This window comes from Phyllobates terribilis, unplaced genomic scaffold (genome assembly GCF_046119375.1).
Source record: "Phyllobates terribilis strain yellow unplaced genomic scaffold, ASM4611937v1 Scaffold_5__5_contigs__length_657084704, whole genome shotgun sequence".
NCBI classification, from domain to species: Eukaryota; Metazoa; Chordata; class Amphibia; order Anura; family Dendrobatidae; genus Phyllobates; species Phyllobates terribilis.
Genome location: NW_027362765.1, coordinates 554,429,874 through 554,501,962, shown reverse-complemented (window position 1 = coordinate 554,501,962; position 72,089 = coordinate 554,429,874). Strand labels below are relative to the sequence as shown.

At 46.5% G+C, this 72,089-nt stretch overlaps 1 long non-coding RNA gene across 1 annotated transcript; it reads left to right on the top strand.

The window, feature by feature from the left end:
• Nucleotides 1-16,043: 16,043 nt before the first annotated feature.
• Nucleotides 16,044-67,771, top strand: LOC141271329 (uncharacterized). The gene is made up of 3 exons (XR_012321896.1): nt 16,044-16,133; nt 16,221-16,289; nt 67,661-67,771. It is a non-coding gene; the product is annotated as an uncharacterized lncRNA (long non-coding RNA).
• The last annotated feature ends 4,318 nt before the right edge of the window (nt 67,772-72,089 follow it).

The following is a 72,089-nucleotide window of genomic DNA, read 5'->3' as shown; positions in this document are numbered from 1 at the left end:
AGGAGCAACATTTGACTTTTTGAACTCAAAAATGTCTGGAATCGAGAATGGATGCCATGGAATGGAACCCTGATGTGCCCAAACAGTAAACCCCCCCACAAGTGACCCCATTTTGGAAACTAGACCCCTCAAAGAATGTATCTAGATGTGTGGTGAGCACCTTGATCCCTAAGGTGCTTTACAAATTTTTAACGTTGAGCGATGACAATACAAAATCACATTTTTCCCACAAAAATGTTATTTTAGCCCCAATTTTTTTATTTTCACAAGGGTAACAGGAGAGAATGGACAGGAAAATTTGTTGTGCATTTTCTCCTGAGTATGACGATACCCCATATGTGGGGGAAAATGACTATTTGGTTGCATGGCAGGGCTCGGAAAGAAAGGAGCATCATTTGACTTTTTGAACTCGAAAATGTCTGAAATCGAGAGCAGACGCCATGTCGCGTTTGGAAAATTCCTGATGTGCCTACACAATGGTAACCTCCCATAAGTGACCTATTTTTGAAAATTCACCCCTCAAGGAATTTGTATGGTGAGCAACTTGAAACCTCTGATGCTTCACAGAATTTTATAATGAAGAGCCGTGAAAGTGAAAGCAAAACATTTTTTCCCAATAGCAGGAGAAAATGGACCTCAAAATCTTTTGTGCCATTTCTCCTGAGTAGGCTGATACCACATATGTGGGAGAAAATTACTGTTTAAGTGCATAACAGGGCTCAGAAAGGAAGGAGTGATGTTTTGCAACACAGATTTTGATGGAATAGTCTGCGGGCGTCATGTTGCACTTGGAGACTCCCTCATGTGCCAAAACAGTGGCAACCCCCTACTAGTGACCCTATATTGGAATTAATCTAGTGTTTTCCTGGTATGTGAATTTTATAATATGGTGGCATACGCAAGTTTTGTAGCATCTGGTTGGAATATGTGAATTGTGTAGTGTGCATCAGGTTGGCATACATGAGTAGTGTACAGTGCATAAGGCTGGCATACGTGAGTTGTGTAGTGTGCATCAGGTTGGCATACATGAGTAGTGTAGAGTGCATCACATTAGCATATGTAAATTGTGTAGAGTACATCAGGTTGGCATACGTGAGTAGTGTAGAGTGCATCAGGTTGACATTTCTAAGTTGTGTAGAGTGCATCTGGTTGGCATATGTAAGTTGTCTAAGTCAGAAATTCATTTAGTAATACATGGATGTGTGGTACAGTTTGAAGCATTTTCTTGTACACATTCCTTTGGGAACTGTACACCTCAGCAAACTTGTTGAAGTGATCAATGACAGGCTGAACTTTGAAAAGTCGGTTAAAGTTTAGGTAATCTCATGGAGGACACTGTGCATTATCGTTGTAATGCAAAAATGTGTGGATGGCCTCAAAGCGTTTACGGGTCATAGCCATGTGGAACAGTAGAGTGTTGGATTAAACATCAACACTTCAATATTGCCGAAGTTCTGGCTTCTTCACTAACCTCATGGAAGGATAAGTCCCCAAAACTTCATTATTTCTACTGCCATACCCCCAGTGGACCTCATTGGATGCTCGAAGTGGGGTGTGTATGCATAGTAAAGAGGACAGACATCTCCTATTGACCAAGGGTTATTTATTCCGCCCTGATTAGGCGTGTTTTAGGTTAACTACTGTGTTCCATGTGATTTTACCTTCATTATCTATATGGGTTAATTATAATATTGATGTGTATCTGCTTAGCGGATTGGTCATGCTGCAATACAAGAGGTTGCCTCTGTTGGTGTGATGCCACCTCCAGATGAAGGCAGCAAGCCGAAACGTACATCAGGGTTTTTTTCGGGACAGGCACCATTTCTCATCACAGGTAAACAACAGTTTTTGCATATCCCTTTCTTATTGTGATGTCTTTACATATGTCCTGCTGTGCTTTTCAAACCTTCTTTTTCACTATTTTACATTTAATCAGTTCAATACCACCAGGTTATAGACTCGTTAGACATTATTGGGGTTACTAAATTTTGTAGATGATCTCATACATTTGTTACCTATGTATACTATTGTTGGGTAGGTGGTGCCACCTTGTGGTTTCCCACTTTTTATACGTCTTTTACATGTTTTTAGTTAATGTATTTCTGTATTGCAAATAATAAAACTTGATATTTGTTTGTTACAAATGGCTCTGGTGTACGTTTTCTCTATATGATTTTTAATCATTTCTACTGCATCCAATTAAAAAATGATGAACTGGAGTTTTGGGCCAAAAACTGTTGGGCGTACAAATTTGTCTCAGCCACCATGAAATTTACAAAATCGGCTAAAAAAATAGATTTCTGTGAGGCCGGTAGTGTCAAATTTGATTCCTGATTACTCCCAAAATCACGAATCTGTGGCTCATAATCTTCGGGGGGTGAAGTCCATAGGGGATCACTAATGATGGGTGCTGGTTTATTTTCTGTCCTTGGGCATCTGCGTGGCGGTTCAGTATCACTTGAGAAAGAGGAGGAGGAGGTAAAATAAAGGAAGGTGGCATTCTCTCCCTCACTATCAGTGTCGGAGGCAAAGAAGGCATATGCCCGCTTGGCTAAATACAGTGTTTGGGACAAGCGGGACATTTTTTTTCACGTGCTTGGTGTGTGTGTGTACCAAATTTTATTCAGGTGTGTGTGAGTGTTTGGTGTAAACTTTTTTATTTAGAAGAAAGAGAAAAAAAAGAATAGAAGAAAAGAATCTAAAAAGAAAAAGAGAAAAATAAAATAAAAAGAATATAAAAATTTAGTCAAATAAAAAACAAACTTACTAAACGGTCATCAGTAAAAAAAAAAAATTACTGAGTGCCCGCAACTGACACTAAGGCCGGGGTCACACTATTGTACAACACAGCCGAGTGTTATTCAATAACATCACATAGCACTCGGCCCTGTGTTATTCTAAGGGGCTGCTCAGATCAGTGATTATTGTCTCATGCCGATTCTGCATTAGAGAACAATCGCAGCATGCTGTAATTTGCAGCGAGACTCGATTCACTCGCACCCATACAAGTCTATGGGTGCGAGTGAAACATCGGACTGCACACTTATGTCCGCCCAGTGCGATATACGCCTAGTCATGCCATGGAGGAGATGGAGAAATTACTTTCTCCATCTCCTCCGCAGCTGTGCTGTGAACCTCTCATGCAAGAGGATCGGAGCACAGTAGTAAGACATTCGGCTCCCGCTCGCAGCAGAGCAGGAGCTGAGGGTCATTAGTAAATCGAATCCGATGCTGTCGCATCGGATGCCATACATTGGTGTGACTTTGGCCTAACTCATTTTGACCATATTCAGTAAAAAATACTGTAGAAGATGGTGGTTACTACAGTATATTTTTATTGTTCCTAATCTAGCCCTATCAACTAATCTAAATCATTTTTATTTGAATTTTTTTTAATGCGAAAAAAAATCACTGATCAGCGCTCAACGGCTATAGGATTCGCGTATGGATGTGGTGCAAAAGGGGGAAACAAATAGACAGGGGAAAAAAAAAAGAAGTCCAGGCCAAAAGCGAGCACAGACGCTGATCAGTGATGTGCAGCACTGATCAGCGCTCGGCGACTGCAAGACACAAGCACGGAGATGGTACAAAGGGGGAAGAAGGGAGAAAAAATGGACATGGAAAAAAGTCCTGGCCAGAAGCAATCATGGGTGCTGATCTGTGATGTGCTAAAAAACGAGCGATCAAGTACTAATCAACGACCAAGTACTGATCAGTGCTTGGCGGCAGAAGGGGCAGTAAGGAAGGGGTTAGGGCAGGAATGTCAAACTCAAATACACAGAGGGCCAAAATTAAAAGCTTGGACAAAATCGCAGGTCAATCTTGATATTTATTAAAAAAATGTCTACAATTGTCACTGGTGTGTCAGGTGTAATAGACAGTCACTCTGCATCTGGCTGTAGAAGGTTACTGCGCTTGGGATTGCAGACACCTTCTTAATCCTTCTTCCTTTAAGCGGCGACCTCCCTCCTGCTGCTGATTGACACACACTTGCATGGGAGTTAAAAGCACTCAGTTTGCTCCAGGCAATCACCGGTGATACTTCTATGTACCTTTGTGCATGCTTGGAGTACTAGCTGTTGGCTGGCTTCTTCTCTGATGCCCTTGGAGGACAGTTGGCTTTTCTCCTCTGCTGTCAGCTCAAACTAAGTTTATCCCCTTTGCTTGTCTACCTTGTTGTCTTTAGTTTATAGTGGGGCCTGACCAGTGCTCACCCCTCCCCCTCCCTGTCAAGGGCCAAGCTCTAGGGACATACAGAGTTTAGGGTCCTGCTCGGCGATAGGTGTGGAAGCTATATAGGGATGGTAGGGTAGGTAGGGTGTTATTTGATCTGCCTAGGGGTATCCACTCCCCCTTTCCCTAGTGTTTGGGCTTCAGTCGGCATTCATAGCAGATGAGCATTTCTGCAACACATAGCAGGGCTGAATAAGCTCTCACCCAGCCCCATATCCCAAAAAATAGAGACGCTATGGATCTAAGAAAAGGTCGCCATTTTTTTCTTCTTTTTTTACACACTTTAGATTTTTTTTTCACCACTTAAATAAAAAAGAACCTATACATGTTTGCTATCTACGATCGCGTAATCACCTGGAGAATCATAATTGTGCTTTTAGCATTTAGTTAACATGGCAAAAAAAAAAAAAACAACTATTGTGGAACTGCACTTTTTTGCAATTTCATTGCACTTGAATTTTTTTCCCCATTTTCCAGTACACGATATAGTAAAATAAATAGTGTCTTTCAAAAGTACAACTTGTCCCACAAAAAAAAGCCCTCACATGGTCATATTGATGGAAAATATAAACGTTATGGCTCTGGGAAAAAGAGGAGCAAAAAACGAAAACGCAAAAATGGAAAAATCCAAGATAAAAGGGTTAAAGTGGTTGTCCCACTAACAAAGTACATTTCAATTAATAGATCTTGGAATAAAATATTGGAGTTATATAATATGTTATGTAAGAGCAGTAAAAAGCATAAAACACAGTATGATACCCCCACAGTGAATTCCTCCACAGTACCCTCCACACGCACGGTATGATGACCCTACTGCAACCTCCTCCCGACAGAGAATGGTGACCCCATCATAGTATGATTTTCCAACTGTAATTCCCACACAGCCCTCCATACAGTACAATGGCCACAAAAAAGTGCTCCATACAGTATAATGGCCCCACATAGTTCTCCGTACAGTATAATGGTTCACACATTAAAAAAAATAAATAAATACTCACCTCTCCTCATTCCCCCGCTGCTCCGGTTTCTTCATGATGTCTTCAGATCCTCTGCACACCTTGGTACAGCGGGCGTGTTTTAATAATCTCATCATGTCCGCTGTGGTGAGACGTCAGCTGCAGGGGGCAGTATGATGGGAGAAGGAGCATCAACTGATGCTCACTCCATCATTGCTTTCAACTGTATTGGCATTCAAGATCGTCGCATCACAGCCAAATATACATAGTTGACCTGCCTGACATTGAGGGCCAAATATACTTACCCTGTGGACCAGAGTTTGACATATGTGAGTTAGAGAGAGGGGGGAGGGGAAAAACAGAGAAAGGGAGGAGAAGGGGGATTGGGTGGATTAGGAAAAAGCAGGGGGGACCGGAACAGGTCAGAAACGGATCAAGAACGTCTTCTTTCTTCTTACAGGTACAGGAACATCAGCAGTGATGGCACAGGCTTGAAAAAGTCTGTGGCACCACAAGGCCCTGCAGATGCACAACAGCATGACACAGTGACCGCCCTGCAATGTCTCCAAGCAGGAATGAAGTGATGCAGGGCTGTCACTGTGAGGTCAGACTGCATCTCTGCTCAAAATTGTTGCTATTGGACTTCATCGTTCGATCGCTCTAATCAGCGCTGGGGCTGGCGAGGCTGACATTACCTAGCCCCATCCTATGATCGGTACTGGTATAGCACCGATCATAGATGGACCTCATTGTTTCAGGCAATTTCTTTGCCTGAAACACTGAAATTGCTGTGATTGGCAGTTCAAGATTTAACAGCCAATCATAGGGATCGTAGTTACGGGGGGCAGTGAAATCCCCCTTGGAGACGAGTCCCTGTTGCCCTGCTGTAAAAATCAGCAGGCATCTTAATGCGATCACCGCATGATCGGTTACGGTGATTAATTTTCCCCAGGACGTATCCATACTTCCAAGGTCGGGAACTCCTTCCCTTTCGTGATGTATGGATACATCCAAGGTGTGAAGGGGTTAATCCATGTGTGCAAAAGCAATAGAGAAAGCTTGACAATGTCTCTATGGAGCTGAAGTGTTGCCTTTGCACACATGGATTTATTAAAAGTTTTGCTACACTTCTGATAACCTTTACTCAGTATGCTGCCTACTGTTTTAAATTTTTATACAGAATGGTTGTTGGGCTACAAGCAGCGGGCCTGCACCTACCATTAACCCTGGAGCTTGTGCTGCTTCAACTTTCCTGTCTATGTTCACTATTTATTTCGATTTATAACATAGGGACGTGGCCTCCCTTTTCTTTGAGCTGGACATTAAGTTTAAAAAACTCCCCACTGCTGGGTGTCCATTAGTCGAGACCTCATTCATTCTCAGCCCTTATATGTAAACCTCATATTTAGTGTGTTTTCTGAGTTTAAATATTGTACAAACTCGTTGAATTGTGCTTCAGACCCAGCCCATATCATAAATACGTCATCCACATATCTGTGGTAAGTTCTTATGTATTTCAGGAATGGATTTTCATTACTGTATATTTACATTTCCTCGAACACCGCTAGAAACAGATTTACAAATGTGGATGCAACGGGGGTACCCATCGCCGTCCCCGTTGTTTGTGTATACAATGTTTTCCCAAATTGAAAGGCATTGTGTGTGAGGATAAATGCTACCCCCTTTTTTTCCATAATCTTCCATGTATTCTCTTTATCAAATACTTTTGTTGCGGAACCGAAAAATGTATGGTATTGTTTTTAGCGCACTGTTTTAATGCACTTTTTCTGTATGTGTGTTGTAACATGGTACCTGTTAAAAAGGCAGTAATCAGGTGCTCACCACACCTGGGACTCGTTGAAGCGTAATTTCTAATATTTCACATATATATTATCTTACCTTTATTAAAGGGAACCTGTCATGTAAAATGATGCTATTAAGCTGCAGATATGGGGTTAATGTGCAGGTTAATAGCGTTCTGACACTGTGCAGCGCGTGCACTGATGGTAACAGCTTCTGCTCTCTATACACTGAGCAGTGACTGATACCGTACTGGCACCACCCCAATGACTGAAAGAGCGAGGCTGCCGGGTTTCTGAGTGCGGGCGCTGCATGGTGTCAGAATGCTATTAACCTTCAGATTAATCCCACACCTGCAGGATAATAGTGTTATTTTTACATGACAGGTTCCCTTTAAATTTTCGTGCTGGAGAACTTAGGTTCTCTTACATCATAGGGATCGCACTGCATAACACCTGATTTATGCTGCCCAATCTATGGACAGCATGCATCAGGCATTGGCTGTATGAACTCAGTCAAGTATGGTTTACTCTGAAATGCTGCGGTGAGTATAGTCAGAGACCTGTCAGTTCAGTGCAGCGGATATTAAAGTGTGTTTTTCTCTGAAACGCCGCAGTGTTCATATAGCCAGTGTCTGATACATGCTGCCCACGGATTGTGCAGCGTGTATCAGGTTCGCTTTAAGTGACAAATTAATACATGGGGTCGTGGGTCCTAGTCCCACCAAGGACACAACTGCAAGGAGTTTGTATGTTCTCCCCGTGTTTGCATGGGTTTCCTCTGGATTCTCCGGTTTCCTCCCACACTCCAAAGACATATGTAGCACCCTGAGGATTCGGCTGCTACAGGGGTATTGCGCCTCAACCCAGAGGTGTGGTATTCCACTCCCGGGTAAGGATGGAGTGTGGAACTGAGCTCAGTAGGCTGCATGCACTACACACATCCCATTTCCGGGGGACAGACCAATGGTACTCCCACTAGAGAAATGTGCAGGTACGACAGTGTCTGTCCCTGGCTGGAGTGGGAGGGGGGTGGAACATCCCAGTAGTGTAGGGGCAGATAGGGGGAGCAGTCTGGGTAGTGCTAGGAGCTCATTGGGTGCTGGTCACCTGAGCTCACACATAGAGGGAGTATATAAGGTGGGAACCATCTTAGAACAGGGTCTTTTGTAGAGGTTTGGTCAGTCTGTCAGTCTTTTGTCAGAGTAGAGTCAGAGGAAGAGAGCAGAGGAGAAGAGCAGCTCCAAGGCCCAGAGAGAGAGAGGAGAAAGAAGGACCCAGAGGGGGAGAAGAGAGAACTCCAAGAACCCAAGATTAGATCAGAGGGTGAAGAGTTGGCACAAGGGTACCGGATCCCAAGCTGGTGGAGGGCCCTAATCCTTAGCCAGAGACCGGAGGTCGTGGGCAGGATCTGCCACGACCACCCACTAAATCCACCCGGAAGGCAAACCAAGAATAGGGTCAGGGAACCCAGAGACAAGGGTTTACCAACAAGAGGCCCGAGGGAGCCGGACTTATGTGGATCCCTGGTGGGGAAGGCCAGAGAGAAGGAACGTCAGAAAGGGAGCTCAGGATCACGCTCCAGAATTACTTGGGAGTTGGCCGAGTCCAGGACCTGGTGGACGCAGCACGGCTCGGGCGGTCACTCAAGGCCGGAGTGACCAGAATAACAGCAGTAAGTAAAAACCCTGAACTGCACAGCCCGACTCTGAGTTTCATTACCATCCTCACTGCACCTCCACAACCACCATCCTCTGCAACTGACCCCCTGAGGCTATACCCCTCCCGTTGGGGGTTATACTACCTGAGCTGCACACACACCACCAGCCTCAGCGGACCCTGCTGCAGCGGCGGCCGTAGTGACCGCAAATCAACGGGTGGCGTAGTCGACATAAAAGAACATCTAGTAACATCTATAAGGACTGCCACACACTGAACTTGACACCCTGGGCACGGACCGGGTCACCGCCACTCGGAGACTACAACCCCCATCTGATCCGGCTCCGGGTATCCCCCAAACAACACTGGCCCAGGGGGCGCGTCAACTTTGGCGTAGTCGGCAGGATTTCGTGCCCGCAACCACCGGGTACTGCGTGCCTGAAGAAAAGTTCAAATTTACCTTAAGAAGAAGTCTCCCGCCGGTTCCAGAGGGTCCCCGCCATGGGACCCCATCACAGGTCGATTCCCGCCGGTTGTCCGCCATTTGCAGCTTTTTCCCGCCATCCATGGAGTTTCCCGCCACTGGGAGACGATTCCCGCCATTTCCAAAGATTTCCCGCCTTGGAAGAGCGGACGCCATTATGGGCGTGCCAGAGGGTGGCAAGAGGCCACCTCCCATCGTGGGCCAGGTCGAAGAATGGCGCCAAAAGCGGAAACCGCCCCCACCAACGGAGACTGTGATGCTGGAGATGTCCATCAGCGTGAGAGAACTGCCCCTGGAACTGACAATCACAAAGTTGCCCCGGGACCACCTTCAATGTGGGCGGAGACAGAACAAGAGAGCAAAGATGGGTGTCGCCTGGAGCAGTCTGGAGAGAGCGCACCCGGAGACAAGAAGTCTGGAGAGGACTCCGGAGAAGTCGTACCCGGAGATGGAAGGAGAGTCAGGCAGCACCGACCCAGTGGTCAGGAGCCTGCTGCAAGGAACAACCCCACTAGGCTTAGTGGAGGTCCTGGCACAGCTCCCCCGAGACCGGGAGTGTGCACAGACTGCGCTGGAGAGCCTCGCACGGAGGATGGCCCGGGTACAGCGAGAGACGTTGGCGGAGTGGAGCCGAGAGATGGCCCAGCAGACCGAAACCCGTCAGCGGAGCACGCCACCCGAGACGAGGAGACAGACCGCCTCTGAGGATGGTGCAGGAGGACTGAAGGCCGGAGACGGCGCCGAGAAGGGAGCTGAACGGACGGAGGCAGGTAAAGGGGACGTCTCTACCCCGAGCCGGGAAACCGCGTGCCTGCCCCAGCTCCCCGTCGCAGAGCCCGAAATTCCCCCTGCCGTGCCCGTCGCTGCATCGTCACCGCCGCAGACTAGGCCTCAACCGGAAACCGCGGCCGCGACCCCTGGGACGTCACGCGCTTCGACTCTGAGCGCGGCAAAGCAGGAAATACCATCGGCCTGGTCGCAAGGCCTAGTACCCCCGGGCGCCGCCATTCCAACAGCGCCCCCTACCTCCGCGGAGCCACCAGCCTGGTCGCAGGGCCGAGTAACCACGGGCGCCGCCGTTCTTACGGTGCCCTTTGCCTTTAAGGTGCCCCAGGCCTGGTCGCAAGGCCTGGTTAACCCGGGCGCCGCTACCATCAACGCGCCCTCAACATCTAGAGTGCCGCACCTGGGTGAAGATCTATTCGCCCAGCATACGTGCCCGGATGGGCAGCCCTTCATATGGCCCCAGGAGTATATTCAGCTGGAACTCCAAAAGGCAAGGCCCATGTGCGAGCCCCTGATTCCGGCTCCGAAGCCCGTAAAGAGGACCTCGCCCCCGCTGGAGGAGGCACAGTTTGAGTGGGACCCAACCGGAGAAGACCTCATGGGGTTCACTCAGGAGACTCGGGCGGCCGCAGTGGAGCGTGCAGAGTGCTGCCGGCAGCAGCTCGAGGTCTTCGAGAAGGAGCGGAGAGAGAGGCGGGTCCGAGAGCAGCGGCTGCAGGAACGGAGCGCGAAGCAGAAGAGCCGGACCAGGAGGAATCCCCGTGCAGCTCATGGTCCCCCTTCCACCGGGACTGTGATAAAATTCAACATGCAGCATGGGTGGGGCTTCATTAGAGACCATCATACCCCCGGTGACGTCTTTGTAACCCGCAGAGACGTAGAAAGCCATCTGCCGGAGGGACACAGAGGTCGTGACCTGTATGTAGGGGACGAGGTCACGTTCACCCGGCACAAGTGTGCCAAAGGACCCTACGCCCTCCATGTACATCGCCTGACGGAGGAGGAGCAGGAGGACCCGGACGGGTCTGAAGAATCTAAAGAAAGAGCAGGAGGACGCCGTCGTTGAAGTACGGTAGAGAGAGACTGTATAAAGTTGCCCGTCGGGGTACAGTGAACTGTTGCTGCTTTAAATAAGTCCCCGTTGGGACAAAGTGTGAACTGTTAACCCGTGTGTCCCTATTCCCATTACCTGGCCGAGGACTGGGAGCGGCCATATCCCCTTGTATATAGTTGCGCTTCCTAAGGCGCCCCCTACCGGTTTTATAGTAAACTGTTGTTTTTCTTAAAGAGACTGTCGCGCTTTTCCCGGTCACAAGTTGCACCGTGACCGGAGGAACCAGAGACAGGAATGTTTACAAGAATGTTATTTATGAAAACGTTTTATTGCTGATATATATATGATGTTTTATATGTTTATATGTTTATGTTTATGAAAAAAAAAAAATTTTGTATGTCTTGGATGTTTTTATATCTTACAGCCTGAGGACGTGCTGTGATTTACCAGGGGGGAATGTAGCACCCTGAGGATTCGGCTGCTACAGGGGTATTGCGCCTCAACCCAGAGGTGTGGTATTCCACTCCCGGGTAAGGATGGAGTGTGGAACTGAGCTCAGTAGGCTGCATGCACTACACACATCCCATTTCCGGGGGACAGACCAATGGTACTCCCACTAGAGAAATGTGCAGGTACGACAGTGTCTGTCCCTGGCTGGAGTGGGAGGGGGGTGGAACATCCCAGTAGTGTAGGGGCAGATAGGGGGAGCAGTCTGGGTAGTGCTAGGAGCTCATTGGGTGCTGGTCACCTGAGCTCACACATAGAGGGAGTATATAAGGTGGGAACCATCTTAGAACAGGGTCTTTTGTAGAGGTTTGGTCAGTCTGTCAGTCTTTTGTCAGAGTAGAGTCAGAGGAAGAGAGCAGAGGAGAAGAGCAGCTCCAAGGCCCAGAGAGAGAGAGGAGAAAGAAGGACCCAGAGGGGGAGAAGAGAGAACTCCAAGAACCCAAGATTAGATCAGAGGGTGAAGAGTTGGCACAAGGGTACCGGATCCCAAGCTGGTGGAGGGCCCTAATCCTTAGCCAGAGACCGGAGGTCGTGGGCAGGATCTGCCACGACCACCCACTAAATCCACCCGGAAGGCAAACCAAGAATAGGGTCAGGGAACCCAGAGACAAGGGTTTACCAACAAGAGGCCCGAGGGAGCCGGACTTAGGTGGATCCCTGGTGGGGAAGGCCAGAGAGAAGGAACGTCAGAAAGGGAGCTCAGGATCACGCTCCAGAATTACTTGGGAGTTGGCCGAGTCCAGGACCTGGTGGACGCAGCACGGCTCGGGCGGTCACTCAAGGCCGGAGTGACCAGAATAACAGCAGTAAGTGAAAACCCTGAACTGCACAGCCCGACTCTGAGTTTCATTACCATCCTCACTGCACCTCCACAACCACCATCCTCTGCAACTGACCCCCTGAGGCTATACCCCTCCCGTTGGGGGTTATACTACCTGAGCTGCACACACACCACCAGCCTCAGCGGACCCTGCTGCAGCGGCGGCCGTAGTGACCGCAAATCAACGGGTGGCGTAGTCGACATAAAAGAACATCTAGTAACATCTATAAGGACTGCCACACACTGAGCTTGACACCCTGGGCACAGACCGGGTCACCGCCACTCGGAGACTACAACCCCCATCTGATCCGGCTCCGGGTATCCCCCAAAGAACACTGGCCCAGGGGGCGCGTCACATACTGATAGGTAATTTAGATTGTGAGCCCCAATGGGGACAGTGATGATAATATATGTAAAGCACTGCTGAATATGATAGTGCTATATAAGCAGTGCATAATAAATAATCATGCTGGCATATTTTGTTTCAATGAACATGATGACAAGACACTTGTAAAATCTGTCAGAAACCATCAGCTCCAAAAAAGTCTACATCTGATAGATTTAAATCAATCCATTCTGTAAAGCAGATCTCAGAGGAACTTTGACCTGACACCTTTTAACAACTATACAGAGATCTTTACTTTAAACAGGCCCTGTGGGTTGTGTCCACAGAGTAACTACTGGCTAGTTGAGTGAGCCTGAAGCAATATCAAGAGGGACAAACCCAGATACAAAAACAATAGATAAAACTAAAGTCAGAGGGAAATTCGAGGTCAGATGTCGGCAGGTCAGCAAGACCAGAGTCCAACAAACCAGGGTTAGAATCAGGAAGGATTACAGAAGACACATTGTTGGGGTCACTAGACAATCAAGATTCAACAACAGAACTAGAATAGAGCATATAAACTGCACCGAAAATGTAGGGAAACCAACTACTGGCAACTTCCAGAAGTATGCAAAGAGCTTAAATAGAGTGTGGTACTGCCCTATTGGCCACAATAGGGAACTGATTACACCTGCTGATCACTGTGACATCACACATTCTGTCTGACTGGGTTTTACCACATGTCCCAGCCACACCACGCTGCATCGCCAACCAAAATTGGCCATAATATCTCCTCCATCTCCTCCAGCACCTTCTGCGGGATGAATATGGTCACACCTGGTAACAGAGGAAGATGTCACTGGAGAAGGTTTGAGTAGAGATGTAGCTACAAGAGGTGAGCAAATCTTTTAAAATTCTAATTTGCCAGCTTCAATGAAGTTTTCCAAAAACCTGAATAATAATCCAAGAATCTCAGTAGTCAAAAGCCTCTAATTGTCAGGAAAAGTTCTTCTCCGATTGTATTACACCCCTTTTGAGCTCTTTAACGCAAAAACAGCCTTAGTAATGTTAACGCACGCTGAACCACACATGACTTCATGAGTCAGTCTCAACTTAATATGGGATCCGAGGCCACTTTGAAAAGTCCTGTTAGTATGTGAGCTTCATTGTTAAATTTAGGCCGGCACTACATAGAGACTTTGGCAGCAAGAGAGACAAAGTCCTCCAGACTGTGCCCCTGATTACAGATATGCACCTTATCATTAATATATAATAAGCCACTGTGCAATCCCCCATTAAAAATATTTTGATTAGCTAGCATTGTGCTCCCCATTAACTATAAGTAGCCACCTTAACTCCAGCCAATAAAAATATAAATGAATTAGCTATTATGTCTTTCCCCTCAATTTATTACAAGTCTCTGTAATGTTTCCTATTCCCACAATTCATAGAAAATTTATTTGCTCTCTTCCACCCATCCCCAATTCATTGAAATTATATGTCCTCTCTGCCATCCACACCTCCAACTCATTAAAATTTCATGTCCTCACCTCCTCATCCTCAATTCATAACAATTTCATGCCCTCAATCCCACCTCATTTCCAATTCATTACAATTTCATGTCCTTTCTCTCTCACCCAAACAATTATAATTACATATGTCCTCTTTTCCACCCCACTCCAAGTAAATTGCAATTACATGTCCTTTTTCCCACACTCCACCCCACTTCATTGTAAATACATGAAATTTCCCTTGCCCCACCCCACCCCCACATTCATTGTGCTCTCTCCCACTGCGTTAAAAAGGAATGACTTACCTTTACACATGATGCCCTGTGGTGCCGATGCCATCCTTTCCTGGCCGGGTGCCTGCCAAATGATATAGCTGGCTCAATTACATCATTGTGCTGACTGAGTCATAGAGAAAGTGTTGGACATAAAGCCAAAAATGGCTTCATGGAGCTACTCTGCAGCTTACTATTGACAGTAGTGGAGGTGTAGAAATGCTCCCTGTGCAGTGATCTGAGCTGCTAATGGTGGAGAAAAATCCTATAGTTATATTGTAAATAAACACACAGCCAGAAAAAAAAGTCTTTTATTTGAAATAAAACAAACACACTTTCACTTTTTTATTTAAAAATAACAAACACAGTTATACTCGCCTTACGCCCATTTCATTGAAGCCATTGTCTCCTGTAAAAAACAGAAAATAATAAACAAAAATAATCGCCCATTCCATTGAAGCTCTCATCTTCGGTAAGAAAACAAAAATAAAAACAACCATATCTCTCACTTTTCCAACATTCAGTCCCATGCCGTAATCCATGTCTGGGATAATTCATTTTCAACTTGGATGGTGCCAAGATGTAACCATCCAAGCTTAAAACCACTGTTGAATGAGCTGCTGCGGTGACTTTAGAGAGTTCACCGCCGGTCACTGAGGCTGCGTTCCCAGCCAGGCCACTAGCAGTGATCTCACTGATGTCACCGCAGTTCATTGCCCTGGCTGGGAATGCCTGTGACAGAAGGTAAACTTTTTACCTATGGTCACAGCTGCGATCTCATGCTGTCATCTGACAATATGGGAAGCGCAGCACTCTGACCGGTGGTATTAATCTTACCGCTGATCATAGACAGTGTTTGCCGCTCTGTCATGCACATGACAGCATGGCAAACACTCGATGTTCAGGCCCCCCATTCCCATGCTGTCATGGATTTATCACTTGGCCATCACATAGAATATTCATCTCACAGCCCTTGGAGTGCACACCTTTGGCCACAGAGCGCGCACTTCCGGGACCTTGGAACGCAGGCTATCACATGATATAGATCTACCTCCTTTTAGGCCTGTGGAACGCACACGGCGTGCACTTCCGGGACAATGGAACGCACGCCCAGAGCTCTGAGGACTTCCTGGTATGCAAGTGCCGTACGTCACATCCGGTGACGTCACGGCCGGAAGGACCTATGCGTATCGCACTACACTGCAGGACAGCTCACCCCGGCCCCACCAATGAGATACCACCATTCATGTTAGAGCACCACCCCCACCATAGTGATTACACATCATTGGCCCACAGGTTCACTAGTCCCACCCTCTTATGCACTTAAACAGTGCAGAGGGATGACACACACTGGGACCACATCGATCAAGCAGTGGATACCGCGTTCTAGCTTCAGGATTAGGGTTGAGCGAGTATGTTCTGTCCAAGTATGCTCGGGCCGAGCTCCGAGTATTTATAGCTGCTCGGTTATAAGGTTAAATCGCTCCCATGTGCATGATTTGCAACTGTTTGCCAGCTTTATTACATGTGAGGAATGTGTAAGAAATAGACATTCCTCACATGTAATAAAACTGTCAAACAGTTGCAAATCATGCACACGGGAGCAATTTAACCTTATCACCGAGCAGCTATAAATACTCGGAGCTCGGCCCGAGCATACTCGGCGAAAGGGTTAATAGAACATACTCGCTCAACGCTAGTCAGGACCCCAGCACATCGAAACACAGGTATATGCTGTCCAGCACAATCCCTCTGTCTCTTGACCGTTTGATCACCACCTTTATCTAATTGGGCCATTTCACATATATCCATAGGTTACTGATGTACATTCCTAGAGGCACATCGCCCGTTCTCCCCCTACATACTCGATCTTGAGCAGTCTGGTACGTCTCTTTTATAACCAATATAAAGGTAGTCTCTCTGAAATGAATATGAGATATTTACGTATGACACCAATTTTGTAATGTAATATACTTTATTTACTTTATTTTTAATTTTGATTATGTTTTTTTTCGTTTTGTAGACTACACTGATGAAGGCCATATGTTTAGGCCGAAACGTTTGTTTTGTGACTGCAATAAATTTTTTCAAAAATTGATAAATTGATGGTTTTGAGTGCCGAGGTTATTCTCAAAAAATATCTGGTTTTGGACCCTACTCGTGCACCTTTCCAGTAGTGTGGCGGTTTTTCTTTACTTCTTAACATGGTGGACATACAGAATGAGGAAGAAGAAGGGAGAGTTACTGACATCAGAGCTACAGGGAGAGAGGAAAGACAAACTTCTAAAAAAGGGGAAAACCTTGTTGCATAGCAACCAAACAGCAGCACAATGATAACACAATACTGTCTGTATGGTCCTCCTGACACTTCCTCTTTAGGCTCAAAAGAATTTTTTTTCAAGACTTGTCCAATATTTTCCAAATTCCGATGATCCTTGGTATCAACAGCAAAAATTGAGAAAATGTAAATATGATATGGCTCTCACATACCTCTTTGTAGGAATAAATGGGCCATAGACCAGGGTCACATGACTGTAGATTCTCTCATCTACAATTTGGTCAGTTATGCTAATGACACTGTAAAAAAACTCTGATTCCAGTTTGCTTAGAGTGTCAGCATAGTATGATCTGATTCTCTTTAAAGCGCACCTGTCAGCAGGATTGTGCTCAGTAAACTACAGGCACTGTCAGGTGGGCGACATTACACTGATTAAAATGATACCTTGGTTGATGAAATCCGTCCTGTGGTTCTTGTGTAATCTTTGCTTTCAGTTTGGAGATAATGATTTGCCCGTGCTTGCGGGCGGCCTGTAGGAGGCGCTCTGCTTCCATATTCATCCGTATGCTCTTATGTCAGGTCACTGATCGTTCACTGACCTGCCTCCTATTTTACATAACGCATCTAGTAGTGCGGAGCTAGGTAAAATAGGAATAGCAATATATGGGGCCCGTGCTGTATGGAGCTATATATGGGGCCCGTGCTGTATGGAGCTATATATGGGGCCCGTATTGTATGGATCTATGTATGGGGCCTGTACTGTATGGACGAACAGATGACATCGCGCTGCCCTGGGTGATCAAAAGCGACGCCGGGGCTAGAGATTCTCGGCCTCCTATCCAGCCGCCAGGTACCACTGATCGGACGCTGGATTGGAGTCCCATGAATCAATACGCTCATCTTTAGTCCCAACCATCCTGGATACAGCAGACAGTTCTGGATTTGGGTCTGTGCCCTGCAGTCTTGGGTGTCTGCTGAATGTCCCTCATTATCAGTGCCCCTCTGCCATCTCCTTCTGCCAGGGGAGAAAGAAATGGTAAATGGGCGTGGATTGAGGTGTGGCCAAAATTTTCTGCGACACGCTAAGCACATGTGTCCCTCTTTCTGTTCTTCAAAAGTTGGGAGGTATGCTAAATCACATCGCAAGGCGCATTAAAGAGTATATAGTGACTTGTAAAATTGCTGCTTCCAACAGGTGTTGCTATAGAGTTCTAGTCCTCTTTCTCGCTGAAGATGCAATTTGCATATTTATAGATTCATTCATTCATAGTTGTGGCAGTTAGTGATGAGCAAACGTGCTCGCCACTGCTCGGAACTCGTCCGAGCATCTCACTGCTCAAGATGCTCGGCGCTTGACGAGTATTTCCGGGTTGCTCGGGCGGGAGCTCGGGTCTCCTCCCTGCATGTTTGGCGCTCTTTAGAGAGCCAATGAACATGAATGGATTTCCTACCATGCACTGTAATGCCGCAGCCATGTTGGTTGTGGGCATTACGGTGATTGGCAGGCCACAAAGCATCATCAGATGTATATAAGACCGGGCGCCGCCATGCTCGTCACAGTCTACCCCGGAATCAGGCAGAGTAGGGAGAGGTGCTGCTGCGTCAGGGAGAGATTTGCTTGTTTATAGTTAGTATAAGTATTCCACAACATATATCTATATCCATCTGAACTAACAGTTCTTCTGAGGACTATTCCAGCTGCATATAATCCATGCTAGGCAGGTTGGCAGTGTATTTTGCAGACTGCAGTACAAGATATAGCACAAGAGAGTCCATTGAACGTCCTGTTAGTATAGGTATTACACAACATATATCTATATCCATCTGAACTAACAGTCCTTCTGAGGACTAATCCAGCTGCATATAATCAGTGCTAGGCAGGCAGGCAGTGTATGTGGCAGACTGCAGTGAATGTGGAAAATATTGGTCTCCATTTAAATTTTGTTGCATTGTGTCAGTGAAGTTATTGACACCAGGTCGCTATGAAAAATAGTAAACTACAGGCCAGCTATTTAAAACTGTAGTTTTCCATCACACATATCACATATAAGTGCGCTCCAAAATCAGCCATTTCTGGCCTCCATTTAAATTTTGTTGCAGTGTGTCAGTGAAGTTATTGACATGAGGTCGCTGTCTAAAATAATAATCTACAGGCCAGATATTTAAAACTGTGGTTTTCCGTCACACGTATCACATATAAGTGCGCTCCAAATTCATCCATTTCTGGCCTCCATTTAAATTTTGATGCAGTGTGTCAGTGAAGTTATTGACATGAGGTCGCTGTGTAGAATAGTAACCTACAGGCCAGTTATTTAAAACTGTGGTTTTCCGTCACACGTATAACTTATAAGTGCTCTCCAAATTCTGCCATTTCTGGCCTCCATTTAAATTTTGTTGCAGTGAAATTATTGACACGAGGTTGCTGTGAAAAAAACTGTGGTTTTCCGTCACACATATCACATATCACTGCGGTTCAAATCCAGCTATTTGTAGTGAACATGGAAAATATTGTCCTCCATTTAAAATGGGCAAGGTGAGTGGCAAAGGATGGGGAAGTAGACGTGATTGTGATGGTGCATGCAGAAGACGAGGCCTAGGCCGTGGGGAAGCTGAAATTGTGCCACAACAAACACCCACCAGCACCCTGTCTTCCATACGGTCAAGTCTCAGTAGCCGTGAGTCTGGACTGCATACTCCTCATCCTGATCCTCCATCCTCCAACCATGCTGAGTGCCCAGAGACAACTGATCCCACACTTGGACACTCCGAAGAGCTGTGCACTTTTCCATTTATAGATTCGGACCTCTCGCCTGGTCCACTTGAAGCGAGGCAAGAGGAGATCACATGTAGCAATGCCTTAATATTTGAGCAGCCACGGTCACAAGAAGGCGATGGTGGGAAACTGTCACAAGAGGTGGATGATGATGAGACACAATTGCCAGAAAGTCTGGAGGAGGACCAGGGTGCGGAAGTGGAAGATGAGGTGGTGGACGATGAAGTCACTGACCCAACCTGGCAAGGTGACATGCGGAGCGAGGACAGCAGCACACAGGGGGAGGGAGGCATAGCACCACAACAGGCAAGAACAAGCAGTGTGGTGGCCACAGACAGAAGGTGGGCAACCGTTCCCCATAACATCAACACGACAGAAGTTGCCAGTACAACTGTTAGGTCTTCCCGACTCTGGTTGTTTTTTTAAAGACTCTATCTATAACCGCAAAAAGGCCATTTGCACCACCTGCCATGCCAGCATCAGCAGGGGTAGCAAAACTAGCAGCCTGACCAGCACCAGCATGATCAGGCACATGGCAGCAAAGCACCCGACTAAGTGGGCAGAACCCCAGGGTCCAGAAACAGTGTCTGCAGGTAACACCACTGCTTCTTCCGCTGTTGTGCGTGCACGCCAATCCCCTGTCCATGGCGCATGCCAAGATGCCTCCCGCCCTGCACCTGTCATTGAACACTCTCAACTAGCACCATCAGCAAGCTCGTCCACATCCTTGTCCCAGCGCAGCGATCAGTTGTCCTTACCCCAGTCCTTGGAACACAAGTGCAAATACACAGTTAATGCCCCACAGGCCACAATACTAAATTCACACATTTTGCGAATGCTTGCGCTCAAAATGTTGCCTTTTAGACTCATTTAGGCGGAAGCTTTCCGGAACCTAATGGCAGGGGCTGTCCCCAGCCGCCACTATTTCTCCCGGTGTTCTATCCCCGCATTACACGAGCACGTATCCCACAACATTAGATTTGCCCTTAACAACGCAATTACTGGGAAAGTCTACCTAACTATGGACATGTGGACAAGTGCTTGTGGGCAGGGACGGTACATCACGCTGATGGCACACTGGGTTAACATAGTGGAAGCCGGGACCCAGTCGGACCTTGGGACAGAACACATCCTCCCGACGCAGAGGATTCCAAGCCCTAGGTCAATCAGGGTTGCCCCAACATTCTACAGCTCCTGCACTTCATCCTCCTCCTCTTCAGCCTCCATCTCCGAAATGACCACATCAGTCACAAGCTGGAAGCACTGTAGCACTGCCTCAACCAAGTGGCAACAGGCTGTGCTGAAGCTAATATGCTTAGGTGACAAACCACACAATGCTAAAGAGTTGTGGACAGCTCTGAAAGAGCAGGCTGATCTGTGGCTGACACCACTGAATCTACAGCCAGGCATAGTCATGTGTGACAATGGCCGGAACCTGGTGGCGGCTCTGAGGTGAAGCGAGCTCACACACGTACCATGCCTGGCCCATGTGCTTAACCTCGTGGTTCAGCAGTTTCTCAAAACCTACCCAGATCTGCCGGATCTGCTTGTCAAAGTACGCCACCTGTGTGCCCATTTAGAAAGTCAGCTACAGTCTCCGCCGCCCTTGCCGTGCTTCAGCAACATTTGCAGCTTCCGGCTCACCGACTGGTGTGTAATGTCCCAATGCATTGGAACTCTACATTGCAGATATTGTGAAAGATTTGTGAGCAGAATAGGGCAGTTGTTGACTACCAGCATCAACAAGGTCAGACTCCACACATAAGACCTCAGGAGTGGACATGGATGTCAGACATCTGTACCATCCTCCAAAACTTTGAGGACTCCACCAAGATGGTGAGTGGAGATGACACCATAATTAGCATCACCATCCCGCTTCTCTGTCTTCTGAAACGCTCCCTGCTCTCAATCAAAGAGGATGCATTGCAGGCGGAGCACGATGAGATGGAGCAAGGAACCATACAGGGTGATTACACACAGCCCAGCCTCATCTCATCCCAACGTGGATTGGGTGATAATGAGGAAGAGGAGGAGGAGGAGGAAGAACAGGGGCTAGTTTCCTGCACTATAGACGGTGCTACCTGCACAACTGTCATATCGTCTGTTCAGCGTGGATCGCCTGAGGAAAGGGAGGAGGAGGAGGAAGAGGGGGGAGAGCATGGTCAGTGGTCCTCTTGGTGAAGACACGGAAGTCTTGCCTCTTTGCAGTCTGGCACACATGGCTGAGTTTATGTTATGCTGCCTTTCCTGTGACCCTCGCGTTATTCAAATTTTGGGTAACAGTCATTACTGGTTGGTGACGCTTCTAGACCCACGCTACAGGGAGAACTTTATGTCTCTTATTCCTCTGCAGGACAGGCCTAATAAAATGGTGCATTATGAGAAGGCCTTTGTTGTGGAATTATTAAAAAAATTCCCATCCGAAAACGCTGGCGGCAGAGGTCACAGTTCGCTGGACAACCAAGGAGTAGCGGCGAGAGCCACAAATGCAATCCAGTAGAGGCAGGGGAACACTGTCAAAGTTCTGGGACAGTTTTCTCAGCCCCTCCCATCGCACAGGCCCTGAGGTGCGGGGTACTCTCACAAGGAGAGCAAAGTTTGGGAAGATGGTGAGGGAGTACCTTGCCGACCGTAACAACATCCTACATGATTCCTCTATGCCTTATAATTATTGGGTATCCAAGTTGGACATGTGGCATGAACTAGCTCTCTACGCCTTGGAGGTCCTGGCCTGCCCTGCCGCTAGTGTTTTGTCAGAGCGGGTTTTTAGTGCCGCCGGTGGAATTATAACAGATAGGCGCATCCGCCTGTCAACTGAAAATACTGAAAGGGTGACTCTTATAAAAATGAACAAGGGCTGGATTGGGACAGACTACTAGTGTTGAGCCACCCCCGTAGTGTTCGGGTTCGGTTCGGTTCGTCGAACACCGGGATGTTCGAGGAACTGTTCGTCGAACTGTTCGTCGAACACCTTAGAACACCGTCGAACACCGTTAAAACCAATGGCAGGCAAACAAAAACACATAGAAACACATAGAAAATACTTTCAAAGGTGTCCAAAAGCTGACAAACTGCTCAGAAGACGCTTTCTTTAAAAAAGCCGGCCGGCAATTCAGCAGCGGCATACACCGGTACCCGACAATTTAGACAAGAAGGAATAGAGCATCACACATAGATTAGATAGATAGAAACATGTCAATCACATATATATGAAGTACAGTGACAGTGTTGCTTACTGTACTTGTCATTTAGTGTAAAGGATTTATTAAAAAATATAATAGTGTTTTCATGCACTGTCTCTTTAAAAAAGCCGGCCGGCAATTCAGCATCTGTACCCGACAATTTATAACAGACAGAATAGAGCTTCACACATAGATTAGATAGATAGAAACATGTCAGTCACATATATATGAAGTACAGTGATAGTGTTGGTTACTGTACTTGTCATTTAGTATTAAAATAAAGGATTTATTATTAAAAAAAATTGGCGTGGGGTTCCCCTTAATTTTAGTCTCTAGCGGAGGTTAAGCAGACGGCTGGGGCAGATGTTTGAAGCCTGGGAAGGGGGTAATACCCACGGAGCTTCCCAGGCTACTAATATGAGCCCCCAGCTGAATACATAGCCTTTACTAGCTATTAAAATGGGGGACCCCCCCAAAAAAATGACGTGGGGTCCCCCCTAATTTAATAGGTAGCAAAGGCTAGGCAGACAGCTGGGGGCTGATATTAATAGCCCAGGAAGGGAGCCATGAATATTGGCCCCCTCCCAGGCTAGAAACACCAGCCGTCAGCCACCCCAGAAATGGCGCATTCATAGAATGCGCCAATTCTGGCACTTAGCCTCGCTCTTCCACGCTGCCCTGTAGCGGTGGCAGGGGGTAATAGGGCTGGGGTTGATGTCAGCTTATAATGCCAGCTGACATCAAGCCCAGGTTAGTAATGGAGAGGCGTCTATAAGACACCCCCATTACTAACCCCATAGTCAAAGTTAAAAGAAAACACAAACACCCAGAATAAAGTCCTTTAATTGAAATAAAGACACAATCGTTTATTGTTCTAAATTAAACCATACTTACCATCACGCCCATTCCAGCTGAAGCCAACGATCTCCTGCAATAAAAGAAAAATAATAAAGCAACATCATCCTTACCTTTCCATGGTTCCCACGACAGCTTCAGCTCTGCTACATCGAGATGACAGGCTGGACCGCAGCAGAACGCTGCCATCCAGCCTGTCATCCCGCAGACACTGAGAAGCGCAGGCTTGCTTGCGCTCTGCAGTGTCTGGCTGTGACGGCATAAAGATGAGACGAGTTCATGTCCAATGAACTCGGCGCACCTCATGCACGTCACTGACAGCGTGGGAAAATTCTCACGCTGAAGCGCTGAGTGCAGGAGAATTCTCCCACGCTGTCAGTGACGTGCATAAGGTGAGCTCGTGTCCAATGAACTCAGCTCACCTCCTGCACGTCACTGACAGCGTGGGAGAATTCTCCTGCACTCAGCGCTTCAGCGTGAGAATTCTCCCACGCTGAAGCGCTGAGTGCAGGAGAATTTTCCCACGCTGTCAGTGACGTGCATAAGGTGAGCTCATGTCCAATGAACTCAGCTCACCTCCTGCACGTCACTGACAGCGTGGGAGAATTCTCCTGCACTCAGCGCTTCAGTGTGAGAATTCTCCGACGCTGAAACGCTGAGTGCAGGAGAATTTTCCCACGCTGTCAGTGACGTGCATGAGGTGAGCCGAGTTCATTGGACATTAACTTGGCTCATCTGGATGCCCTCACAGAGAGACACTGTGGAGCGCAAGCAAGCCTGCGCTTCTCAGTGTCTGCGGGATGACAGGCTGGATGGCAGCGTTCTGCTGCGGTCCAGCCTGTCATCTCGATGTAGCAGAGCTGAAGCTGTCATGGGAACCATGGAAAGGTAAGGATGATGTTGCTTTATTATTTTTCTTTTATTTCAGGAGATCGTTGGCTTCAGCTGGAATGGGCGTGACGGTAAGTATGGTTTAATTTAGAACAATAAAGAATTGTGTGTTTATTTCAATTTAAGGACTTTTTTCTGGGTGTTGTCTTTTTTTTAAATACTTTACTAGAAATTCATGGTGGTCATGTCTAATATTGGCGTGACCCCATGAATTTTGGGCTTAGGGCCAGCTGATAATGCCAAGCTGGCCCTAACCCCTTTATTACCCAGTGAGCCACCGCATCAGGGCCCTGGATGAGTTGGGTACAGCGCCAGAAGATGGCGCTTCTATGAACGCGCCATTTTCCGGGGTGGCTGCGGACTGCAATTTGCAGTGGGGGTGGCCCAGAAAGCTTGGGCCTCCCTGCGCTGCGGATTCCAGCCCCCAGCTGCATAGTTGTACCTGGCTGGACACAAAAACAGGGCGAAGCCCCACGTCAATTTTCTTTAAATTATTTCATGAAATAATTAAGAAAAAAAGGGCTTCCCTATATTGTTTTGTCCGGCCAGGTACAAATAGGCAGCTGGTGGTTGGGGGCAGCCCTTTCCTGCCTGCTGCACCTGACTGGACACAAATATAGTGCGAAGCCCCACGTCAATTTTTTTTTAATTATTTCATGAATTTCCTGATATAATTAAAAAAAATTGAAGTGGGGCTTCGCACTATATTTGTGTCCAGCCAGGTACAGCAGGCAGGAACGGGCTGCCCCCAACCACCAGCTGACTATTTGTACCTGGCCGGACACAACAATATAGGGAAGGCCTTTTTTTCTTAATTATTTCATGAATTTCATGAAATAATTAAAAAAAAAATACGTGGGGCTTCGCCCTATTTTTGTGTCCAGCCAGGTACAACTAGGCAGCTGGGGGCTGGAATCTGCAGCGCAGGGAGGCCCAAGCTTTCTGGGCCCCCCCCGCTGCAAATTGCAGTCCGCAGCCACCCCGGAAAATGGCGCGTTCATAGAAGCGCCATCTTCTGGCGCTGTACCCAACTCATCCAGGGCCCTGGTGCGGTGGCTCACTGGGTAATAAAGGGGTTAGGGCCAGCTTGGTATTATCAGCTGGCCCCAAGCCCAAAATTCATGGGGTCACGCCAGTATTAGACATGACCGCCATGAATTTCTAGTAAAGTATTTAAAAAAAACACAACACCCAGAATAAAGTCCTTTAATTGAAATAAACACACAATTCTTTATTGTTCTAAATTAAACCATACTTACCATCACACCCATTCCAGCTGAAGCCAACGATCTCCTGAAATAAAAGAAAAATAATAAACCAACCTCATCCTTACCTTTCCATGGTTCCCACGACAGCTTCAGCTCTGCTACATCGAGATGACGGGCTGGACCGCAGCAGAACACTGCCATCCAGCCTGTCATCCCGCAGACACTGAGAAGAGCAGGCATGCTTGCGCTCCTCAGTGTCTCGCTGTGACGGCATCCAGATGAGCCGAGGTCATGTCCAATGAACTCGGCTCACCTCATGCACGTCACTGACAGCGTGGGAAAATTCTCCTGCACTCAGCGCTTCAGCGTGAGAATTCTCCCACGCTGTAAGTGACGTGCATGAGGTGAGCCGAGTTCATTGGACATGACCTCGGCTCATCTTTATGCCGTCACAGAGAGACAATGTGGAGCGCAAGCATGCCTGCTCTTCTCAGTGTCTGCGGGATGACAGGCTGGATGGCGGCGTTCTGCTGCGGTCCAGCCTGTCATCTCGATGTAGCAGAGCTGAAGCTGTCGTGGGAACCATGGAAAGGTAAGGATGATGTTGCTTTATTATTTTATTTTTATTAAAGGAGATTGTTGGCTTCAGCTGGAATGGGCGTGATGGTAAGTATGGTTTAATTTAGAACAATAAAGAATTGTGTGTTTATTTCAATTAAAGGACTTTATTCTGGGTGTTTGTGTTTTTTTTAACTTTAACTATGGGGTTAGTAATGGGGGTGTCTTATAGACGCCTCTCCATTACTAACCTGGGCTTGATGTCAGCTGGCATTATAAGCTGACATCAACCCCAGCCCTATTACCCCCTGCCACCGCACCAGGGCAGCGTGGAAGAGCGAGGTTAAGTGCCAGAATTGGCGCATCCTATGAATGCGCCATTTCTGGGGCGGCTGACGGCTGGTGTTTCTAGCCTGGGAGGGGGCCAATATTCATGGCTCCCTTCCTGGGCTATTAATATCAGCCCCCAGCTGTCTGCCTAGCCTTTGCTAGCTATTAAATTAGGGGGGACCCCACGTCATTTTTTTGGGGGGGTCCCCCATTTTAATAGCTAGTAAAGGCTATGTATTCAGCTGGGGGCTGATATTAGTAGCCTGGGAAGCTCCGTGGGTATTACCCCCTTCCCAGGCTTCAAACATCTGCCCCAGCTGTCTGCTTAACCTCCGCTAGAGACTAAAATTAAGGGGAACCCCACGCCAATTTTTTTAATAATAAATCCTTTATTTTAATACTAAATGACAAGTACAGTAACCAACACTATCACTGTACTTCATATATATGTGACTGACATGTTTCTATCTATCTAATCTATGTGTGAAGCTCTATTCTGTCTGTTATAAATTGTCGGGTACAGATGCTGAATTGCCGGCCGGCTTTCTTAAAGAGACGGTGCATGAAAACACTATTATTTTTTTTAATAAATCCTTTACACTAAATGACAAGTACAGTAAGCAACACTGTCACTGTACTTCATATATATGTGACTGACATGTTTCTATCTATCTAATCTATGTGTGATTCTCTATTCCTTCTATTCTAAATTGTTGGGTACAGATGCTGAATTGCCGGCCGGCTTTTTTAAAGAGACGGTGCATGAAAACACTATTATTTTTTTTGATAAATCCTTTACGCTAAATGACAAGTACAGTAAGCAGCACTTTCACTGTACTTCGTATATATGTGGCTGACATGTTTATATCTATCTAATCTATGTGTGAAGCTCTATTCTTTCGGTTCTAAATTGTCGGGTACCGGTGTATGCTGCTGCTGAATTGCCGGCTTTTCGTGTTTCACTGTTGGCACTGTTCCCATCGATTTGGGCAATCACTGTAATGCCACAACCACCATGGCTGTGGCATTACAGTGAGTGGCAGACAATCCTTGCATGATTGGTGCTCTAAATAGCTCCAGACATGCAGGACACGCTTTTGGTGCACGAACAGTTATCGAACATAACCTCGAACAGCCGAATTTTTTGCAAATCGTTCGGGTTCGTCGAACAACTCGAACACCGCCCAAAACAGCTCGAATTTGAGATTGGCGAACAGTTCTAGTCGAACACCGCTCATCTCTACAGACTACTCAACACCACCGAATCATAGCAGCGTAAGAAACTAAAATACAGTGTATTTTTTGGGGAGGTCCAACTCTATTCTCATGCACCCCTGTCTTCACACCCAGACATGGGTATACGCTTCCTGATTTTGTCTGTTTGCTCTTGTCCTCCTCCTTCTCTGCATCCTCATCCTCCACCACCATGTCACCACCATATGTACCATATCAACATATCTATGTCTCTTGCAAGGGGCATTGGAGTTCCTCCAAATTTTTGGCAGCTGTTGCTTCACTGCATAGGCAAACAGTACGGGAGACCCACTTCCTAATAATGGGAACATTTTTTTCAGGACGCCCTCCTTACATCTCTTGTAAGGGGCATTGGAGTTCCTCCAAATTTTTGGCAGCCGTTGCTTCACTGCAAATGCAAACAGTATTTGAAACACACTTCCTAATAATGGGAGTATTTTTTTCAGGAGGCCCTCCGACCTCTACGTATTTTGCAAAGTGCATTGGAGTTCCTCCAAATTTTTGGTAGCCGTTGCATTCACTGCATAAGCAAACAGTAAGGGAGACCCACTTCCTAATAATGGAAGCATTTTTTGCAGGAGGCCCTCCGACCTCTAAGTCTTTTGCAAAGTGCATTGGAGTTCCTCCAAATTTTTGACAGCCATTGCAGTCACTGCATACGTCATCAGTATGGGAGACCCGCTCCTTTCTAATGGGAATATTTCATTACTGTGGCCCAGCTCTATGTGTCTTTAAATTGTTAGTGGGGTTTTTCCTAAATGTTGGCAGCCGTTGGACTCACTGCATACCCTTTAACTGTTTAGCAGACCCTCTCCTTTCTAATGGGAACATGTCATTACTGTGGCCCAGCTCTGTGTGTCTTTAAATTGTTAATGGGGTTTTTCCCAAATTTTGGCAGCCCTTGCAGTCACAGCATGGGCATTTCCTCTATAGTAGACCTGCTACTTTATAATTGGAACATTTTTTTACTGAGACCCTCCTCTATGTCTCTTCAAAGGGGTATTGGGTTGCGTCCAAATTTTTGGCAGTCTTTGTGTGGCACCCCAGGGGTCTGGTTTCCACAGTAACAGCAATGTTATGTCTGAGAGCAGGTGGGAGGTCTCTTGGTCAGGGATCCTGTGCATGCCACACCTCCTGCCCAGTCCTGGGAGGGGAAGAACTTCCCCTATATAAACCTAGGGCTGAGGCAGGGTTAGTGAGTAGAGCAGAAGTAGAGACAGAGAAGAGAAGCAGATCTAGGAAAAGAACATCAGGAGCTCTGTGGGAGCAGTGCTATAAGGAGTCAGGGGCTGGCAGCTGCAGAGCTCGCCCTGACTGAGAAGCTATCACCGGACCCGGAGTCCGAGGCTGTGGGGACTAATCTTTACCCAGTAGCAGAAACCGCCCGGCAGGGGATTTCAGGTCCTCTGGCCAAGAAACCCGAAGGCACGGTCACATGCGTGGGACCAGCACCGCCGTCGTGGAGCGGACGCCACTAGAAGGCCCCGAGTCACCGGCCATACGGGTGAGCACCACACGGTACACTCAGGGACGTGGGCTACTTATACCCGCCTCTAGCAAGGTAGCCAGAAGAGTACAGTCAGTTTGGGAGGCCTACAACTCCGCCTGGCCAGGGGAGATCCCATCTGCTCAAGGACTGACCAGGCCCCGATCGCTAGCCAGTACTCCGGGAGGGTCTATCTTTATCACCAGTAAAGACCCTGAATTACACCGCATCGTCTCTGAGTGATTCCTGCTACCCCCATCATCCACGTCGGCTGCCCTGAGGCCATACCCCTCCCGTTGGGGGTGATACTATCACGCTGCACAATCCTACCACCGGCCTCAGCGGTCTGCCCTGCAGCGGCAGCTCCTTCGCTGCATTCAACGGGTGGTGTAGTCGTCCAACATCTACCGCTAATACATCGCCGCTCAGTTTGACTCCCTGGGCACGGACCGGGTCACCGCCACGAGACTACAACCCTCAACAGATCCGGCTCCGGGTAAGCTCCCGTGCGCGCGATGCCGCGCGACGAAGGCCCAGGGGTGCGTCAACTTTTGGCGTAGTCGGCAGGATCTCGTGCCCGCAACCACCGGGTACTGCGTGCCTGAAAAAGACTGTTCAAACTTACCAGTGGTGAAGATTCCCGCCATCCGGTGCCATCTTCTGCCTTCTTCCCGCCATCCGCGAAGTTTTCCCGCCATCCGGCGCCATCTTCTGCCTTCTTCCCGCCATCCGTGGAGTTTTCCCGCCGTTGGACGCCATCTTGAAGACGCCGCGCGGGAAAAAGAGGGGCGTGGACTCCGAACGTGCGCGAGAACTGAAGCCCCGCCTCACGTCCGGACGTTGCGTAAGGTCCTAGAAGGAGCCCAGCAGACGCCGACGTCACAGGAGCGCGACGGAAGGTCCTCAACCCTGACGATCCACTGCGGAGCCGCGGCCTACGGAAGAGGATCATCGCAAGGTAGGCCACGGTCCACTAGGGGGGAGGAAGATGTCGGATCCGGAGGAGAGCTTCACTGCCTCAACCCCCGCCAGCGCCACCGCTGCTGCAGTCATGCCTTTCACCATGCCCTATATCCCGGGAGCGGCCTGGCTACCCCAGTACTCAGGGGAGTCACATACCCTGCATGACTTTAGAGAAAAGCTGGATAGCCTCTTCCAGGTGTATCCCCTCACAGAAGAGCAAAAAGTGAGCATCCTGGTGGCCCAATTAACCGGGGCAGCCCAAAGGGAGGTAAAGTCCTGGCCACCTGGGGGAAGGACTGTTGCAGGGATACTAACCCGGCTGAGGGACACCTTTGATACCCGCACCTCAGCCGAGATCAAGCTTAGATTCTACGGGTGCAAGCAGCGAGCACACGAGAGTATAAGGGACTATGCCCTGAACCTACAAGAGGCCCTGAGAGCCATTAAGCAGACCGACCCTGACGGCGTGGACAGGCTGTTGACTGAACAATTTATAGAGGGTTTATATTGCAATGCCCACCGAACCCAGTTGCGGGCAATGGCCTTACAGGACCCTCATCTGGGATTTGCACAGTTCAAGGACAGAGCCATCCGGGTGCTCCGAGAACCGGCACCAGGTGGCGTTGTGACCCACAGACGCCCCACTACCACTTACCACCAGGAGGCGGCACCCTTGTCGGCAGGGCCTGTGGGAGCTGATGCGCAGGCTTTGAACAATGACCCGGCTCCAGACCTGCACCATCAGGTCCAAGATCTAGCTAAAAGCGTTGCCGCGCTAACCCGAACTGTGCAGTCTTTACAGGTTTCCACTCCAGGGAAGATCCAGCTGGCATCCGGACCGGAGGACATACCGTGGCGTCGATCAAGGAGGACCCCACCGGCCAGAGGAAGACCCAGCGACCGATACAATGAGGACGGACAACCCATCTGCCGCCGCTGCAATCAACCCGGACATATGGCAAGGTACTGTCCTTTAAACTGGCACAACCTGGGGTAGAGGGCCAAACCCCAGGAAAAAGATCATCAGGCCCATCGAACTGGCGCGACAAATATGTGGGAGGACGTCCAGTCTTGCCTGTGGTACTGGATGGCATCCCCATGAGTGCCCTACTGGACACCGGGTCACAGGTTACCACTATCCCGTACGTGCTCTTCAAGCAGTACTGGAATGACTCAGATATCACCCGCTACCCTGACGACGACTTGAGTATCATCGCCAGCAATGGTCAGCCCGTGCCACAGATTGGATTTAAAGAGGTGACCATTAAAATCGGTAGAGTCGAATTGGCGGCACAGGGACTGATCATTGTAGACATTGACAAGCACGAGAGTCACCCAAAGATAACTCTAGGAACTAATGTAATTGAAAATTGTCTTGCAGAGGTGATTTTCCTTTTACAGCAGGTTGCCAAGAACGCCAGCTCCGGCCAGCAGCGAGTGCTCCAGAAAGAGATCCGGGCACTGATGCGACGGCAACAGATAGAACTCTCCGGTGGTGAGATTGGTAGCGTAAGAATGTGTGACCCTTTTCCTATTGCCATGCCCCCAAAAAGTGAAATGATGATTTGGTGCCGGGCAGCTATTGGTCTGAGAGGTAGAGATTACCAGGCAATGGTAGAACCAGTTTACTCAGACAGTAGGCCCACCATTTTGACAGCACGGGGGGTGGTCAATGTACGCCATGGGAGGGTGCCCGTTCGCATAATAAATATCGGGAAGAGGGAAGTGTACCTGCCCCGGTATGCCACGCTAGCCAAATTGTATACCATCAATCAAAATTCCATACAGTCCGTAGAACCCTTGCCTCCATCTTCCCCAGAGGAAAGTAACGGCTCTAAGGAAACAATGGAGGACTGGTGTCAGCAACTACATTTGGGTACTGACTCCACTCCCTCACACCAGAGACAGGGAGTCTATCGGGTGGTTCAAGAGTACGAGAGAGTGTTTAGTAAACACCCGTTAGACTTCGGGCGAGTCAAGGGGGTAGAACACCACATCCCCACGGGAGACCATCTTCCCATAAAAGAGAGGTATCGACCCGTACCCCCTGCACACTACCAACACGCCAAGGGGATGCTTAGAGACATGAAGGAGGCTGGGGTGATCAGGGATAGCTGTAGCCCCTGGGCAGCTCCACTAGTCTTAGTCAAAAAGATAGACAACACCATGAGGATGTGTGTAGATTACCGGAAAATCAACCGTATCACACACAAGGATGCGTACCCCTTACCAAGGATAGAGGAGTCTTTGGCTGCTTTAAGATCTGCTAACTTCTTCTCTACCTTGGATCTCACTAGCGGGTACTGGCAGGTTCCTGTAGCAGAGGCGGACCGGGAGAAGACCGCATTCACCACCCCGATGGGACTTAGCGAGTTTACCTGCATGCCGTTCGGACTCTGTAACGCACCAGGAACCTTTCAACGATTAATGGAGTGCTGTCTGGGCCACAGAAACTTCGAGACGGTCCTGTTGTACCTGGACGATGTCATCGTATATTCCAAGACTTATGAGGACCACCTGAAACACCTGGCGGAAGTGTTCGAAGCTCTGGCAAACTACGGCCTAAAGGTAAAACCCTCCAAGTGTCACTTCCTAAAACCAAAGGTGCAGTACCTGGGACACGTGGTGAGCGCTGACGGAGTGGCTCCCGACCCTGATAAGATCACCGCAATTAAGGAATGGCCAAGTCCCTCCAGTGTAAAGGAAGTGCGGCAGTTCCTCGGGTTGGTAGGCTATTACCGCAGATTCATCCCCGGTTTCACCAAAAAGGCAGCTCCTATGCAGGACCTCCTGATAGGCCAGTCCCGGAAGGCCAAGAACCAGAAGCCGCCCTTCAAATGGGAGAAGTTAGAAGAAGAGTCCTTCCGCCAGCTGAAGATGGCCCTCACGGGGGATGAAATCCTGGCGTACCCTGATTACAGCCAGCCCTTTATCCTCTACACCGACGCAAGTAACATCGGGCTAGGAGCCGTACTGTCCCAGATCCAGCAGGGGAAAGAACGAGTAATCGCTTACGCCAGTCGAAAACTGCGAACCACTGAAAGAAACCCTGAGAATTACAGCTCATTTAAGCTAGAGTTCCTGGCAGTGGTGTGGGCAGTCACCGAACGCTTTAAGCACTACCTCGCTTCTTCCCGGTTCACCGTGTACACGGATAACAACCCGTTGACACACCTGGACATGGCAAGACTCGGTGCCCTAGAGCAGAGATGGATGGCCCGTCTGTCCAACTACGAGTTCACAATTAAATACCGGGCAGGACGCTCCAATACCAACGCGGACGCCCTGTCCAGGATGCCAAACCTACCGGACGTAGGAGAAGATCCAGAGGGATTGGAAGAAGTCAAACTCCCCGCGTTCCACCGTCATGGTACTATCCAGTATTCCCATCGGGTAAGGAGTAAGCAAGCTGCTACGTTTAACCCCTTGCCTCACTACAACTGGGAGGAAACGCAAGACAGTGACCCTGCCGTCCGACTGGTGAAGGAGATGCTGACTCGGCCAGAGGCTCGCCTTGACCCAGACGCTCCGGAGGAAGCTAAACAACTGTGGGCTGAGAAGAGTCGACTGTTCCTTTACAAGGGGAAGTTGTGCCGCAGAATGGTTAACTCCCGGACGCATGAACTAATCTGGCAAGTAGTGGTGCCACGAAGAGACGCAGCCATGGTGATGGAGGCATACCACGACGGGGCTGGACACTTCGGATGGAAGAAGCTGGAGTTCCTGCTGCGCGGGCTGTTCCACTGGGTAGGCATGAGGGGAACCATCGAGAGGTGGTGCAGAGACTGTGGCCCGTGCAACCTAAGAAGGAAGGACCGTGCCAGCCAGAAGACCCCCCTTCAGTCCATCGTCACCAAGCAGCCGTTGGAACTGGTAGCCTTGGATCACGTAAAACTGACCCCAAGCAGAAGTGGCTACGTCTACGCGTTAACCATTGTGGATCATTACTCCCGGTTCTTGGTTGTCGTCCCCGTTAAGGACTTAACAGCTCAAACAGCAGCTAGAGCCTTCCAGCAGCACTTCTGCCGTCCACACGGGTACCCGGACCAAGTGCTGACGGACCAGGGACCTGCCTTTGAAGCGGAGGTCTTCCAGGAATTCTGCAATCTGTATGGCTGCCGGAAGATAAGGACGACACCCTATCATCCGCAAACTAATGGACTTTGTGAGAAAATGAACCAGGTGGTAATGGATCTTCTGAAAACGTTGCCCCTGGAAGAACGCAGTCTGTGGCCTGAGAAGCTGCCCGACCTGGTGGACCTATATAACTACATCCCTGTAGGTTCCACCAACTGTACCCCGGCTTACCTAATGAGGGCTAGGCCTGGTAAGCTACCTGTTGACCTGGAGATGGGAGTCCTGACACCCGAGGACACTTCACCGGAAGCAGACTGGGACACAGAGAGGCAGCAGCAGTACCGGAAAGTACAGGAGAGCGTGGAGCGAAGTCTCTGTCTCGCTAGGGAAAGACAAGAGAAAAATTACAACCAGTATGCTCCCGCTGTTCCCCTGGTACCCAGAGAGCAGGTCTTGAAGAGGAAGAGACGGCTCCACAAGTTGGACGACCAGTGGGAGAAGGACCCGTACACCGTACTGCCCTCAAGCCACGACAACCCAAAGGTTTGTACCATCAGTAAAGACGGAGGGGAAACCACAGCCATTGTATCCCGGGATCACCTGAAGAAGTGTCCCGAACAGCTACGGAATCCAGAAGGAGAGCAAGAAGACCCTCGACCCGTAGAGGAAAGGGAAGATATGGTTAGTACTGTGCTCGGAGACTTCCCTCGATCCTGGACTCAAGTCAATGGTGCAGTTGTGGTACCCATCCTCACGTTCCTCCAACCAGCATCCCAAGTGCCTACGGAGCAACAGGTAGAGCTGGAAGAGCAGCCGGTCCGGGAGGCAGCAGACTCCACACAAGCAGAACAGGAGGATCAACCCTCTGCTCATAGTGAGCCTGCCATACCCCTAGTGAGCCAAAGAGCCCGTAGACAGCTGCCCAGTTTACCCTTGACAGCTCCTACACCCTGTAGTTCAGGGCCAGACAGTCAACTCCGTAGGTCCGCTAGGGCCACTAGAGGCCAGTTACCCGCACGTTGGAGGATTTGAAGTGTTTAAATTGTTTTATTTGTGGTCACCTGTCTGTTACTTGTAAATAATTATGGGTTTCTAGTTATTTTTAGGAGTCCTTGGTGGATTTACCGGGAATCCTTGTACAATTGGTTGGAGCGTAACCCAGGAATGGACTAAAGACTGTTAAGGACTCGGGGCAGGACAGACCCCTACCTGGTTACGTCTCCCTGTTTTGGTGAAATGGACACCTTGCTTTTCTTCAAAACTGCACCCGGTTGCGGACACGCCGTAACCATCTTATTGTGTTTTTCTTATTGTATTATTATTGTTTATACCTTGTTATGTTTTTCTAAAAATATGTTTAGTCCCGGAGTACTAAATTTCACTAGGGGGGAATGTGGCACCCCAGGGGTCTGGTTTCCACAGTAACAGCAATGTTATGTCTGAGAGCAGGTGGGAGGTCTCTTGGTCAGGGATCCTGTGCATGCCACACCTCCTGCCCAGTCCTGGGAGGGGAAGAACTTCCCCTATATAAACCTAGGGCTGAGGCAGGGTTAGTGAGTAGAGAAGAAGTAGAGACAGAGAAGAGAAGCAGATCTAGGAAAAGAACATCAGGAGCTCTGTGGGAGCAGTGCTATAAGGAGTCAGGGGCTGGCAGCTGCAGAGCTCGCCCTGACTGAGAAGCTATCACCGGACCCGGAGTCCGAGGCTGTGGGGACTAATCTTTACCCAGCAGCAGAAACCGCCCGGCAGGGGATTTCAGGTCCTCTGGCCAAGAAACCCGAAGGCACGGTCACACGCGTGGGACCAGCACCGCCGTCGTGGAACGGACGCCACTAGAAGGCCCCGAGTCACCGGCCATACGGGTGAGCACCACACGGTACACTCAGGGACGTGGGCTACTTATACCCGCCTCTAGCAAGGTAGCCAGAAGAGTACAGTCAGTTTGGGAGGCCTACAACTCCGCCTGGCCAGGGGAGATCCCATCTGCTCAAGGACTGACCAGGCCCCGATCGCTAGCCAGTACTCCGGGAGGGTCTATCTTTATCACCAGTAAAGACCCTGAATTACACCGCATCGTCTCTGAGTGATTCCTGCTACCCCCATCATCCACGTCAGCTGCCCTGAGGCCATACCCCTCCCGTTGGGGGTGATACTATCACGCTGCACAATCCTACCACCGGCCTCAGCAGTCTGCCCTGCAGCGGCAGCTCCTTCGCTGCATTCAACGGGTGGCGTAGTCGTCCAACATCTACCGCTAATACATCGCCGCTCAGTTTGACTCCCTGGGCACGGACCGGGTCACCGCCACGAGACTACAACCCTCAACAGATCCGGCTCCGGGTAAGCTCCCGTGCGCGCGATGCCGCGCGACGAAGGCCCAGGGGTGCGTCATTTGCAGTCACTGTATATGCAATAACAGTATAGGAGACCCACTAGTTAATAATGGTAACAACAAAGCATAGCCGGCTGATGGCTCTCTAACAATAGTGAGGGCAGACTTCTGGCTTTTTAAAAATAGTAAGGGCCATCTGATGATCCCATATAAATATGTTTTGTGACTTTCAGAGCCCCTCCATCATAAATTAAACAGGATGTGTCTGATGATGTGTCACACACCACATGGCCAGATAAGGTTATATAATGCTAAAATGACATTTCCCGGTGAATGCATTTGTCTTAAAAAATAACGTAAAAAATAATATGCAAATTGCCTCTTCAGAGAAAAAGAGGTCTTGTACTCTATAGCGACACCTATTGGAAGCAGCAATCCTACAAGTCTCAATCAACCCTTTAACAAGTCATGCAATATGACTTAGGATAAAAGCCAAATCAGAATCTCAATTTGCAGACACAGTGTTTCAGGCTGTTGGCCCTCATCAGTGCAAAGTATGAGAACTGATTTGGCTAGGTGAGAGGCTCTGGACTGAGGACTAAGGGGTAACGTTTCTCCTTATGGAGAGTGACACAACAGCTCTGGCACGTCAATGTAAGAAGGCTTATTCGCTATGCAATGCTCCTATGGGAAATTTAATATGCAAATTGCCTCTTCAGAGAAAAAGAGGTCTTGTACTCTACAGCGCCACCTATTGGAAGCAGCAATCCTACAAGTCACAATCAATCCTTTAACGAGTCGTGCAATATGACTTAGGATAAAAGGCAAATCAGAATCTCAATTTGCAGACACAGTGTTTCGGGCTCTTGGCCCTCGTCAGTGCAAAGTATGAGAACTGATTTGGCTAGGTGAGAGGCTCTGGACTGAGGTCTAGGGGGTAACGTTTCTCCTTATGGAGAGTGACACACCAGCTCTGGCACCACCTCTTTTTCTCTGATGAGGCAATTTGCATATTAAATTTCCCAGAGGAGCATTGCATGGCGAATAAGCTTCCTTGCCGTAAAAAATAATAAATAAAAAAAAATAAAAACACAGTAGGATATTTGTTTAGTATCAAAACCAGACTCTCCAATGTAACCTCAATGTAATCACATTGTTCAGCTCCTGCACCTCCTCCTCCAGTTCAGCCTCCATCTCCAAAACGACCACATCAGTCACAAGCTGGAAGCACTGCAGCACTGCCTTGGCCAAGCGGCAACAGGCTGTGCTGAAGATAACATGGTTAATGCTTAGGTGACAAACCGCCCACAACTGCAGAGTTGCTGAAAGCTGTAACACAGCAGCCTGATCTGTGGTTCTCACCGCTTAACATACAGCCAAGCATGGTCGTGTGTTACAATGGGCAGAATCTGGTGACGGAGAAATGACAGCAGGAGTAGATACGTTTTCCTCTATGCCAGTCCTTTCACCGAGCTAAAGAATATGGCTGTGGTGAAATACAACTCCCACTGAGTAGCAGTTTCAAACTGAAAAACATTGGGCCCACCAGAGGATTTGATTCTGAGAGCTCACCTTTCTCCCCCGCTCAATAGCCCCATAGCTGCTGCAAAGTTTGCGCTATCATGAACTCTCCTGATGGAGAAGCCAGGGCCCACCCGAGGATTCTCTGGTGGGATCGTCCAACCCTGCCGAGAAGCAGTCCTGGCTAAGAAAAGTGTGTGGGAAGGTTCCTGGACACTCTATGGCTGCATTTTTTTTATGTGGATTGGACGTGCTTAATTGCATGTTATTTCTGAAACTGCATTGCAGATCAGACCATTGCCCAACTCTGTAGTCATGAAATTAAAGGGCGAAGAAAAAGATGTTTGTGTGTCGAAGCACCACCGACAAGTGCGAGCTGATGTTGGACGGACTGCCATTGCTTATACACCAAGCTGCATTAGAGGACTTTCTGGGAGAAATGACAGCTGGAGTAGATACGGTTTCCCAAGTCAGTCCTTTCACTGAGCTAAAAAATATGGCTGTGGTGAAATACAACTCTCACAAAAAGCTGTGGACTGGATCCGTACCGTTCCTGGCCACATTCACTTGTCCATGTGTTTGTGATTAGGCGGTACTTCCCAGTAAGTGCACTGGGGAAGGCACGGGTAATGTTGTAAGACCCGTGCTTGTGGAAGGCTGAGACGACACTGGGACAAATAGTGGTGGCTGGGGACCGAGTATGGACATCCGGCCGCCGCCTTAAGGTTGTGGACAGCTTCAGCCTCCACGAGCCTAAAAGGCCACATTTCAAGTGCAAAGCAGCTGTCAAAAATTTTGCAGTATAGTATTGCAGCCTGTGGGTGGGTGAGTGTCTGGCTGCATACTTGCGCTTGCATTCCAAGGAATCAAGGAATGGGGTAGGGACAACTGAACGCTGCGCTGGGACAAGGACGTGGACGTTGATTGTTGCAAGTCTGCAATGACAGGTGCATGGCGGGAGGCATCTTCGCATGCGCCAAGGATCACTTGTGATGGGCACACTTTTAAGCAGTGACCTCAGAGTCAGAAATGCTTCCAGGGGTTTTCCCCATGCTGTTCCCATGTCTTTTCAGCACTGTATGCATGTGTCTGATGATGTGTCACACACCACATGGCCAGATAAGGTTGTAAAATGTTAAAATGACATTTCCCGGTGAATGCATTTGTCTTGGTTGACAGCAATGCAAAATTGCAAAAACGCATCAAAAACGCTACGTGTGAACATAGTCCAAGGTGTTGAGGAGCATTTTTGTTTTTGGTTATTTATTTTGCCTTATATACAAGTCATTACCCTAGAAAGGATGCAATTAACATATTTCCCAGGAAAATCCATTTTGGTTTAGTTTTTATATGTTTTATTGTGAGTCTGTTAAAGTGGCGTAATACTCTGACAATATTGTTGAGAGCAGTGACCTGGGAGTCAGAAATGCTTCCCCATGCTGTTCTCATGTCATTTGAGCACTGTTTCTGTTGATTTGGTCAATTTTTAGGCCCACTGCAGATCGCCAGGGGGAGTCGCCGGAAAAATGTTCGAGTTTCCCATAGACTTACATTGGGCTCGTTACTCGGACCGAGCACTCGAGCATTCCAGTTTGCTCGACTCGAGCAATGAGTACCTGAGCACTTTTAGTGCTCGCTCATCACTAGTGGCAGCCAGCAATTTCTCTTTTTTTATGCAAGATTCACTATATGATATATGGCTTTTGGTGTCTGTAAAGTCGGGTTCACATATTGCAGAAATACTGTGTTTTTTGTTTTCTGTAGATGTCCGCACCAAACTACGCAATAGCAATCTTCTCTGATTTTTGCATTGTTGCTTCTTTTAGCATGTTTTTTCCACTTTATTTGATGCATTTTTAGTGCAGATTTGAAGCAGCATTTTTAATGTGTTTTTTTTTATAGTAAAGAAATAACTCTGCACTTTATTACATGCTTTTTGTTTAGGCTCAACACTGAAGCACCAAAAGCACTCAGTTCAGCAGCGTCTTTAGATGCACAGTGGGTGTAGTTTTCATGAAATTGTCGTCACTGAATTTTGGGTCTTCTATCCTTTGGATTACGAGCTCGGAGAGAATGAAGACACAGGACAGGATGTTTGTGTTAGAACTCTCCTGTTAGGTTTTTTCTAGTTTGCTGGTCACATCACCATTTTTGCCTATTTAATCCGGCTCCGCCCTCCTGGCCTTGCCTTGCTGGACTTCATTGTATTTACTACTCTTGAGCTAGCTTGGTGCTCTGTTACCGTTCTCTGTTAGTTGTGCTAGGTCTTCGGACCTCTATGTTCTTTGGTGTGTGTTTGTCTTTGACTGCTACAATTTCTGCTAGGAAACGTTATCCCAGTCCCTAGTTCTTGTAGGGATCCCTCCCTTGCATCTATAGGTCTTCGTACAGACTAGCCGAGGACTTTAGCGGGTCTGATCGCAGGATCAGGTTCCCCGTTACATCGTAGGGATCCAGTTTAGTTCTATTGTAGGGACAGATCTCCTGTCTTTCCTTAGTGCTTGTAGCAGATCATAACAGTAAGTCCAGCCAAAAAAAAAAAAAATTTCTCTAAGGAAAGACCTCCAGTTTCCATCATGGTCTCGGTTCAAGATTTGGCTCAACGCTTGCAGGGACTCTCTCTGGAGGTGGCCGAGCTCCAACAACACGTGAGTAGCTGTTCTGGAGCACATTTGGTAGAGCCAAAGGTACGTCTGCCTGATCTATTTTTTGGTGAACAACAAGATTTTTTTTCTTTTAAAAATGCTTGTTTATTGTATTTTCGTTTGAGACCCGGATCCTCTGGTGATGAATCACAGCGCATAGGGTTCGTAATGTCACTTTTGCGCAAGGATCCTCAGGGATGGGCTTTTTCTCTCCAACCTAGTGATCCGTGCTTTAGATCAGTGTATAGTTTTTTTTCTGCTTTGGGTTTGTTGTACAATGATCCTGATCGTGTTTCATCTGCTGAGTCTGAATTGAGACGTTTGAGGCAGGGATCAGGTAATGTGGAAAAGTATTGTTCTCACTTCCGTCGGTGGTCTGCCCAGGTGGGGTGGAATGATTCAGCTTTGAAAAGTTTGTTTCTTGCGGGGCTAGTTGAAAGGGTTAAAGATTTGCTGATTGCTTATCCCACACCTGGAAACTTGCAGGAGGCTATGCAATTAGCTATACGGGTGGACAGGAGACTACGTGCAAGGGTTAATGAGAACAAATCCTCTGCTATGTCAGCTCCGAGTCTTGAGAGGGTCTGTGCTGACAAAGGAGAGCCGATGGAGATTGGGGTGATGACACCCCGCTCTCAGGAAAAAGACCGCAGGCTTTCTGAAGGTTTGTGCTTCTATTGCGGAAATTCTGGTCATTTTATTAAGAACTGTGTGCTTCGTATGAACAAAGAAAAAAAAATGGTCTGTTATGCACGTATTGCCTGTTTAAATACAAAGGGTGTATTCCTATCTGCTACTACCGCTGCTCAGGAAGAATTAATTGAATTTCGGGTATTTGTGGATTGTGGTTCTACTCTGAATGTGATTGATGGGGGATTCTTGGAAAAACTTACATTAAAACCTAAACCTTTGTCATCCCCTATTGCTGTGGTTTCTGTTGATGGCTCTCCCTTGAAGAATGTTACTCACAAGGTCTGTGAGTTTCCCCTCACTATTAATGGTGTTCATCAAGAGAATTTGGATTTGGTAGTATTGAATAATTTGCCTTCTCCAGTAATATTGGGGTTGTCCTGGTTAAAATTGCATAATCCTGTACTGGATTGGTCTACCAATGAAATTATGTCCTGGAGCGCTAAATGTTATGACAAGTGTTGTAACGGACGTATTGCTGCGGTGGAAAAAGGGGAATTACCTGTACCTATTCAGGATTTTTGGAGAGTTTTTTCTGAGGAGGAGTCACAAATTTTGCCTCCCCATAGAGACTATGATTGTACCATTGAATTTGTCCCTGGAGCGACTCTTCCTAAAAGTCGTTTATTTAATCTTACTATTCCTGAGAGAAAGGCTTTGGAGGAATACATACAGACAAGCTTGGCCGCCGGTCACATTAGGCCTTCCAAGTCTCCTGTGGCTGTTGGATTTTTTTTTTGTTAAAAAAAAAGATGGCGGTTTACGTCCTTGTCTGGACTTTCGTGAGATTAATAAAATTACTGTACGCAATCCTTACCCACTGCCATTGATTCCTGATTTGTTTAACCATTTAGTGGGGGCCAAGTGGTTCTCTAAAATTGATCTCCGGGGGGCATACAATTTGTTGCGCATGAAGGAGGGTGATGAATGGAAGACTGCTTTTAACACTCCTGTGGGTCATTTTGAGAATCTGGTTATGCCTTTTGGTCTTACCAATGCTCCAGCATTTTTTCAGAATCTTATTAACGACATCCTTAAACCTTTGATCGGCAAAAATGTGGTTGTGTATTTGGATGACATTCTGAATTATTCGCCTGATCTGGAGTCTCATTGGCAGAGTGTACGTGAGGTTTTACAGTTATTAATGGACAATTCGCTTTTTGCTAAGCTAGAAAAATGTGAGTTCGCTGTACAGAGAATTAGTTTTTTGGGTTACATTATCTCCAGCAAAGGCTTTGAGATGGACCTGGTTAAAGTTCAAGCTGTGCAGGAATGGCCTAGGCCTATTGGTTTGAAATCGATACAGAGGTTTTTGGGTTTCGCCAATTATTACAGAAAATTCATAAAAAAAATTTCTATTATTGTCAAACCGCTGACCGATCTCACTAGGAAAGGTGCTAATGCGGTTCAGTGGACTTCTGAGGCCATTGAAGCTTTTGTGTTTCTAAAGGAGAGGTTCACCTCTGCTCCCATCCTTATGCAGCCTGATGTGACTAAGCCGTTTTTGGTTGAGGTTGATGCTTCTTCTGTGGGGGTTGGTGCGGTGTTGTCTCAGGAAAGCAAGGATGGAGTACATCCCTGTGCCTTTTTTTCAAAAAAATTTTCTGAGACTGAACTTAATTACGATATTGGTAATCGGGAATTGCTGGCTATTAAACTCGCATTTGAACACTGGCGTCATCTCTTGGAAGGTGCTGAATTTCCCATTCAGGTTTTCACTGATCATAAAAATCTGATCTATCTTGATGCTGCCAAGCGCTTGAATGCCCGTCAGGCTAGGTGGGCACTTTTTTCCTCGCGGTTTAATTTTTCCGTTACTTACATCCCGGGTACCAAGAATGTTAAAGCGGATGCTTTGTCTCGCAGTTTTTCTCCCATGGTCAGTGCTGAGGAGGAGGAGGAGAGCATTTTACAAGAAGGTGTTGTGATTGCTGCATTGGACTCCGTTTTGGAAGATGAGATTCTTAAAGCTCAGGAGAATGCCCCATCTAACACTCCCCATGGGAGGTTGTTTGTGCCTAGGACCTTTAGGAGAGATTTGTTTGTTGAGTGTCATGAGTCTCGGTTGGCAGGTCATCCAGGAATTTCTGAGACCAAGAGACTTGTGGGTCGCAGTTTTTGGTGGCCTGGATGGCAGAAGGAAGTCATTAAGTGGGTGCGTCAATGTACTGTGTGTGCTAGATCTAAGTCTTCGCATGCTCCTGCTGCGGGGTTGCTTTGCCCTCTGGAGGTTCCTAGTGCACCTTGGACACATCTGGCTATGGACTTTATTACTGACCTTCCCCCCTCTGAAGGTTTCACGGTCATCTGGGTGGTCGTGGACCGTTTTAGCAAGATGTGTCATTTGGTTCCCTTCATCAAATTGCCTTGCGCTAAGACACTCGATAAGGCCTTTGTCAAGGAAATTGTCAGACTACATGGCGTTCCTACTGACATTGTTTCTGATAGGGGACCTCAGTTCGTGGCTCGTTTTTGGTGTGCCTTTTGTGACAGGTTGGGAGTTCATTTGTCGTTTTCATCCGGATATCATCCTGAGTCTAATGGCCAGACAGAAAGAAAAAACCAGGATGTTGAGCAGTTCTTGCGTTGCTTTGTGGCAGACAATCAAGAGGGGTGGTCTGAGTTTCTGCCACTTGCTGAATTTGCTCTTAACAACCATACATCCTCTTCTGCTGGGTGTTCGCCTTTTTTTTGCTGTACTGGGAGACATCCGTCTTTTGGGTCATTCTCCAAATTGGTATCGGCTGTGCCTGAGGAGGAGAGTTTTTCCGGTGATTTGGAGAGAGTTTGGACGGATGTGCGTGATAATCTTCAGGAGGCTAACAAAAAATCTAAGAAGTACTTTGATAGGAAACGGCAAGAGGTTTCGTTTGCTATTGGTGACATGGTTTGGTTGTCCTCTAAGAATCTGCGATTGAGGATTCCTTTGAAAAAATTGGGTCCCAAGTTTGTAGGGCCCTTTAAGGTGCTTCAGATAGTTAACCAATCTGCTGTTATGTTGGAGGTTCCTACCTCCTGGAAGATTAATCCGGTGTTTCATGTTTCTCTGTTGAAAAAAGCTGATGTGTCGGTTGGTGACGCCTCTGCCACTGTTCCTCCGGTGGTGGAGGACGGGGAATATGAAATTTCCCGCATCCTAAATTCTAGACGGTATAGAGGGAGTTTGCAGTATCTCGTCGCTTGGAAGGGTTTCGGACCCGAGGATAACTCATGGGTGAGGGCGGATGATGTTTCTGCTTTCAGACTTGTCAGAGCGTTTCACAGGAGGTTTCCTGATAAGCCCGGTCCTAGGGGATCCGGAGGATCCTCTTAGAAGAGGGGGTACTGTTAGAACTCTCCTGTTAGGTTTTTTCTAGTTTGCTGGTCACATGACCATTTTTGCCTATTTAATCCGGCTCCGCCCTCCTGGCCTTGCCGGACTTCATTGTATTTACTACTCTTGAGCTAGCTTGGTGCTCTGTTACCGTTCTCTGTTAGTTGTGCTAGGTCTTCGGACCTCTATGTTCTTTGGTGTGTGTTTGTCTTTGACTGCTACAATTTCTGCTAGGAGGTGTCCAACGTTATCCCAGTCCCTAGTTCTTGTAGGGATCCCTCCCTTGCATCTATAGGTCTTCGTACAGACTAGCCGAGGACTTTAGCGGGTCTGATCGCAGGATCAGGTTCCCCATTACATCGTAGGGATCCAGTTTAGTTCTATTGCAGGGACAGATCTCCTGTCTTTCCTTAGTGCTTGTAGCAGATCATAACAGTTTGTGTCTAAACATACTCTAAAAAAACTTTATTACAAAACACAGGGCTAATATATACCCTAAAGTCAGGAATTGCCATATATGGTTCGATTATACAGTTTAGCTGAACAAGCGAAAAAAGCTAGTTTCTGTATGCTTTAAAATATTTAATTAGACTTATCTAGTTAGCAAGGTCATTTCATCTTTCTGCAAGAACACATTATTGCTACAAGAAAAAACATCTGGCCAGGGAGAATCACGTTATCTTTTTAGCAAGGACACTCTATTGATACAAGAAGGAACATTCATAGCTGTTGTTTTCACCTAAAATAACTGTCAGACTTATATAGCATAGATGGGGCCTTTAAACTTGAGGGACTCCATCTTCTGCTATAACATTCCATCCTTTTGTTCCTTCATTTATCAATACGAATTTCTATGTTTTCTTTTAGTACAACGCTGAATACACATTAAAAAAAGCTTAAAAACCAAATAAACAGCAAGACACATTAGCAAAACCTGTAAAATAGCTTGTACTATACCAGCCAACCACCCACCAATACCTTTAAACCAATTTGCGGGATTTAGAAAGGAAAATCTCTGTGTGGAATTATTGGCCAAAGTACCTGAACAGTTCACTCAAAAGTTTATCTCTTCCCATGAGACCGGGACAGCGAGAAAGGGTATGCTAGTGGATGTCACAGGGGCATGTGTACATATCCAACAATTAGCAATGGTCTGGTTTTGCTCCTTTAGTCCATCGATTAGAGCAAGATGGTGTCTAATGAATCTATTGTCGTCTCCATCCATGGTGCCTAACCTAGTCCATGCACCTGTGGTCGCAAGTATGCAGGTAAGTATAAACAATGTCATCATTCTTTGTCCGCTGGTTCTCCTAGTATCTTTTTGCAATGGGACGCGTGGATCCAGGCCTCTTTTCCCTCTAGCTTAACGGCTGTACTTGTGGTCAGCAGAACTTGAAAGGGTCCGTCAAACCGTGGATCTAGGCTTTTCCTCACGTGTCTTTTTATAACCACCCAGTCTCCAGGTTGCAGCGTATGGCTGATAGAGTCTTGATCTGGATCTGGAAGAGAACTGAAGACATTATCATGTACTTGCTTAATCTTTTTGTGTAAAGCCCTCACATAGGAACTTAGCACATGGTTGTTCATTTCTAATGCTTGCGGATAGAAACACCCTAGGCTGGGTACGTTGCCAAACAATATCTCATATGGAGAGAGTCCAGTCTTTCTATTAGGCGTGTATCTTACTGAAAACAGAGCAAGTGGTAAACAGTCCGGCCATGGTTTTCCTGTCTCAGCCATGGCTTTCTGAATTTTTAATTTCAATGTCCCATTCATAGAATCATAGAATCATAGAATGGTAGAGTTGGAAGGGACCTCCTGGGTCATCTGGTCCAACCCCCTGCGCAAAGCAGGATTCACTAGATCATCTCAGACAGATGTCTGTCCAGCCTCTGTTTGAAGACGTCCATTGAAGGGGAACTCACCACCTCTCGTGGCAGCCTGTTCCACTCATTAATCACCCTAACTGTCAAAAAGTTTTTTCTAATATCTAATCTGTGTCTCCTCCCATTTAGTTTCATCCCATTGCTTCTAGTCTTTCCTTGTGCAAATGAGAATAAAGATGATCCTTCTACAATGTGACAGCCCTTGACATATTTGTAGACAGCTATTAAGTCTCCTCTCAGTCTTCTTTTTTGCAAGCTAAACATTCCCAAATCCTGCAACCGTTCCTCATAGGACATGGTTTGCAGACCAGTCACCATTCTGGTCGCTCTTCTCTGAACTTGCTCCAGTTTGTCTATGTCTTTTTTAAAATGTGGTGCCCAAAACTGTACACAGTATTCCAGATGAGGTCTGACCAAAGAGGAGTAAAGACCGATAATGACTTCACGTGATCTAGACTGTATGCTTCTGTTAATACATCCCAGAATTGTATTTGCCTTTTTTGCTGCTGCATCACACTGTTGACTCATGTTCAGTCTATGATCTATTAGTATACCTAAGTCTTTTTCACATGTACTGTTGCTTAGCTCTATTCCTCCCATTCTGTATATGCTTTTTTCATTTTTATTGCCCAGATGTAGTACTTTGCATTTTTCCCTGTTAAAAACCATTCTGTTGGTTGCTGCCCACTGCTCCAGTTTATTTAGGTCTTTTTGAATCCTCTCTCTCTCTTCTCTAGTATTAGCTATCCCTCCTAGCTTTGTGTCATCAGCAAATTTAATCAGTTTACCCTCAATTCCTTCATCTAAATCATTGATAAAGATGTTGAACAATACAGGTCCCAGGACGGAGCCCTGTGGTACCCCACTTGAGACATTCATCCAGCTGGATGTGAAGCCATTTACAACCACCCTTTGAGTCTGATCACTAAGCCAGTTATGACTCCACCTAGCAGTTGCCTGGTCCATTGCAAACTTGGTCATTTTTTCAATAAGGATGGTGTGAGATACTTTGTCAAATGCTTTGCTGAAGTCAACATATACTATATCTACAGCATTTCCCTGATCCACCCAGTCAGTGATTCTGTCATAGAAGGAATTTAAGTTAGTCTGACATGACTTGTTAGTTACAAACCCATGCTGACTCTGGTTAATCACTTCATTCTTATCCATGTACTTACATACATGTTGTTTAATAATTTGTTCAAAGATCTTTCCTGGTATAGAAGTCAGACACACCGGCCTATAGTTCCCTGGGTCCACCTTCTTCCCCTTTTTGAAGATAGGAACAACATTTGCTCTTCTCCAGTCTTCTGGGACTTCTCCTGTTCTCCAAGAATTTTCAAAGATTATGGAGAGTGGTTCTAAAATTTCTTCTATGATCTCCTTCAGTACTCTGGGGTGTAATTCATCTGGACCTGGAGACTTGAACTCATTTATGTTAGCTAAATATTCCCTCACAATCTTTCTGTTTACAGATAACTTGGATTCCTCTATTCCTTTAAAAGGACAGTGAAGATCAGTTGATGTTACATTTTCTTTCTGAGAGAAAACAGATGCAAAATAAGAATTAAAAAGTTCGGCCTTCTCAACATCCTCTCTTACCATTTCTCCATTTTCATCCTGTAAAAATCCTATAGCATCTTTGACTTTTCTTTTACTTTTGACATACCCCCAAAATCCTTTTTTATTGCTTTTGACATCTCTTGCAAGCCTTAATTCATTGTCAGCTTTAGCTAACCTGATACGTGCCCTGCAGGATCTGCAGACTGCATTATAATCTTCTTTAGATATGCCTCCCTCTTTCCATTTAATAAACATTTCTTTCTTTCTTTTTAGCATGTGTTTAAGTTCTGTGTTCATCCATCCTGGTTTCCTTAAATGCTTCCCATTCTTCCTACTTTTCGGGATTGTTAACGATTGTGCTTTGAGAATCTCATTTTTAAAAATTTCCCATCCTTCCTGGACATTTTTGTCCTTAAGGACATCCAGCCATTGGATCCCTCCTATTCTCTTTCTGAGTCTCTTAAAATCTGCCTTTCTAAAATCTAACCTTGAAGTTTGAGTCTTCACATGTCTTCCTCCTCTAGTTATCCAAAATTCTATAATAGCATGATCGCTGCCTCCTAGGGTCCCAGCCACCTTTACCTCCTCAACCATTTCCTCCCTGTTTATAAGGATTAGATCCAAAGTAGCAGATCCCCTTGTTTTCTCCCCTACCTTTTGGAAGATAAAGTTGTCAGCAAGAGAGGATAAGAATTTGCTTGACCTGTTAGTTTTACTTGAGAGAGATTCCCAACAAATGTCTGGATTGTTGAAATCTCCCATGACCACTACGTCATATTTTTTGGAGAACTTGGTCATTTGATACATAAAGAGTTCATCCATATCTTCAGCTTGCCCAGGTGGCCTGTAGTAAATGCCTACAATGGTGTCCTTTCCATTGTTCTCTCCTTGTATTGTTACCCAAACAGTTTCCACAGAACTCCCAGTCTCTGAAGCTTCAATCTCTGTGCAGATATACGCTTTTCTAACATACAATGCAACACCTCCTCCTCGTTTATCAAGTCTGTTTCTTGCAAATAAGTTGTATCCTTTTAGCCTTTTATTCCAATCATGTGTATCGTCCCACCAAGTTTCAGTGATTCCAATGACATCATATTCCTTTTCCTGCATTAGTAGTTCCAATTCTCCTTGTTTGTTGCCCATGCTTTGTGCATTTGTATAAAAACATTTTAGTTTGTGATTGGTTTCTCTTCCTCCCATATTTTTATTATTTAAATTGTTTTGTCTTTGTTCTTCCTTTCCACTTCCAGTAGCAGAGATCTCAATAGTATTTGTCAGCTGTATGGCTTTTTCTGGCCTTTTGCTTCCCTTCCCACATTGTTCTAGTTTAAAGCTCTCCTGATGAGTGTAGCAAGGCGACTTCCAAATACATGTTTTCCAGTCTTCGCACCCCATCTCTAGCAAGTAGTCCATCGTATAGGTAATTCATTCCGTGATCCAGAAATCCAAATCCTTGTTGACGGCACCATCGACGTAGCCAGTTGTTCACCTGTAGAATCTTATTCCACCTCATTGTTCCATGGCCATCCACTGGGAGGATGGATGAGAAGACCACCTGCGCTCCCAATTCTTTCACTTTCTTGCCTAAGTCTTCAAAGTCACTGCAGATGGTTTCCAGGTCCTTTCTTGCGGTGTCATTTGTCCCCACATGTATTAGCAGGAATGGGTAGTGATCTGTAGGTCTGAAGAGTCTTGATATCCTGTCAGACACATCTTTAATTTTTGCTCCTGGAAGACAGCACATTTCTCTTGAGGTTATGTCTGGTCTGCAGATAGCGGCCTCTGTTCCTCTTAACAGGGAATCCCCCATGACCACCACTCTCCGTTTTTTCTTCACAACATTCTTCTTTCTCCATCCAGGAGGATTCTGAGGGCTTACAAGGTTATTCATTGCTGGCAAAGTCTTATTTTGCTGTATTTCTTCATGGTTCTCCTGCGTGAGAGCCTGGTACTGGTTCCTGAGCAGTATGGGTGCTGACTGCCTCTCGATCCTCCTGCTTCTGTGGGTCACATGCTTCCATTCCTCTGTTTCCTCAGGTGCAGTTCGAATTTCTTCTCTTTCTGAATCATGAAGAGATAATTCTGCTCTGTCTAAGAACTCTTCACCTTCCTTAATGATTTTCAAGGTAGTTAACCTCTCTTCTACATTTCGCAACTTTTCCTCCAACAGGGACACAAGCTTGCATTTCTGGCATGTGAAGTTTGGCTTTTCCGCTGGCAAGTCTGTGAACATGTAGCAGGATATGCAGCTCACCAAATGGCTCCTGGACTCTTCCATGTTCTTATTGTTAATGTTCTGAAAACAGTGAAAAAAGCTTAAAAAAAAGCTTCAAAATGCGTGCGCCAGTAGGCGCGCGGTTTACCGATGTCCTCTTTTCAGTTCCAACAGCCAAAATCCAGTGTTCTTTGAGCTCGCGGAGACTCTTCAGTCTTTCCACTTTACCACTACTTTGTGGGTGATATGGGGTATGGAATGCTTGTTGAATTCCTAGAGCTGACATGACTTCATTCATTATTTCACCTGTGAAGTGTGTACCTCTGTCACTCTCAATTACCTCTGGTACCCCATACCTGCAGACCACCTCCGCAAGCAGTTTCTTTGCGGTTGCCGCAGCCGTGGCTTTGGCAATCGGGAAAGCCTCTGGCCATCCTGAGAACAAATCAATACAGACCAACACATATTCCCATGATCCTGACTTTGGCAGCTGAATATAATCAATTTGCAGTCTCTGGAATGGATAGAGGGGAGGGGGGTGTGTTTGGGTGGTGTTTTAACTACTCTACCCTGATTATGTGTAGCACATATCATGCACCCTTGTACCAGGTTTTCAATACAGGTGGAGAATCCTGGTGCCACCCAATGTTTCTGCATCACACTCATCACACCCGTTTTAGATTGGTGTGTCGGCCCATGTAGTATCTGGGCAGCTGCTGGGTACAGTGCCCTTGGAAGGCATCGTCGTGTCCTTTCCCCCATACCCCATTTGCTTCCTTCAGGCATGCACCTTCCTTTAACCACTTATCAACCTCCTCCTTTTGAGCCTGAGCCTGCATTTGGGATAAGATGTCCTCCGACACAAAGGGGTTTTTAGGGGCACTTAGCTGACGTACTGTTGACCCTTGTTGCGGCTTACAGGCTGCTGTTTTTGCCGCTGCATCTGCTATCGCGTTTCCTCTGCTTACCTGTTCGGTGCATCTGGTATGTGCTCTTACCTTTATGACAGCTACTTGTTTGGGTAGTTGTAGCGCATCAATTAACTGCTGGACCGCATCAGCATTCTTAATGGGGTGTCCTGCTGCCGTCAGGAAACCTCTTGACTTCCATATTGGACCAAAATCATGCGATATACCGAATGCGTACCTAGAATCTGTGTAAATGTTAACAATACTACCTTCCGCTAGTTTACAGGCCTCGGTTAGGGCCCTAAGTTCAGCTTCTTGAGCCGACTGGTGTGGGAGCATTGGTTCTGCCTTGATTACTGCATTGAGGGAGACAACTGCATATCCAGTATGGAAGGTACCTGAATCGTCCTGATGACGGGATCCATCTACAAAAAATTCAAAATCTGCATTTTGTAATTCATGTTCAAATACAGTAGGTAAACCTGCCGTTTCTTGTGCCATCATTTGTACACAGTCATGAGGAACTTCCTCTCTTGGATCTTCCTTAAAAAGCACAGTACCTGACTCCTCCTTTAGATCCGAGAGAGGTAACAAAGTTGCTGGATTCAGGGTAGTACACCTCTGTAAAGAAACATTGGGAGGCATTAACAGTGCACATTGTAACCTGAGATGATGTGCTGCTGAGAGGTGAGCGGGTTGCACTTGATTCAATATAGTGTAGACATCATGAGGTGTTAGAACGGTGAGCGGGTGGTCAAGAACAATGTCTGCGGATTTATGGAGTAATAGTCCAGCAGCATGCAGAGCACGTACGCAGGATGGTGCACCTCTGGCTACCGCATCCAATCTGCCACTAAAATAGGCAACAGGTCTCTGATTATCACCGTGTGTTTGAGTTAAAACTCCTGCTGCATGTCCAGCTTGTTCATGAAGGTACAGAGTAAATGGGAGCTCATAATTAGGGGTACCCAAAGCTGGAGCGGCCAAAATACGGTTCTTGAGAGAATAAAAACAGTCTATTGCCTCTGATGTTAGTACAAAAGGTGTTGGGGTAAGACAGTCATAGAGGGGCTGCATCAAAATAGAGATGGCATGAATCCACTGTCTGCAATAGGAAACAAGTCCAAGAAAAGTTCTGAGGGCTGCAACATTAATGGGGATGGTGAATGCCTGTACTGCTTGTTTACGTGCATTTGTTAAATGACGAGCTCCTGGTGTAATGCAATGTCCCAAAAAGGTGACTGAAGATTTACAAAACTGAAGCTTATCTTTCGATGCCTTGCAGCCAGCGTGATAGAGAAACAACATAAGCGATATAGTTGCACTATGACATTGTTTCCTGGAGGGGGCACAAATGAGCAGGTCATCGACATATTGCAAAACAACGATATGTGGTTCAGACCATCCCTCCAGTATTTCCTGCAGACTTGCAGTGTACATTGTGGGTGAATTCTGGGCACCCTGTGGCAACACTGTCCATGTATATTGACTGCCCTGGAATGTGAAAGCAAACAGGTACTGGCAGTCAGGATGTAATGGTACACTGAAAAATGCATTTGCCAAATCAACCACTGAAAAGCAAAGAGAGTTAGAAGGTATCTGTGACAGAAGAGTATGCGGGTTGGGCACAACTGGTGTTAGAAGTTCTGTGGCTTTGTTAACCAACCGGAGGTCATGGACCATTCTATATGCGGCTGGTTGTCCTGGCACACTCTTTTTCTTTACTGGGAACAGGGGAGTGTTGCAAGGGGACTGGGTTTTGACTAGGACTCCTCTCTGTAGTAATTTTTGGACCTGCTGGGCTATGGCATTCTCCTGAGCCGAGCTAAGGGGATACTGCCTCTGTTGAGGCAAGATGGCTCCTGGTTTTAATTTCACCATTACTGGTTGAACTCTTAACCTACCAACATCTGTTTTGTCTGAGGCCCAAAAATCATGTGGTACAGCCTGCTCCAATATCGGGGGAAACTCATTTGTCTCTTCTATGCTGGCAATATCTAGTGACATAATTTTGCAAAGGGTACTTGGTTTTAAACCTGGGGTCATGGTGACAGTGCCATCGGGATGATACTCAATATGTGCTTGTAATTGGGACAACACATCATTTCCCAAAAGGTTACATTGGCCTCGGGGCGATACCATGAGCTGGCTATGTACAGTAGCTCCTTGAATTTGCAGGGGAATTCTTTTAGTGACAGGAAGCAGGACAGACGGGGAATTGAAGGGGGTGGCAATGACATGATGTGAAAAATCAGTGTCAGTATATGGCCAATCACCTTGCGTAATTACTGAATTGTCGGCCCCCGTATCTACTTGGAAATCGATTTCATGTCCCCCTGGTAGGTTCACCTGCACTATACAACTGGGAGTTGGGGGTAAGGAGATGAGGGGGTTCATGTGCAAGCTACCCTCATCCTATGGGGGCGTTGTTTGGTCGGCTGGAGGACCCGTACTCTGAGCATTTGGATACGGGTTGGTCCTACAGTTCTTTCTAAAATGTCCTGGCTTTTTACATCCGTAGCACAGTTTCTGTCCTTCTCCTTCAGTCCGTCCTCTGCCTCTGTTGTTTCTGGGGGTCGTCTCTACTATATGTATTCTGGCAGCTCTTTTTGCCTGCGCTATGTCATGTTGTGCCCCCTGAGCTATTCTAGCTAAATCTTCTGCTTTCACTGATCTCCAGTCCGGTCTACTTGCTTTTACCTTCTCTGCAATCTCTTTCTTTAGTCCATTCTTGAAAGCACTTGCTAATACCCTCTCACTAGTCTTATTCCCGGGGTTGAACCCCATTTCTGACCAGGTTTTCTTTAGTGCATAGAAATAATCCTTAGGATCTTCCTCCTTCCCCTGCACTCTATCTTCTAGTGTAACTTGCTTTTCTGCTTGCCTATCTTGACATGCTTTTACCAACGCTGCTGCGAATAGGACTCCAGCTGCTGCATCATTAGATTCTGCATCTACGGGTCCGGTCCTATTGGCATACTGTTTTTTTGTCTCATCTATCAACCTATCATAGCGGGCTTCATCTGCCAATTTTCCCTTAATTACCCCCTGCAGATCTATTCTAGTGGCATGATACGTATCCTGTATGGTGGTGATCATTCTAGCGAAACCCATAGGGGACTGGGACGGATCTGGCAGCTGGGAGATCAGTGCCAACTGCTCTGAAGGGCTCCATGGTCTATACATTAACATTGTGCGAGCTTCCTGACCTGGAACCACTGCATCCCACCCTGCTGCTGCTGCTGCTCCCGGTGCTCCTGGCACAACTACCGTCCTCATTGGGAATAGACTAGCTGGGTGGGGTCTCGGTCCTCCACATGCCACACAGATGTCTACTGTCAAGGGATTCTGCTGTCCACATCTGGGGCAAACCCAACATTTAGATTCCTGGGAATTCTGGTACTGGGGTGGGGGTGACGTCGGGAGCGGACAGGGAGGAAAATCTGTCATTCCAGTTTTTGTCAGTCTGTAACGTCCGTCTCCTAATTCTTCAATCTTTCCTTCAAAATAAGCGCATGTGACGCGCCCCCTGGGCCAGTGTTGTTTGGGGGATACCCGGAGCCGGATCAGATGGGGGTTGTAGTCTCCGAGTGGCGATGACCCGGTCCGTGCCCAGGGTGTCAAGCTCAGTGGGTGGCAGTCCTTATAGATGTTACTAGATGTTCTTTTATGTCGACTACGCCACCCGTTGAATTGCGGTCAATACGGCCGCCGCTGCAGCAGGGTCCACTGAGGCTGGTGATGTGTGTGCAGCTTAGGTAGTATAACCCCCAACGGGAGGGGTATAGCCTCAGGGGGTCAGGTGTAGAGGATGGTGGTTGTGGAGGTGCAGGGAGGATAGTAATGAGACTCAGAGTCGGGCTGTGCAGTTCAGGGTCTTTACTTACTGCTGTTGTTCTGGTCACTCCGGCCTTGAGTGACCGCCCGAGCCGTGCTGCGTCCACCAGGTCCTGGACTCGGCCAACTCCCAAGTAATTCTGGAGCGTGATCCTGAGCTCCCTTTCTGACGTTCCTTCTCTCTGGCCTTCCCCACCAGGGATCCACCTAAGTCCGGCTCCCTCGGGCCTCTTGTTGGTAAACCCTTGTCTCTGGGTTCCCTGACCCTATTCCTGGTCTGCCTTCCGGGTGGATTTAGTGGGTGGTCGTGGCAGATCCTGCCCACGACCTCCGGTCTCTGGCTGAGGATTAGTGCCCTCCACCAGCTTGGGATCCGGTACCCTTGTGCCAACTCTTCACCCGCTGATCTAATCCTGGGTTCTTGGAGTTCTCTCTTCTCCCCCTCTGGGTCCTTCTTTCTCCTCTCTCTCTCTGGGCCTTGGAGCTGCTCTTCTCCTCTGCTCTCTTCCTCTGACTCTGCACAAAAACTTCTCTACAAAAGACTGACAGACTGACCAAACCTCTACAAAAGACCCTGATCTAAGATGGTTCCCACCTTATATACTCCCTCTATGTGTGAGCTCAGGTGACCAGCACCCAATGAGCTCCTAGCATTACCCAGACTGCTCCCCCTATCTGCCCCTACACTACTGGGATGTTCCACCCCCCTCCCACTCCAGCCAGGGACAGACGCTGTCGTACCTGCACATTTCTCTAGTGGGAGTACCATTGGTCTGTCCCCCGGAAATGGGATGTATGTAGTGCATGCAGCCTACTGAGCTCAGTTCCACACTCCATCCTTACCCGGGAGTGGAATATCACACCTCTGGCTGAGGTGCAATACCCCTGTAGCAGCCGAATCCTCAGGGTGCTACATTCCCCCCTGGTAAATCACAGCACGTCCTCGGGCTGTTAAAGATAAAAACATCCAAAACATACAATTATTTTTCATAAACATCAACATATAAACATATAAAACATCATATATATCATCAGCAGCAATAAACTCTTCATATAAAACTTTTCATATATAACATTCTTGTAAACACTCTTGCTCCTCCGGCCACGGTGCAACTTGTGACCGGGTAAAGCGCGACAGTCTCTTAAAGAAAATGGTTTCCTATAAAACCGGTAGGGGGCGCCTTAGGAAGCGCAACTATATACAAGGGGAGGTATGGCCGCTCTCAGTCCTCGGCCAGGTAATGGGAATAGGGACACACGGGTTAACAGTTCACTCTTGTCCCAACGGGGACATATTTAAATCAGCAACAGTTCTTGGTACCCCGACGGGCAACTTTATACAGTCTCTCTCTACCGTACTTCAACGACGGCGTCCTCCTGCTCTTTCTTGTTGGTTGGTTTCAGTTTCAGACCCGTCCGGGTCCGCTTGCTCCTCCTCACACCGCAGCTCCTCCTCCGTCAGGCGATGCACATGGAGGGCGTAGGGTCCTTTGGCACACTTGTGCCGGGTGAAGGTGACCTCGTCCCCTACATACAGGTCACGACCTCTGTGTCCCTCCGGCAGATGGCTTTCTACGTCTCTGCGGGTGACAAAGACGTCGCCGGGGGTATGATGGTCTCTTATGAAGCCCCACCCATGCTGCAGGTTGAATTTAATCACAGTCCCGGTGGTACGGGGACCATGAGCTGCACGGGGGTTCCTCCTGGTCCGGCTCTTCTGCTCCGCGCTCCTTATCTGTGCTTGCTGTTCCCGGACCCGCCTCTCTCTCCGCTCCTTCTTGAGGACCTCGAGCTGCTGGCGGCAGCGCTCTGCACGCTCCGCTGCGGCCGCCCGAGTCTCCTGAGTGAACCCCATGAGGTCTCCTCCGGTGGGGTCCCACTCAAACTGTGCCTCCTCTAGCGGGGGCGAGGTCCTCTTTGCAGGCTTCGGAGCCGGAATCAGGGGCTCGCACATGGGCCTTGCTCTCTGGAGTTCTAGCTGAATGTACTGCTGGGGCCATACAAAGGGCTGCCCATCCGGGCACGTATGCTGGGCAAATAGATTTTCACCCAGGTGCGGCACTCTAGATGTTGAGGGCGCGTTGATGGTAGCGGCGCCCGGGTTGACCAGGCCTTGCGACCAGGCTTGGGGCACCCTAAAGGCAAAGGGCACCGTAAGAACGGCGGCGCCCGTGGTTACTCGGCCCTGCGACCAGGCTGGTGGCTCCGCGGAGGTAGGGGGCGCTGTTGGAATGGCGTCGCCCGGGTGTACTAGGCCTTGCGACCAGGCCGATGGTATTTCCTGCTTGGCCACGCTCGAGGTCGAGGCGTGTGACGTCACAGGGGTCGCGGCCGCGGTTTCCGGTTGAGGCCTAGTCTGCGGCGGTGACGATGCAGCGACGGGCACGGCAGGGGGAATTTCGGGCTCTGCGACGGGGAGCTGGGGCAGGTACACGGTTTCCCGGCTCGGGGTAGAGACGTCCCCTTTACCTGCCTCCATTCGTTCAGCTCCCTTCTCGGCGCCGTCTCCGGCCTTCACTCCTCCTGCACCATCCTCAGAGGCGGTCTGTCTCCTCGTCTCGGGTGGCGTGCTCCGCTGACGGGTTTCGGTCTGCTGGGCCATCTCTCGGCTCCACTCCGCCAACGTCTCTCGCTGCACCCGGGCCATCCTCCGTGCGAGGCCCTCCAGCGCAGTCTGTGCACACTCCCGGTCTCGGGGGAGCTGTGCCAGGACCTCCACTAGGCCTAGTGGAGTTGTGGCTTGTAGCAGGCTCCTGACCACTGGGTCGGTGCTGCCTGACTCTCCCTCCATCTCCGGGTAGGCTTTCTCTGGACTCCTCTCCAGACTTCTTGTCTCCGGGTGCGCTCTCTCCAGACTCCTCCAGGCTGCACCCATCTTCGTTCTTTTCTTCTGTCTCCGCCCACATTGAGGGTGGTCCCGGGGCAACTTTGTGATTGTCAGTTCCAGGGGCAGTTCTCTTACGCTGATGGACACTTCCAGCATCACAGTCTCTGTTGGTGGGCGCGGTTTCCGCTTTTGGCGCCATTCTTCGACCTGGCCCACGATGGGAGGTGGCCTCTTGCCACCCTCTGGCACGCCCATAATGGCGTCCGCTCTTCCAAGGCGGGAAATCTTTGGAAATGGCGGGAATCGTCTCCCAGTGGCGGGAAACTCCATGGATGGCGGGAAAAAGCTGCAAATGGCGGACAACCGGCGGGAAACGACCTGTGATGGGGTCCGTTGGCGGGGACCCTCCGGAACCGGCGGGAGACTTCTTTTTAAGGTAACGGTGAACTTCTCTTCAGGCACGCAGTACCCGGTTGTTGCGGGCACGTTATCCTGCCGACTACGCCAAAGTTGACGCGCCCCCTGGGCCAGTGTTGTTTGGGGGATACCCGGAGCCGGATCAGATGGGGGTTGTAGTCTCCGAGTGGCGGTGACCCGGTCCGTGCCCAGGGTGTCAAGCTCAGTGGGTGGCAGTCCTTATAGATGTTACTAGATGTTCTTTTATGTCGACTACGCCACCCGTTGAATTGCGGTCAATACGGCCGCCGCTGCAGCAGGGTCCACTGAGGCTGGTGATGTGTGTGCAGCTTAGGTAGTATAACCCCCAACGGGAGGGGTATAGCCTCAGGGGGTCAGGTGTAGAGGATGGTGGTTGTGGAGGTGCAGGGAGGATAGTAATGAGACTCAGAGTCAGGCTGTGCAGTTCAGGGTCTTTACTTACTGCTGTTGTTCTGGTCACTCCGGCCTTGAGTGACCGCCCGAGCCGTGCTGCGTCCACCAGGTCCTGGACTCGGCCAACTCCCAAGTAATTCTGGAGCATGATCCTGAGCTCCCTTTCTGACGTTCCTTCTCTCTGGCCTTCCCCACCAGGGATCCACCTAAGTCCGGCTCCCTCGGGCCTCTTGTTGGTAAACCCTTGTCTCTGGGTTCCCTGACCCTATTCCTGGTCTGCCTTCCGGGTGGATTTAGTGGGTGGTCGTGGCAGATCCTGCCCACGACCTCCGGTCTCTGGCTGAGGATTAGTGCCCTCCACCAGCTTGGGATCCGGTACCCTTGTGCCAACTCTTCACCCGCTGATCTAATCCTGGGTTCTTGGAGTTCTCTCTTCTCCCCCTCTGGGTCCTTCTTTCTCCTCTCTCTCTCTGGGCCTTGGAGCTGCTCTTCTCCTCTGCTCTCTTCCTCTGACTCTGCACAAAGACTTCTCTACAAAAGACTGACAGACTGACCAAACCTCTACAAAAGACCCTGATCTAAGATGGTTCCCACCTTATATACTCCCTCTATGTGTGAGCTCAGGTGACCAGCACCCAATGAGCTCCTAGCATTACCCAGACTGCTCCCCCTATCTGCCCCTACACTACTGGGATGTTCCACCCCCCTCCCACTCCAGCCAGGGACAGACGCTGTCGTACCTGCACATTTCTCTAGTGGGAGTACCATTGGTCTGTCCCCCGGAAATGGGATGTATGTAGTGCATGCAGCCTACTGAGCTCAGTTCCACACTCCATCCTTACCCGGGAGTGGAATATCACACCTCTGGCTGAGGTGCAATACCCCTGTAGCAGCCGAATCCTCAGGGTGCTACACATGCATTCATCCATACATCCACTGTCCTCAACAGACCCTTATCTTTCAGCCATCCATGATAGGAGTTAAAGAAGGATTTCCATTTCTCTCCATTCATCTCTCCATTCTCATTCATTCCCGCTTTACACAATATTTTGTCAATTACAATCAGTGCCTGTTTCCCTTCTCTGCGTACCACTAAGTCTTTGGCTATAATGCCTTCCTTGGCATTTTGGTTCCCCATTTTTTTCAGTTCTCCTCACCTAGAAGAGACTCCTCAGTCACTTAGACAATAGTCACTTAGACAATGGGCCACAAAGGTTTCTGAACCATTCCACTACTAGCCTCTCTAGGACTTATACGCCAACCAGAAAAACAGACCAAAAACATCTATCCCGGGACACATCCACAACACAATCATTGGATCCATACTTTCATTCTTAAATTCTCCAAAGGATAGAAGGCAGGACTGTCAATTTATCTGAGGGATTCTACTGGTTCAAAGGGACCTGAGCCAGACAACAATCTGTTGAATTACCTGGGGAGCCGACCGCTCGGAGGTGAGGGAGTCTCTTCTATGCAGTGATATAATTAGGTAGAATAAAACAGTTATTCTTACCTCAGCGCTGTATATATCACCAACAGAGAGCTTCACTCGTCCCACGTCTCGGACCGGTCGAGCACGCCAGCTGTCGTCACTGAATTTTGGGTCTTCTATCCTTTGGATTACGAGCTCGGAGAGAATGAAGACACAGGACAGGATGTTTGTGTCTAAACATACTCTAAAAAAACTTTATTACAAAACACAGGGCTAATATACACCCTAAAGGCAGGAAACGGATTTGCCATATATGGTTCGATTATACAGTTTAGCTGAACAAGCGAAAAAAGCTAGTTTCTGTATGCTTTAAAATATTTAATTAGACTTATCTAGTTAGCAAGGTCATTTCATCTTTCTGCAAGAACACATTATTGCTACAAGAAAAAACATCTGGCCAGGGAGAATCACGTTATCTTTTTAGCAAGGACACGCTATTGATACAAGAAGGACCATTCATGGCTGTTGTTTTCACCTAAAATAACTGTCAGACTTATATAGCATAGATGGGGCCTTTAAACTTGAGGGACTCCATCTTCTGCTATAACAAAATCATATCCACTTTGCTTGGACAGTTAAACACAGCAGAATTTCTGTGCAAAAAAGCTGCAGAAAAAATGCAGCATTTATGCTACATGTGACCTAAATGTCCAAGCAAAGTGCATATGATTTCATGAAAACTCCTGGTCTTGGTGCACCTACAGTAGCTGTAGTACCGGGCAATATAGATACAGTTGAAACCAGAAGTTTACATACACTATAGACAAATACACATATGCATGTTTTTCTCAATATCTGAGAATCTTAGTAATAGTAATCTTAGTGTATGTAAACTTTTGACTTTGTAGTAAGTAATAAAAATGCCTTAAAAAACATTCTCTCTCTCTCATTATTCTGGCATTTGGCAAATATTAAAAATTATGGTAATCCTAACTAACCTAAAACGGAAAAGGGTTATTCTGAGTTCCGATATTGAGAAAAACCTGCATATGTGTCTTTTTTTATAGTGTATGTAAACTTCTGGTTTCAACTGTACATTTTAACTCTATGTGGAGCCTGAAAAAAAACCTCATGTAAAACAAATGCCACTGCATTTTTAAGTGCAAAATCAAAGCTTTTCTGTACTATTAAAAACGCTGCACATATGCACCAAAATGCATCAAATAATGGGGAAATTGCATAAAAGAAATGCAGTAAACATGCAATAATCAGAGCAGATTGTTATTGTGTTGGGTGGCGAGCAAACTGGAAGAAAACATGTAGAAAGAAGCAGTAGAAAAGTCAGCATTTATGCTATATGTGAATACAGCTTCAGTGTTACATTTTTATTACATTTTTTTATTGGTTTAATGGAAAGAAAAAAATTGATTGCGCAATTTTTTTAATATAATTTATTGATCACCATAAATAATCTGATAACTAGATGAGCTCACGATTGTGGGTATCCACCATCACATAGGTGTCAGAGATCCAGCAAGCCCCTCGGCCTGGGCAAATAAATCCAATATAACAAAAAAAGCCTTCATCTCTGGTAAAATCTTGGAAGCTTTATTACATTTTCTTTAAAAATCAAATCACAAACAGGACAATGTTCTGGTATTGATGCATTTCGACTTTAGCAGACTTAATGTTAACATGTTCCTCTTATGTTTCTTCCTCATTTAAAAACATTAGCACACTCCCCCTGCAGTGAAATCACTAGAATTAATTAATTATATGCAAATACGTGTAGTGGATCAATAGATTCAAATAGCAAAACATACGCAATATTCTGAAATTGAAACAATGTTCCACATAGCAAAAAAAATAATGAAATCAAGGCAAAAGAATTTTTTCAAAATTAAATATTTCTCTTCTCTTTCCTTTTCACATAGCAATTGTTATTTTTGCAATTTTCTGTTCAGCATTTTTTATATATTTTTTTGTTATAATCTCTTTATCTTAATCTGTCCTGAATCATATATTGTTGTTCAGAAAAAATGCAGTCTGAACAGATACAAATCATTACACCATAGAGGATAACATTCAAAATGTGCCTGGGATGACAGCTAGACACTTTTAATGTTATATTGCCCATACAAGGTTTTCCATAAATGGTGACATGAACGTTATACTATATTGTATCCCAAAAAATATTTATAAAAAAAAAACGGCTGAAATATATGATTCAGACGGAACCTCCAATGGAAGATTTCCTATAATGAGGCAGATGGAGGCATTGTGGATGCCGTCTGGCCTATGATCCAGCGGGGTCTATTTTTTTAGGTGTGCATAAAAGTTCCGTCGGCACACAGTTTTGTGCACTTCTGAAAAAAAGGACACTACTGAACAGAGGCCATATGGAGTCCCGAGTAACTCTGCTCCCTCTTTATGGTGAAAGAATCTCTCCCAATAGTGAATCACGCCACTTGGAGATTTAGAAGGAAACCCTGGTGTAAGTGCTCAGCGTAGAGCACAGGTTAAATGTGATCCCAAATGTTTTGGAAAATGTTCCTAACAAAACCTTCAAATCAATCCACGCAAAAGCCCCCATTCAGATCTATCAATGGGAATAAAGGGGGCTTCCACATTACTGTTAGTACAAAGGCTCTGGAAAAGCAAAGTGGCTCCTCACTCCCCAAAAGAAATCCAGCGAATTCTGCACTCCCAAATCCTTTTGCTGCCCCTGCCATCTGAGCCCCATTGTGACTAAACCGCAGCTAACGTCCACATGTTTGGCATTTCTGTAGCGGCGAGGGCCTGCCTAATTTACGGGTGAATGTCTCCAGAAGCATGAGCAAGGCATAACATACTGGTCACTACAACAGCAGTTTGCAATTTTCACTTAGCAATATTCTCTGCTGCTTGTTTCTGGAAAACACCCATAGAGTCAAAATCATCACTACACCTGTAGATAAATTCCCAAGGGGGTATCATTTCCAAAATTGGGTCACTTGAGGGGGGATTCTGCTCTTCTGGCACTTAAGGGCTCTGTATATGCAATCTGAAAACTATTCTAGAAAAATCTGAGCTCCAGGAGGCAAATAGCGCTCTGTCCCTCCAGAGTCTCGCTTGTGGCTAGCAGTACTGTACAGCCATATATGGGGTATTTCTATATTGAGCAGAAATTGTGGGACAATTTTTGGTGCCATTTTTACCCATTTCCAAGTGTAAAAATTTAAAATCAGGAGCTAAAACAAAATTTTGGTGGTAAAAATGTAATTATTTTTTCTTCACTTCCTAATGGTATAAATTGTTGTGACCCACCTGTGGTGTCAATATGATTATCGTACCCCTAGATAAATTCATTGAGAGGTGTAGTTTGCAAAATGGGGTCTCTTATGGGGGGGTTTTTGCTGTTCTGGTACTTCAGGGGCTCTGCCAATGTGACATGGTACCATCAAACCAGTCCAACAAAATCTGAACTCCAATATAGCACTCCTTCTCGCCTGAGCTTTGCACTGTGCCCCAAAAGTGGTTTTCGACCACAAATGTGGTATCGGTGTACTTAGGAGAAGTTGCACAACAAATTTTGGGGTCCATTTTCTCCTGCTATCCTCATGAAAATGAAAAAAATTGTTGTTAAAACAACTTTTTTGTGTGAAAAATATATTTTTTCATTTTCACAGATCAACATTGTAAAATTCTGTGAAGCACCTATGGGTTCAAGGTGCTCACCACACATCTAGATATATTTCTTGAGGGGTGTAGTTTCCAAAATGGGGTAACTTGTCAGGGTTTTCCACTGTTTAGGAACAACTGGGGTTGTCCAAACACGACATGACATCCGCAGACCATTTCATCAAATTCTGCGTTCCAAAGCGTCACTCCTTCCTTTGAGCCCTGCCATGCGTCCAAACACAAATGACTCACGAAAGAAAGCATGATATACTGTATCTCAATATAGGCAATGTAGCTCAACATATATACAAATGTAACCCATGCTAGTAATATTATTAGGACTGTAATGGACAAATCATCATATAGACCATATATGAAAGAAAACTCGGCATGGTAAAGACGATCAAAGAGTCCAGAGAATATTAAAATATATAATGTTTATTCAAAAATAGAAAAATAGGATAAGGAGGAGAGGGGACACAACACATATGTGATTGTTTGACATGTGAACAAGAAAAACAAGGCACGCAAATAAGGGGCAATGCCAAATATAACGGCTGTTTATGTTACCATCACAGATATTAATAGATATCACAAAATAAACACCGCATGTATCCCAGTGGTGGCAAGAGTCACCATACACATATATGTATATAATAATAAAGTATTAGCATACAGCATAATCAGAATTCATTACCTGATATGGACAATTACACATGCAGGGGCCCCAATGCGCAAGCGAGCCACCCCGATGCACGTTCGGACCTGTCTTCGTTAGGCGGTGCAGAACAAGTGAGATGTGAGGGTTTAAAAAGGGGCACAGGACCAATTGCCGTGCACCTCGGAACCGAAAGTGATGCATGCGTCGCCACGGCAACCGTGATGCCAGGCGGCGACCGCGTTATGTGACAGCGGTGATCAGACGTCACCACCACATAAATATACGGAGAGCCGGCCGAGATGACAGGGCCGTGGCGCGCATGCGTACAAGGTCCAGGGATGGTGGAAAAGGACATACATGCAAACCATAGGTATTATTGTCTAAAATCTATCAGGGGTGGTCATATAATCAGTACATGGTATGTTGAATATGATTTATAACCTGTATGATACATTTACATATAATCAGGTGGCAGTGATTATTCACACCTATTGCACATAAATATATATGTATGTATTAATTCACACTCAATGATGGAACAATAGGGGCAAATGAACAATATCATTACCATATCATAAATATCCACATGTGCAGGTGATGCATGTGCACACTGTGTGCAGAATACTAACTATATATCAAAAAAATAATAGTGGTCAAGTCGTTAAATATCAAAGAAATGTTATGAAAATCTAATCAAAAGCACACCGGTGCACATGCAAAGCATATCACCGAACCAATAGGTTATACACATTATAGGCTGCTACATGATGTATATCGAATAAGAGTAGCAAACAATAGAACTAAACAGGCCCACCCCTCCACCCAAAGGAAAAAGACTGTCATCGGAAGTATAGCTATCAGTCATGGTTTGTTCTTAGGATGTCGTATCTATGTACATATCGGTCAAGGCCAAATCAGTCCAGAAACCACTATGATAAATGAAACATAAAAACAAAGTTAAAAACATGTACAGATGATCACTGTGTGGGATGGAATCAATGCAACAGACAGTGCATCATAAGAATGGGACAAAAGACAAATTTTCATTAAGTCCTGCCGGATGTAGTGTCTTAAGGGTCCAAATCCAACGGGTTTCAAGCTGTGCCAACCTCTGTGATATTCGACCACCCCGAATATTGATGTCAATTTGATCTATACCTTTTACTCGCAAAAGGCTGCCATCACATTGATGGTACAGCTGAAAAATGGCGCAGGAGTATTTTAAGGGTGCATTTGTCCGTGTGTTCAGATTACGCTAGAATTCCAAGAATGTGTTCTTTAATGCACACCTTAAGCTGACGTGTTGTCAGCCCGATATCAATCATGTCACATGGACAGGTGGCATAATAAATAACATTCTTGGAAGTGCAAGTAATATGTTTCTTAATTGGATAGTTCTTAATCCGGTCAGAATCCTGGAACATATCAGCACGATCATTGTTGGTACAGTCTACACATCGTCTGCACGGAAAACATCCACCTTGGCGCCAAAAGTTATCAAGGAACGTAGTCTTGGGTTCCCCTATATAATGACTACGGACAAGCGAGTCACTTAGATTCCTTGAGTGCCTTGCAGTGATGGCAGCCTTATCGGGCAAAAATTTTGAAAGGACCGGGTCTGCCTTGAGGATAGCCAATGACTTATTAAGGGCCTTTTTCATAAGGGAAAATTAAGAATGAAAGTTGGTTATAAATCTCACATGAGTATTATCTTTTCCTCATTAGGCTTATACAATAGGGTATTGCGAGATGAATGGCATGCTCTATTATATACCTTTTTAATCATTCGCCGGCTATACCCGCTCATGAAATCTCAATTTTAAGTCTTTGGCTTGTTAATAATAATAATCTTTTTATTTATATATCGCCAACATATTCTGCAGCGCTTTACAATTCAGACAATTTACAAACATTATGGGCGCTGTCCCCATTGGGGCTCACAATTTACATTTCCTGTCAGTATGTCTTTGGAGTGTGGGAGGAAACCGGAGAACCCAGAGAAAACCCACGCAAACATGGGGAGAACATACAGACTCCTTGCAGATATTGTCCTTGGTGGGATTTGAACCCAGGACCCCAGCGCTGAAAGGCTGCAGTGCTAACCACTTAGCCACCGTGCTTGTTGTTCAAAATCCACATTTGTAGAGGATATCCGACGAAGGCAGAGAAATTGTCCCATTGGGACAGATTGTATCATATGCCTCGGATGTGAGGAAGAGGCATGCAATAACATATTGGTTGCAGATGGCTTTCTAAATATATTCGTCTGTAGTGTATTGGTATTATCCCTCTTTAATGTCACGTCCAAAAATTTGATCACATCTCTTTCAGACTGATATGTGATGTGTATGTTACGGTCATCTCTATTCAACTGATCCATAAACTCATGTAGAGATGGTACTGATTCCTGCCAGACCAGGAATATGTCATCAATGTACCATGTCCAAAGGGGAACAAGGTCCATTGCCGACTCCTGATCTGGCAAGGAGAGGTCCCTTTCCCACAGTCCCAGGAACAGGTTGGCATATGAGGGGGCAAAGGATGCCCCCATCGCTGTTCCCTAGAGCTGTAGGAAAAATGACCCCTTAAAAGTGAAAAAATTATGGGTAAGCGTGAACTCAAGCAGCTCAAGAACTAGACTCTTAATGTCTACTGGTAAGTTGGACATATCCCAAAAAAATGTAGTTGCCTTCAAACCATTGAGGTGTTTAATATTAGTGTACAGGGACTCAACATCCACTGTCACTAATGTGGAGTCTGCATCAACGTGTAAACTATCAACTAGGTGAATAAATTTGCCAGTATCCTTTAAAAAAGATGGCAAGGACTCCACTAATGGTTGAAGTTTTGAATCAATCCATCTGTTGACATGCTTCAGGAAGTTCCCCCTTCCCGAAATAATGGGGCATCCCGGTGGTGTTTCAATATTCTTATGGATTTTTCGGAGTAAATATAGTGTTTGAATAGTTGGTTCCATTATCAGTATTGCTGAAGCGAAGTCCCTAGTGATCACACCCTTCTCCGTGGCCCTCAATGGAGTCTTTTTCTTAACCGATTCAACTTTGTTATCTCTTACAGACCTGGCTCCCATAATGGTAAGGCTGATGCTTTATCTAGGATCTTCTCCAAAAGATCCTTCTACAGCAGCACCACCAACAACTATTCTGCCTGAGTCCAACTTCCTGGGGGTGATCCATAAAGACTTGCTGGAAGATATACAGTAAGCATACTGGACAGACCCAATTCTTCTGTATCCACCAAATGATATATCTCTTACCTTTCAAAATAAAGTATGGACTCATAATCATTGCATCTAACTGAAAGTATTAAATCTGATCCATAACTCCAAGTTAGTAGTACACAAAGGTATTAAAAAAAACACAAGAATTTTGGTCTCATTTCTTTTGGTGGCCCAATGCCAAAAAGATGTTAAACAATATATCTTCCTGTAACACCTGTGCTATGCATAAAACTCCCCGTACATCACCAATGGGATTATTGCAGCTTCTGAAAATTCCATCTCGTCCTTGGAGCTCTATAGCTATGGACTTTAGTGTGGAACTACCAGTTTCAAAGGTAAAGAATTCAATCCTAGTAGTGGTGGACTGACTCACAAAAGCAGCACATTTTGTTGCAGCACTGGTTTACCTTCTGCTAAAGAGATTGCCGATCTTGTAATTCAAAATGTGTTTAGTGTTCATGGGGTTCCAGACAAAGTCGTCTCTTATCGTGGAACACAATTTACATTGAGATTCTGGAAGAATTTTTGTACAGCATTGGACATTGATGTCAGTTTATCTTCTGCATTCCATCCCCAATCTAGTGGTCAGACTGAATGCACAAACCAAACCTTATAGCAATATCTCAGATGCTATATTTGTCATCTTCAGGATGACAGGAATGATTTGCTTCCTATGGCAGAATTTTTATACAACAATTCTCAAAATTCTTCGACCAAACAAACACCATTTTTCACAACTTCTGGGTACCATCCAAGTATTCTTCCTACTAAAAGACACTAAGTATTGCCCAGGAGAAATATGAAGAAGCAGCAGTTAAATCTTGCAGACCTTCTCCAGGCTTCCAAGTGGGTGATGAAGTATGGTTTTCCACCAAGAATTTGAAACTCCATATACCCTCACCTGGTCCTTTTAAAATAATTGGACAAGTTAGCTCAGTAGCTTTTCACCTTCAACTTTCCTGAGCAAAGAGAATACATCCAGTGTTCCATGTCTCCTTACTAAAGCCATTTGTTCCAAATCCTTTTCCAGGGCGTTGTCTACCACATCCTGATCCTATTGAAGTAGATGTGCAAGAACATTACAGAGTTGAAAAGGTCCTGGATTCCAGAATATTCAGAAACAAGTTGCAGCTTTTAATTAAGTGGCAAGGGTACGGCCATGAAGATAACTCCTGGGAACCTGTAGAAAATATCAATGCTCCTTGACTACTTAGAGAGTTTCACCAAAAATACCCACATAAATTAAGCCAAGCATCGTTTGGAGGCCGCTGTTGAAAGGGGGGAGTAATGTTAGGATTCCTGTTGTCCTTCTACAGTTTGACCACTTGTGGCTGCTATTGTTCACCTTAATAATTGTGCTGCAATTCCACTCCTTACCACTGGAGGCTGCTGCTGTGTCCTGAAATTGCCCTTTACTAAAATGGCAGATTCTGAACCTGTGGAATCCATCTTGTTTTCTGTCTGGGCCTATGTAAAGCTGCATGGATCTCTCACTCATTGCTTGAGTGTTGTGTCTAACAGTTTTAGTCTAGTTCCAGTCTCCAGCCCCTGTGCGATATTACCCAGACTGTTCTGACCTATCTATGGATTGTTTCCCGCAACTCCTTTGCTAACTTGAAAATGTTCTACTACCACTTGCAGTTCCTGTTTGTGCTCCTTTGGCCACTGGATTCCAGCAGTGCTATGCCAATATCGTAACACTTGTGCAGGTCTACAATTTTGTCTTTGGTGTCCTTAGACAGCTCTTTGGTCTTGGCCATGGTGGAGAGGTTGAAGTGTGATTGAGTGTGTGGACAGGTGTCTTTTATACAGGTAATGATTTTCAAACATGTGCAATTAATACAGGAAATGAGTGCAGAGTAGGAGGACTTCTTAAAGAAAAACTAATAGGTCTGTGAGAGCCATAATTCTTGCTAGTTGGTAGGTGATCAAATACTTATTTCATACAATAAAATGTAATTTATTAAAAAATCATACAATGTTATTTTCTGGTTTTTATTTTTAGATTCATTTCATTTCATTCTTAATGTACATCAAGTGGTTTTCTCCAGGACATGAATTTAGTAAATGTTAATGTGCCCTTCAATTCCCATTATTTCATCCACATAATCTCGTGATTTGTTTCCTTATGTAACACACTTCTGGAATAAGTGTATTTACAAAGATATAATGCAGTTTTTATAACACTACATTAACTTTTGCCCCTTTTCATCTACTCTATTTTCATGAAATGTCATCATTTCACTCATATTGTAACATATATCTTTTATTCCTATTCTTATTGCTTTCAACAAGAGCTCTTTGGGGACAATGGTTCTAGAGGATTATGATGTAATGGTAATTTTCCATTCTTTATTTTGACACAAACATATTATTTTTCTTGGATGATAACAGAAGTTTGATCTTGCCTACACATTATTTAGGATGAATTGTATTCTCTGCTTCATCAAAAATGCAATCTTTTGTTATATATCCTTCAATGTCACTGCCAACCTTGACCTGACCACTCATCTTTCTCATCCACAGGTATGTATCCTGCTTTTTACTGAAAAGAATATTCCTCAATCCATTGATCTGAATTCACAGTTGCTTATCTATCTTGGCATGGCTCCTGCTTCCATCCCCTGCTGTACAACTAGCAAATTTTTCTTATTATCTCCTGTCTCTTAATTTTTCCCATTCCTTTAATTGTCTGATCTGTCTCTCTATGGGCTCCACCCTTCAGTTCTCCCCTAGTATCTTTCATGTGCAACTAGAGAAATACAGTCATGGCTGAAAGTGTTGGCACCCTTGAAATTGTTTCAGAAAATTTCATGTTTATTTGTGTGTATTGGAACAACCCAAAAAAAGAGAAAAACAGGCAAATTGGACATAATTTCACACAAAACCCCAAAAATGGGGCAGAAAAAATTGTTGGCACTCTCAATGTAATATTTGGTTGCACTGCTCGTTACCCGCCTGAACAACTCACTGCTCGAGATGATCGGCGCCCGGCGAGTACTTCCGGGATGCTCAGGCGGGAGCTTGGGTCCCCGCCCCACATGTTTGGCCCTCTTTAGACAGCCAATTAACATGCAGGGATTGCCTGTCACTCACTGTAATGCCGTAGCCATGTAGGTTGTGGCATTACAGTGATTGGCTGACCACACAGCATCATCAGGTCTATATAAGACCCGGTGACCCTACGCTTGTCACAGTCTACCCCGGAAACAGGCAGAGTAGGGAGGGCTGCTGCTGAGTGAGGGACAGAATTGGCGGTTTATTAGTTAGGTATAGGTATATTCCACAACAAGATACAGTGGGTACGGAAAGTATTCAGACCTCTTTACATTTTTCACTCTTTGTTTCATTGCAGCCATTTGGTAAATTCTAAAAAGTTCATTTTTTTTCTCATTAACGTACACTCTGCATCCCATCTTGACTGAAAAAAACAGAAATGTAGAAATTTTTGCAAATTTATTAAAAATGAAAAACTGAAATATCACATGGTCATAAGTATTCAGACCCTTTGCTCAGTATTGAGTAGAAGCACCCTTTTGAGCTAGTACTGCCATGAGTCTTCTTGGGAATAATGCAACAAGTTTTCCACACCTGGATTTGGGAATCCTCTGCCATTCTTCTTTGCAGATCCTCTCCAGTTCTGTCAGGTTGGATGGTGAACGTTGGTGGACAGCCATTTTTAGGTCTCTCCAGAGATGCTCAATTGGGTTTAGGTCAGGGCTCTGGCTGAGCCAGTCAAGAATGGTCACAGAGTTGTTCTGAAGCCACTCCTTTGTTATTTTAGCTGTGTGCTTAGGGACATTGTCTTGTTGGAAGGTGATCCTTCTGCCAAGTCTGAGGTCCAGAGCACTCTGGAAGAGGTTTTCACCCAGGATATCTCTGTACTTGGCTGCATTCATGTTTCCTTCAATTGCAACCAGTCGTCCTGTCCCTGCAACTGAAAAACACCCCCATAGCATGATGCTGCCACCACCATGTTTCACTGTTGGGATTGTATTGGACAGGTGATGAGCAGTGCCTGGTTTTCTCCATACATACCGCTTAGAATTATCACCAAAAAGTTCTGTCTTCGTCTCATCAGACCAGAAAATCCTATTTCTCATAGTCTGGGAGTTCTTCATGTGTTTTTGAACAAGCGCTATGCAGGCTTTCATATGTCTAGTACTAAGGAGAGGCTTCTGTCGGGCCACTCTACCATAAAGGCCTGACTGGTGGAGGGCATCAGTGATAGTTGGCTTTGTGGAACTTTCTCCCATCTCCCTACTG